This window comes from Suncus etruscus, chromosome 2 (genome assembly GCF_024139225.1).
Source record: "Suncus etruscus isolate mSunEtr1 chromosome 2, mSunEtr1.pri.cur, whole genome shotgun sequence".
Taxonomy (NCBI): Eukaryota; Metazoa; Chordata; class Mammalia; order Eulipotyphla; family Soricidae; genus Suncus; species Suncus etruscus.
Genome location: NC_064849.1, coordinates 6,477,126 through 6,540,696, shown reverse-complemented (window position 1 = coordinate 6,540,696; position 63,571 = coordinate 6,477,126). Strand labels below are relative to the sequence as shown.

The 63,571-nt window shown below is 53.2% G+C and overlaps 3 protein-coding genes across 3 annotated transcripts; 1 reads left to right on the top strand and 2 right to left on the bottom strand.

Moving 5' to 3' along the window:
- Positions 1–12,463: 12,463 nt before the first annotated feature.
- SRRM2 (serine/arginine repetitive matrix 2) lies at positions 12,464–28,045 on the top strand. Its single transcript, XM_049768546.1, is given in 15 exon segments — positions 12,464–12,521; positions 12,524–12,734; positions 13,582–13,689; positions 13,969–14,133; positions 14,686–14,763; positions 15,467–15,529; positions 15,618–15,650; positions 16,030–16,080; positions 16,209–16,301; positions 16,953–17,145; positions 18,561–25,063; positions 25,757–26,041; positions 27,099–27,212; positions 27,294–27,401; positions 27,487–28,045. Coding segments are annotated over 15 exon segments (8,043 nt in total). The 5' UTR covers positions 12,464–12,493; the 3' UTR covers positions 27,497–28,045.
- Positions 28,046–28,047: 2 nt separating this feature from the next.
- ELOB (elongin B) lies at positions 28,048–31,686 on the bottom strand. The gene is made up of 4 exons (XM_049768539.1): positions 31,614–31,686; positions 31,359–31,493; positions 30,441–30,546; positions 28,048–28,580 (listed from the first exon to the last, which is right to left on the bottom strand). Exons 1-4 carry the CDS (start codon positions 31,614–31,616, stop codon positions 28,468–28,470), a joined length of 357 nt encoding a protein of 118 aa, XP_049624496.1. The 5' UTR covers positions 31,617–31,686; the 3' UTR covers positions 28,048–28,467.
- Positions 31,687–33,698: 2,012 nt separating this feature from the next.
- Positions 33,699–35,233, bottom strand: PRSS33 (serine protease 33). The gene is made up of 5 exons (XM_049768868.1): positions 35,041–35,233; positions 34,789–34,951; positions 34,410–34,681; positions 34,120–34,289; positions 33,699–33,966 (listed from the first exon to the last, which is right to left on the bottom strand). The coding sequence occupies exons 1-5, from the start codon at positions 35,231–35,233 to the stop codon at positions 33,808–33,810; spliced, it is 957 nt and encodes a 318-aa protein (XP_049624825.1). The 3' UTR covers positions 33,699–33,807.
- Between the last annotated feature and the right edge of the window lie 28,338 nt (positions 35,234–63,571).

Below are 63,571 nucleotides of genomic sequence, written 5' to 3'. Positions count from 1 at the left end.
CACATAGCCAGGAGCAACTCCCTGAGCGTTACCGGGTGTGGCCCAAAACCAAAAAAAAAAAAAAATATATATATATATATATATATATATATATATATATATATATATATGTATAGTTCTATCTGTTTATCACCTGCTTCCACTTGTTTGGAGAGTGCAGTTTCCTCCTCCTGAAGATACCTCTAGTCTCAGTGTCATAAAGTGTTTTTCACTCACACACATGTAGTTCTATATACCTATGATTTCAGCCTATCAAGGTCTTTAATCCCACAATAAGTATTTTGGAAGACAGGTCACTCAATCCTGGTTGTGTATTTGGGACCAAATGGGATGCTAACCTAGAGCTGGCAGTGTGCAAAGCACACTACCCGCTGTAATAGCAGTCAGGGGATGGTGGTGGGGACAATATCCTGCTGATCGCTCGAGGGGGTGAGGGTGGGTACTCCTGGCTCTGTGCTCAAGAAAGGCTCAGGGACCAAATGGATGTTGGGCATGGAGCCCAGTTGGTCGCATTGAAGGCAAATGCCCCTCCCCACTTTGCTATCACTCCGGTCCCCCCACAAAATAATATTTCTTTTTTTTTTTAGGGGGGGATTTAAGGTGCACACTCAATGGCACACAGGGGGTTATTCCTGGCTCTGCTTTCAGAAATCCGCTCCTAGGAGGCTCAGGGGACCTATGGAATGTCGGGAATCCAACTGGGGGTCAGTCAGGGTTGGACCACATGCAAGGCACACGCCCTACCCTCTGTGCTATGGGTCTGGCTCCTAGGGATGACTCCTAAGCACCCATGCCAGGAGCAAGTCCTGAATCAACCAGCCAAACAAAAACCAACCAACAAAAACCGAGAAAGGGCAGTGAAAAAAGAGGACCCGTGGTCAGCCATGTGCCATGCGAGGCCAGGCACAGGAAGAGGCAGGTACAAGCCCACACCCATAGATGCTCTGATGCGGGGCTGGGCAGCATCCCATAGTTGAATCCCCACTGCTGAATCCCCACTAGCCTCTGGCCTCCAGAGCTGGGGCCAGATCCACAGAAGTGGCCTGCCCCCGGAGACTAGCTTATGACCTTTGGGTCTTTGCACCAGGAACATCTCCTGGGCCAGCCATGCAGTGAGGAGCGTTTGAGGTCAGGGGGCGGTCCCCACTGTCCAGCAGTGGAAAAATAAAAAAATGACACTCAAACCTGTCTGTCACCCCACAGGAACTCTGGGCCCAGCAATCCCTCTCAGCCAAGTCTCATTTTCCTTTCTTTTTTTTTTTTTGGGCCACACCCGTGACACTCAGGAGTTACTCCTGGCCTATGCGCTCAGAAGTTGCCTCCCTGGCTTCTTGGGGGACCATATGGGACGCCAGGGGATGAACCCTCGTCCCGTCCTAGGCTAGCGCAGGCAAGGCAGGCACCTTACCATCCAGCGCCACCCGCCCGGCCCCCAAGTCTCATTTTCTAAGTGCTCCTCCTGTCCACTCACCCTTGGTCCATTTATTCTTTCAAGTACCCCATAAGGATCTGTGTAAATCACCTTGCGCAGGCAGCACTGGTCACTGGAGCCATCTGCAGCAATGCACACCAACCCTGCTTCAGATCTGTGTATACCAAGACAGGTCGAGCCTGTGCCAGCCACAGCCTGGAAACTTCTTTTTAGATTCTCTGCAGTGTGTGTGTGTGTGTGTGTGTGTGGTGTGAGTATGCATGAATATGTATTGTGCATGTGTGTGCGAGTGTCTGGGTCACAGAATTGGTGCTGGGAAATCAACTCCAGGGCTCCCACAGGCCGAGTCTGGCTCTAATGAGTGCCCCTTCCTCCCTCTCTCACACACTTTCTTGGACTCATGGCTGCCTAGTCCCCAGAGTGGCACCCTTGGGGAACCTCACAGCTCCAACCAACAGTCATGGAGAGAAACTCCTTCTGGGGACTCTCGTACCTCACAAGTTAGAAGGAAATAGGAAGCGGCTCATCAGAAGGGGGCCCTGAAGCAGATTCTGGATGGGACAATACCAATTCTGGGGCTGATTGGCATCCCAGGAGCATACCACAGTGAGGCAAGGAAGAAGTTATTATTATTCATACCTTCACTTCCTGTTGTCAAATTGTTAGTGTGCAGAGGGGAGCTTGGAGCTGAGGAAACAACTGCAGGCCAAATCCTTCTACGTTGAGTCTCCTGATGACAGAGGGGATCAGGGGAGACCTTCCACCAGCAAGAGTGGTACCCTGGGCACCAATAGGACTTTGGTTCTCTCACGCCTCCGGCCTCCCAGAAGTAGACACCATGAGCCCTGACAGAGCCCCTTAGTCGGAAGGCCCAGCCCTCCCCAAAACCCTAGAGCTACTGCTCCCAGCATGATATGAGGGAACTTGGTGCTGGGAAGTGTCCATCTTGGGAGGCTGGGAGCACAGGAACTGACAGGGCTTTCTCAGAGACTTAGAGGCCTTAGGGGACAGGCCCACTGCAGGGAGCCTTCCAGGAGACCCCTAGCTCTCTGTTCCATGACACATGCCCCACCTCTGAGCTCAGTTATTCACAAAAGGTTTCAGGGCTTGATGCAGAATGGAGAGGCTTGGCCCGACCTGTCACAGGCCCTCATTCCCTAGGAGTTTGAGGGGCTTGGAACTCTGTCTGCCCTCCAGCAGGACCCAAGGTTGAGACTGAGGGGTGAGTTTCCAGTAAACTTGATCTCCTAATGCTGTGCCTCAAGTTTATGTTACAGGGTTGGGTTTGAGAGGTTAGGAGGGGAGCCCAGAGAGATAGCACAGAGGCATTTGCCTTGCAAGCAGCTGATCCAGGACCCAAAGGTGGTTGCTTCAAATCCCGGTGTCCCATATGGTCCCCCGTGCCTGCCAGGAGCTATTTCTGAGCAGACAGCCAGGAGTAACCCTGAGCACCGCCGGGTGTGGCCCAAAACCAAAAGAAAAAAAAAAAAAGAGAGGTAGGTGGGACCTTGGTGCAGAGGACCCCTCACCCTGGTGTTACTTGGGGGGTATCTGAACAGAGATTGCTTTCTTCCTTTTCATCCTCTAGAGGACCCCTGGCAGGGCAGGGTTCAGACCACATCTGAAGGAATCAGAAGCCTGAGACTTGGGGCTGCTTGAGAAAATACACAGCAGTCACTGGAGAAATGGGTTTGAATGAGTTTATTTGGCATTAAGATTATCCACATGTGGCCTGAGCAATAGCATAGCAGCAGGTCGTTTGTCTTGCATGCAGCCAATTTAGGATGGACAGTGGTTTCCGATTCCAGGCGTCCCATATTGTCCCCAAGCCAGGAGCAATTTCTGAGCACATAGCAGGAGTTAATTCCTAAGTGTCACTGGGTGTGTGACCCCCCCCCCAAAAAATAAACAAAAAGATTTCCCTCCACATCCTGGTGGAACATGTTTCTTCCCACAGCAGGGTGTCTGGGAAGACAGGCGGTGCTAGGCTCAATCACAATTAACTTCTGCTGCTTTTTTTTTTTCTTTTTTTTCTTTTTACTTCTGCTTCTTAATCTGCAAGAAAACAGAGGTCTCAGAGCCACAGAACTCCACTGTCACCCCTCCATCCCAGGTTTTCTGCTGACCTTATTCACTTCATAGTAGGTCATGCCAACACCAACGACAGTGGCGATCCCAACCATCATGAAGCATAAGGGCCACGTGGCACCAGCCCCCAGGGCAAGTACTTTCAGAGACTTTCCAGCTGCTGCCTGCAAGGGAATCAGCAGGTAACCTGAGGCAGTAAGACACTAGGTGGGGGACAGTTTGGGCCCTGCTTTCCCCTATACACTCCTCCTGCCATTACATAGGAGGCTCCTGAGAGCACCCAGGACCTCAGCCTGGGGAAATGAGGAACCCTTTCAAAGACCTGGGGACGCTGAGCCTGGCAAGCAGCTGGCAGTTGATCAAGCCCTTATTGGTCGTTGGGTTTCGGTCCATTGTCCCAACAACTCCACAGGAATGCTTCCTCACCATGGACAAAAGTAGGATGGGCACTTCCCGGGCCATCTTCTGCGAGTGCTGGGTTCACTCCTGGGGAGAAAACTGCCATCAACCATCAATGACACTCATACCTTAGGACCCCATACCTATGGCCTACTCCTGGTTATGCACTCAGAAATTGCTACCCTGGCTCGAGGGTCTATATGGGATGCTAGGGATCGAACCCAGGTCCATCAGTGTGCAAGGCAAAGGTCACTACCACTGTGCTATTTTTTTCATGACCCTAGAGTCTTTCATCTTTGGGGCCAAATGCCACCACTCTCCTCCTCCTGGGCCACGAGATGCTACAGGCACCTGCTGGGAGCCTGCTTGTCTTGCCCTCTCCCTGCCCTTTCAGCCTCAGACCCTCTGCTGACCCACTCACCTCCCAATTCCATTCTTGGTGCTGGGGTTCTCTCACTGTTCCCACGGTTACAGCAGACCATCAACAATTTCCCACCAGTTACAGGTTCCCAAAGTTCTCTGTAGTGTCTCCAACTCCTGACACCCTCCCAACTCAGTGTTCCAGAGGACCAGAGGATTCATGGGACAGGGACTGAAGGATACAGTGATAGATTTGCTCATCAACCCCCCGGCTCGCACCCCAACTGGGAAGTGCACAGTGAGTCCAGAGAAGGTGGAAAGAGGTGGAAAGAGAGTCTCCCTCAGGGAGGTCTGAGCTCTGTTTTCCCAAACCCCATGCTTGCTTCCCCCCCCCCCCCCCACGACCCCGGCTGACCACCCACATGGCCATCTCCTCCTCCTGCCTCAGGATTGGGCTGCTGGGAGCATTTCTATGTGTAGGAGATAACACCTCGGCTCTTACCTTGCAGCTGAAGGGACCTGGAGGCTTTCTACAGTGCTAGCCAAGCTCAGCAGAGTTTAAAGCGTGCCCGTACAGAAGCACGTGAAAGTCGCTCACCTCTGGGGAAGGCCTTCCCGGAAAAGCACTTGACTTCCTTTCTGCAGTGAGGGAGCATATTTTCTCTCCCTCTGAAGCTATTTGGAGTAACTGAGGCCAAAGCCAGCCTACACCACCACATGGCCAGACCGCTAGGGGCACTTGGCAGAGGACCCCTGAGTTCTAATCCCTGTTTCAACAGCCCAATTCCCACTAGTGCTCCTTAGTTTCTAGCTCCTCTACCTTTAAATATCCTTTCCCTGGAGTTCAGAGTCTGAGTTTCAGTCCTAGTAGATTTCCCTGGAGGGATGAGAATTCAGTCCAGGAAAGCAGAAGACTGATAGAACATAGTGGAGAGGAGCAGAGGAGCAGGAAAAACCTCTCACTGTGATGGCTCCCTGGACCTATGGGTGCACTATGGTCCACTTAGTAAAGCTCAGCAGAGGGGTACAGGGGGTATCAGAGGGGAAACACCTGACCTGAGCTAAGGGACGACCTTCCACAGGTGGGTGGGGGCCACATTTGAAAAGCTATGTAACCTATTGACAATCACTGCTTTCTCCTGGGCCCTCCCTTGCAAGTGTTTTTTTTTTTTTTTTTTTTTTTTCTAATCAGCCTATGACAGTATTACTTTTTGGTTTTGATTTTTGGGCCACACCCCCTGTCACAACCACACCTAGTTAGTGCTCAGGGGCTTACTCCTGACTCATTGTGCTCAGGGAATCACTTCTGGTGGGGTTCGGGGATCATATACCAGGGACTCGACTTCTGGTTGACTGTGTGCAAGGCAACTATCTATTCTGTATGTTGTTCCAACCCCTACCACCAGTAATTCTCTTTGAGAATTTTGTTGTATGTCCTGGCAGGAGGGGACACATATGGCAGTACTTGAAGATTGTTGCTGGTAATGGCTGGGAACCCTTGGTGCTGGGTATAGAAAGGTGAATCCTCTGCAGACTCCACACAGCTCACTGATGTCCCCACTCCCCTTAGTGAATTCTTTACAAACTGTCAGCCCCCCTTTTTGCAGCCCTAAAACAGCCCTCCAGACAGGCAGGGTGCCTGAGGAGCTGGATCCTGGTTCTCCAGGCCCTGGGTTGGAATCCTACCACCCCCTACGTTGAAATGCAGCAGAAGGGGTAACTGGGAGCTCCACATGTTTAGTTCAGTGACTGATTTCTCAGGAGAGGGTCTGGGGTACAGGCTGAGAGATGGTCTGGTAAATGAGTGTTGGGTGAGACCCCAGGATTGATGGGCACAGAGCTCATGAACACCAAGAACTCACAAAATAAATGCATGTCCAGCTGATTTGGGGTATGTGGGGCTCCACCTGGCAATGTTCAGCAGCTCCTAGGTGGCCTGGGGATTGAATGAGGGTTAATACTACTGCAAGGCAAAACCTTAACTTGCTCTAATAACTCTGATCCTCAACTAAGTATTTTTCCCAGATTATTGTTTGTGTTTGTGTTCTCGACACACGGAGTATTTTGGCAGGGTATCATACTGTGCTTCTGTTCAGGGATTACTCCTGGTTGTGCATTATGGGATCAAATTGGAATGCTAACCTAGAGTTTGGCAGTGTACAAAGTACACCACCAGTATTTAATATCCAGTCCAGGGGTGGGGTGGGGTAGAGCACATTCTGTGGTGCTCAGGGGTTACTCCTGGTCTGTGCTCAAGAAAGGCTCAGGGGACCAAATGGGATGTTGGGGATGAAACTCAGGTTGGCCACGTGCAAGGTAAATGCCCTCCCCCACTTTGCTATCACTGACCCCCCGAAATCTATTCTTTTATTTTTGGTTTTTGGGTGGCGTACAGGGGTTTACTCTTGTCTCTGAGCTTTGAAATCGCTCCTGGTAAGCTTGGGGAACCAGCTGGGATGCCAGGAATTGAACCCAGGTCTGTCCCCTGGGTCCAACCACATGCAGGAAAACACCTACATCCTGTGCTATCTCTCCCCACCCAATAATACTCTTCACTCTTTTTTTTTTTTTTTTGGTTTTTGGGCCACACCCGTTTGATGCTCAGGGGTTACTCCTGTTATGTGCTCAGAAAACGCCCCTGCTTGGGGGGGACCATATGGACGCCGGGGGTCGAGAACCGCGGTCCTTCCTTGGCTAGCGCTTTGCAAGGCAGACACCTTACCTTCAGCCGCCACCTACCCGGCCCCCCCAATTAATACTCTTAATTAAGATCACACTGAGATAAACTGGAGTCATTCAAATAGATTTTGAAGGCCACTAGAGGTAAGATGTAGGTAAGAAGCATATGTAGTCTACCTAGGTTGCATGCCCTACATCCCAAGCACCTCCAGGATCCCTGAGCAGAGTGTGGCCCAAAATCCACAAGAGCTCCAATGGGGAAGCTATGACGGTCGAATGGGTGTTGCTTTGCACACCAAGCACCGAGCTTCCAGTGCAGCCCAGAAACCCTGAATACTAGGACAGCCTTGGTGCTGCAGGCCTCGAGTTGCCCTCAGCCCCACTTTTTCTTTTCTTTCTTTCTTCCTTTCCTTTCCCTTTCCTTTCTTTCTTTCTTTCTTTCTTTCTTTCTTTCTTTCTCTTTCTTTCTTTTTCTTTCTTTCTTTCTTTCTTTCTTTCTCTCTTCTCTTACTTTCTTTCTTTCCTTCCTTCTCTTTCTTTCTTTCTTTTCTTTCTTTCTTTCTCTTTTTCTTTCTTTCTTTTTCTTTTCTTTCTTTCTTTCTTTCTTTCTTTCTCTTTCTTTCTTTCTTTCTCTTTCCATCCTTCCTCCTTCCTTTCTTTCCTTCCTCCCTCTCTTTCCCTTCCTTCCTTCCTTCCTCTCCTTCCTTCCTTCCTTCCCTCCCTCCTTTCCTCCTTCCTTTTCTCTTTCTTTTTTTTTGGTTTTTGGGTCCCACCCGGCAGCGCTCAGGGATTCCTCCTCGCTCTACGCTCAGAAATCGCTCCTGGTAGGCTTGGAGGACCACGTGGGATGCCGGGATTCGAACCACCGTCCTTCTACATGCAAGGCAAACGCCTTACTTCCATGCTCTCTCTCCCGCCCCAGCCCCACATTTTGGGGACGTGATTCTGAGACTCTTGGAATCTACTCGGAGTACCCCTAAACCCTGGAGGAAAAATTATTAGTATGGCAAATTTTATGCTTTACATGTCTTCCTTCCCCAAACTAAACTGAAATAAAATCTCAATACATTGAAGTAAAATTTCAATACATCGAAATAAAATAAAAATCCGTGTGAGGCCCACCAGGGGGATCATATGGGGTGCAGGTGATGGACTGAACATGGCTCGGCCTCCCTGCATAGATATGCCTCTGGCTCCCAGTCGCCATTGGGCAGCCTTTCCAGGGGTTCGGCCTGAGGCTGTGTTAGGACACTCTCCTAACCGGGGGGCTCGCGTTTCCTCCCCCCTGCACTGCGGCAGCAGGAATGATGGAGACGCGCGCTTGCACGGCGGCAGCAGAGAAGAGAGAGAGAAAGAGAGAGAGAGAGAGAAGAGAGAGAGAAGTCTCGGGCCTGGGCAGATTCATCGTCTCCCATCGGGAGAAGACAAAATGGCGCCAGCGCCTAGCGGAGGGGGCGTCCGAAGGTCCCGCGGGGCTCAGCGCCGCGCTAGGACTACAACTCCCAGAATGCACCGAGCCAGAGGCGGAACGCCAGCGCACCACTCAGAGCGGGGACCTTTGTGAAGAGCGCGGCGAGTGAAACCGCTCTTCGCCCCGCCCTTTTCCCCACGGCCTGACGGGAGTACGGTAGTAGGTTCTCTCTCACTGACCCTTCCCCCCTCCTGGAGGCCCTTGAAAGAACTACATTTTCCCGTAATGTACCCGCGGCGCCCTGCGCACGGGCCGCGGAGCGCACTACGTTTCCCGGCGAGCGTGCGCGGCGCGGTGCGCCCTGACGGACGGACGTCGACGACGTTGCGACGCGCTCAGGTGTGGTCGTGCTGACGTGCAGCGCGCGGCCCGGGCGGGGTGTTGAGTGGCGCAGCAGTCGGCGCCCGGCTGCGGGCCCGTGGGAAGCCAGGAGGGCCGCTCGTGGGGTCGAGCTCGGCCTAGGACAGACCGGCGACGCGCGGGGGGAGCCACGAGGTCCAGGCGCCGGGGACCTTAGGAGTTCGGAGAGCGGCGGGCGGCCTGGACCTCTACCCCCCTCGGAGGCGGCGGAGGGTGAAGAGACAGAGGGTGAGGAGGACAGCGCCACCCGGGTGGGGGAGGGGTGGAGCCCCAGCGCGCGCGGAGCGCGGAGATAGCCCGGGCCGGCGCGCGTACGCGCACGCGCATACCCGCTCCGAGCATGCGCACGCGCACTCGGCGCCCCGAGCGCTCGGCCGTGGGCGCGCCCGCCCGCCCCCTCCCCCGTCCCCCCTCCCCTCAGCAGTTTCTTGGGCGCGCGCCCCCTCCCCCACGGCCGCGGCGCGCGCCGCCGCCTGGGGCTCGTTCGCGCGTGCGCACCTGGGCCCCCGCCTCCCCTTACGCATGCGCTGTGCTCCCTGGCAGCCGGCTCCGGCCGACATTTTGGCGGCGGCTTCTGTGGCAGCGGGAGCGCGGGCGGCTGCCGCCGCTTCCCCCCCCGCCCCAGCCCCGGGGCTTCCGAAAGGAGCCCGAGGCCCGGGACAGCCCCGCCGCTCGGCTTCCCGTCCCCGTCCCTCCGGGTGGAAGAAGGAGCCCGCCAGGTGGGCTTAAAAGCCGCGGCCCGAGTCGCCCGTTGTCGCGGCCGGGCTGCCGCCGCCGCGCGTTCGACCGCGTTGGCCTAGGTACGTAGAGGCGGCGCGCCGGCCTAACGTCCCTCGGCTCTGGAGCCCTCGGCGGCGCCGCGCCTCGCCGGAAGTCGTGCCGCCGCCTCGGATGGCACTTCCGGCGCCCGCGCGTGGTCGCCCCAACGCCCTTCGCTCGGGCCCGTCTGAGCCCGCCTCGGTGCAGGGTTCGAGCACAGCGGCCCCGGCTCTCACCACCACCCCAAGGGGCGACTTGGCTCTTCTTGGTCCTGCGCACACACGCCCCCCCGCCCCTTTTTTAAATACCACCTAGCAACCCTAGACGTCCTCCCGTGCCGTGGAATGCCTTTTGGGGCCCTGGGCCCGCCCGCCCGCCCGCGGTTGCCATTTTACCGACGCTTTTCCTTTCCACTGGATGGACGCTCGCCAGGCCGCATTTGACATCGGAGCCGCTCTTTTCTTAGCTCCGTGTGATTAGGCAAGGAACGAACGAGTCGCTTGTGTGCCCTTCGCAGCGTTTTATTGTCACTATTACCGTTTTTGTTGGTTTTTTTTTTTTTTTTGGTTTTGGGGGTCCCACCCGGCAGCGCTCAGGGGTTTACTTCCCAGCTCTACGCTCAGAAATATGGGCATATGCCGGGATTCGAACCACCGCCCTTCTGCATGCAAGGCCAACGCCCTACCTACCTCCATGCGATCTCTCCGGCCCCCTTTTTTTTTATTCTTTTCTGCCCTCTCGCTTGGGGTTACGTCTCCGCGTCCCCACCCACCCACCCAGTCCTCCCTCGTTTGAGAAGTCCCCTGGTTTGGGTGACTTGGGTGCGAATCGTTTGTTTAACTCTTAGCCCCCCCCTTTTGATTCGAGTGGCTTGAAACGCTGTGGTTCTTCTTCGTCCTGCACACCCCCTCTTCCCCCCCCCCCCCCCCCCCTTTTTTTTTATCAATCGCACTTGGTTATTAACCCTACACGGTTTTCCAATTTCGTTGTGACAATCCCTTTTGGGGGTAGCAGCTACTGGTTTTCCCCTCCCATAGGAGTGGGAGGATTGTTGTGTGAGGTGGTATGGAAGTGTGGGTGAATGGTTATTAATTCATTAGTCGCAGGTCAGAATTTTGGCAGGGCAGCAGGAATGAAAGGTTTAGAGAGGCACAGGAGGACCTAGATTGTGAGTGGGGAGATTGAAATGAAAAAGGGAAACTGGGTTGGAAGGTAGAAAAATGGATTTCTTTGCCCACCAACTTTGATTTTCTCATGTTTTTGCACTTTCCTGGCGTTTACCTCATTTGTTACCCCCTAACCCTTATATGTTGGGTTAGCTTCTGACGTTTTTCCTCGCTGGTTAGAGCAAATAAAATAGCCGGGAGCTGGGGATATTTAACCTGTTTCTCAAAGTAAGCTCTCTTTATGCAGTCTGTACAGATGTGTGTACATATGTATATATGGGATGCATTCAGATATTTGTTTTTGGAGCTTAAAAACTTGTTTTTTGTTTTGCTTTGATTTTGGGCCACACCTGGCAGCGCTCAGGCTACTCCTGGCTCTGCTTTCAGAAATCAGTTCCGTTAGGCTCGAGGGGACCACCTGGGATACCAAGGAGGATTGAACCCTTGCAAAAGCCCTACTCGGTGCTATCGCTCTGGCCTAACCTTTTCGTTTTTTTACCCATGTGCCCCCGCACTGCTTCATTTTATTTTTAAACCCACTTTTGACTTTTCCCATAACTTTCAATAATCTCTCCACTTTGCAGTTTGGGTTTCTCCTCTGGGATAATAAATATGTTTATACTCTGAAAACTTCAGGTAGAACGCATTGGAGAAGGAAGTAGATGTAGGCAAGTAATATAAATAAGCAGAACAGGGTATTGAGGGCCATGCAGAAACATGTTAGGGTTCTGACAAGTTGAAAGAGAATCTAGGAGAGGCATGGAGGCAACACCTGGAAAAGGTAGAGGGCAGAACTGGATGAGAACAGTTAGGAAGTAAATAGAAGGGTCTATTAGGGACAGTTGCTATTTGACATAAATAAAAGTTATGAAGTCCTAGTTTCCTGTGTAATTTTAGAGCAAGGGATGAAGAAATCTGGAAGTAGTTTAGCAAAATGAACCTTGTTTGTGTTTATCAAGAGCAGTGGGCTGAGAACAGGTAATATTTAGCGAGCAAGGAACTAGTGAGATGTGGGTGAGCTGCAAGTTGTGATGGAATCCTGCTAGTAAGGAAATTGGAGGAATTGAGTCAGGATAGTTGATAATATTGCTTATCGAGGAAATGGCTACTTAACCATGTTAGGTGAAATATGTGGTGATATATCAAGCTTGTGTTTCTGATTTGCATGTTGACTTTCAGTCCGTGTGCTGGGCTGTATAAGACAGTTGGTGTCTTTTAACCGATCAGTCCAATTGGATGGATGAGCTCTGATCTAGCTACCTAAGGGACTGTGATCTATTTTTGCACTAGAGTAGGCTGAAAGTCAGTTCTCGGAAGACTCTGGGTTTGCACTGCAGACCATTGGGTGTCATTGATCTGTTGGTGGTTTTTCTTGTTTTGTTTTGCTTTTGGTGCCATTTTGAGTAGTTGATGAATATGCCACTCGTGTATTTGGTTCAAAGGAAAGTAAACGGTTAAAAATAAGAGGGAAATGCTTAGAGTGGAAGAATGTCCAGGTGCAAGCACATTGGATGACTTGCACGTTGAGGGAAAATGCTGTAAGAATCGGGCGCTGATTTGATGGAAAGATAGTTGTGTGGGATGGATATGGAAAGGGTTTCTTAGGAAACCAGGAGGCCTTGTGCAGACCAAGGTTTTATGTGGAGACCTATTGAAATAGGGATGAAGAGCAGGGATTTGGGTGGTGGTAGGCGGTTTAGTTTGGGGCCAGGGGCCTGACCCGTGTTCTCCCCGCTCCCCCCTCAGGAGTGGTGGTGCCCCCACCCCGGGCACGGGGCCATGTACAACGGGATCGGGCTGCCGACGCCCGGGGCAGCGGCACCAACGGCTACGTCCAGCGCAACTTGTCCCTGGTGCGGGGCCGCCGGGGTGAGCGGCCTGACTACAAGGGAGAGGAGGAACTGCGGCGCCTGGAGGCTGCCTTGGTGAAGCGTCCTAATCCTGACATCCTGGACCACGAGCGCAAGCGGCGCGTGGAGCTGAGATGCCTCGAGCTGGAGGAGATGATGGAAGAGCAGGGGTGAGGGGAGGGCTGGGGGGAGAGCCAAGCACTGAGTGAGAGCAGGGCTTGGGCATTTCTGGTGGGATGTAGGGAGTTTAGGACTGCTTGAAAAAGGCCTGGAAAGAAGTTGTAGGAGGGAGGAGGTAAAGGAGTTAGCAAATTGAAAGGGTTTAAGGGACAGTTAGAGTGGGAGATGAGGGAGCTATTTAGAATATAAAAGGGAGTCTGAGGGAGTTTGATTTATTTAGATGGGAGTACATGGGGAAGGGAGGGCATTGGGAAATAGGATTAAGGGAGAGGTGGGACTTCAGACCTGAGAAAGAAGAGATAGGTAAGGTGAGATGATTGTCATTGGTAGAGTAGAGAAGGGGAAGATAGGTGGATTTAAGGATTGAAGCCTTGGAGAGAGGCAAAGGCAGGAAACAGAATTGGAAGACTACCAGGATAAGAGGGGATCCTGGGTTGGCTAGTGAAGTGAAATTTTGGAAAAGAAAGAGGCAGAAAACCTTTTAGAGCAGTGGTTTTCAAACTTCAGTAGTGGCACCCATTTTATACCGTACGCCTTATTTTGGAATCCTAAGAAATGCCTGTTCTTGTTTGGGAGGAGCATTTGAGACTGAGCTTAATTTTCCTCTCCTAGCCTCTTGAAGTGTAGGATGTTTAAAATCCACTGTTCTAGAGGATATAGTAAATAAAAGGAGAAAGATGACAGTGAAAGATGAGGATTTAAGAAAGAGGCCTATGGGTTGCAGTGAGTGAAAAGTTTTATGTGTGCATGGAGAGGAAAGGGAGACCCCTTGGGAATGAAACTGGGATGGGTTGTCTGTCTAGTCAACCTCTAACCCTGAAGGGATTTGTTCTTCAGGTACGAGGAACAGCAAATTCAGGAAAAAGTGGCTACCTTTCGACTCATGTTGCTGGAGAAGGATGTAAACTCTGGGGGCAAGGAGGAGACCCCGGGGCAGAGGCCAGCGTGAGTGTTTCATTCTCCTTTGATTGCTTCTGGACTCTACTGCTGCATCTGCTATCCTTTCATTCCTTGGACGTCCTGTTCATGTTCCTTTTCCATGGTCATTTGGCTTCTCTTAAAATTGTGTGACTACGTAGACCAGCGATGTATAGCTAGCTCAGTGGTAAAGCACATGCCTTGCTTGTCTGAAACCCTGGTTTTGATCCCTGTACCACACAAAACCATATGACTATGACTGTTCTATGCTTTCTCCTTTAGAACTTTGCCCTTTTTTCCCTCTAGGGTAACTGAGACTCACCAGATGGCAGAATTGAATGAGAAGAAGAATGAGAGACTCCGCGCTGCCTTTGGCATCAGTGATTCCTATGTGGATGGCAGCTCTTTTGATCCTCAGCGTCGTGCTCGAGAAGCTAAACAATCAGCTCCTGAGCCCCCCAAACCTTATAGGTATGACCCCAAAACCAATGTCAACTTTTTTTCGTGATTCTAGACACTCTGGCGGGGGGGGGGGAGGTTGGGCCACACCTGGTGGTGTTCAAGGGTCTGGCTCTGCTCAGAAATCACTCCTGGTGGGGCTGGAGAGATAGCATGGAGGTGGCGAATCCCAACATCCCATATGGTCCCCCCGAGCTTGCCAGGAGCGATTTCTGAGTGTAGAGCCAGGAGGAACCCCTGAGCACTGCTGGGTGTGACTCTCCCCCACCCCCCCAAAAAAGGAAATCACTCTTGGTTGGCTCAGGGACCATATGGGATGCTGGGGATTGTACCCAGCATGCAAGGCAAGCACCCTACCGGCTGTGCTATCACTTCAACTTTTTTTTTTTTTGCTTGTTTTAAGGGACCAATTCCAGTGATACTCAGGGAAAACTCCTGGTGGAAAACATTTTATTTATTTTTGTTTTGTAGATTGCTTTATTCAAACTGTTTGGATTTGTTCCTCTGAGGTTGAAATGTCTGAGATTTGTTTTAATGTCTCTGTGTAATTTTGTCTTTTCCTAGCCTTGTTCGGGAATCCAGCAGTTCCCGCTCACCAACCCCAAAGCAAAAGAAAAAGAAAAAGAAGAAAGATAGAGGGCGGTAAGTTGGGAAGTTAGTGTAGAAGTCAAAGGATCAACCCTGTTTGAAAATAGAGACTCTTGGGCCGGAGAGATAGCATGGAGGTAAGGCATTTGCCTTGCATGCAGAAAGACAGTGGTTCGAATCCCGGCATCCCATATGGTCTCTCGAGTCTGCCAGGAGCGATTTCTGAGCATAGAGCTAGGAGTAACCCCTGAGTGCTGCCAGGTGTGACCCCCCCCCCAGTAGAGAATCTTGGTTTCTATGAAGCAGGAGGTAGTATACTCCTACAAGTCTCAACTAGTAGAAGAAATTTTACTACGGAGAGGCTAGTAAATGATTCTGCACATTATTTGGCCATAGATTTGAGTTTCTGGAGTTTTCTTTTTTCATTTTGACTTTGTTTTAAGGGAGGGTGTTATCTCTGCTTCTTGGATACTAAGTTAGGGCTTAGATCTCGGACATTGGGGCTCTAGGAGTTACGTGCCTTTGAAACTTTTTGGAGTGAGTTACAAAAGTGTGGGAATCTATTAGAATGACTTTGGAGGGTGGTGCATTGGGGGAAACTACACCTGGTAGTGCTTAGGACTTACTCCTAGCTCTGTTTAGGAGGGATCACTCGGGAGCTATACAGAATGCTGGGAATTCACCCTCGGTTGGCTGTGTGCATGGCAAGTGCCTTATTTTAGCCCTAGAATGACCTTGTTTCTGAATCCATCTTTAGCAGGTCAGAAAGCAGCTCTCCTAGACGAGAGAGGAAGAAGAGTTCAAAGAAGAAAAAGCACAGGTATGATGTGGGAATGCAGGGAATGATTATAGAGAGAATAATTTTGGATACCGGTCGTGGCTTACATTTTTTTCCTTTTTCCCAACAGATCAGAATCTGAATCCAAGAAGCGGAAGCATAGGTAAGAACTGTTTGGGGGTTACATATGGACATAGCATCACATGGAATAGTGGCCTTGCTTGCTCTCTGAAGGGTTTCTGGGGTAAAGGTCAATTTCTTGATGTGGTGTAATAGCTTCCCTATCTGCCCATTTATCTTTGGTTTTCCTTTTTTTTTTTTGGGCCACACCTGGTGGTGCTCAGGGGTTACTCCTGGCTGTCTGCTCAGAAATAGCTCCTGGCAGGCATGGGGACCATATGGGACACCTTAGGTCCTGGATTGGCTGCTTGCAAGGCAAACACCGCTGTGCTATCTCCCCAGGCCTTTTTTTTTTTTTTTTTTTTTTTGGTTTTCCTTTCTTTTAAAGGATTCTTTTCAGTAATCTTGTCCTTCGTCCTCAGGTCACCCACTCCAAAGAGCAAGCGTAAATCTAAGGACAAGAAGCGGAAGAGGTGAGTCAATTTTTAGGGAATGTCACTTGACAGGGTGGTTAGAATCAGTCATGTCCCTGACAGGTAAAAGAAAGGGACGGACAAGGTGAATCATGGCACCCGAGCTTATGGTGGTGGTCTTCTTGCAGGTCTCGAAGTACAACACCAGCCCCCAAGAGCCGCCGAGCGCACCGTTCAACTTCTGCTGATTCGGCTTCCTCTTCTGATACTTCCCGCAGTCGGTAAGGGGTAGTCCAGGAGGAGGGGAGGGAAAGGGATTTGTGGGTTAATCAATTTAATATTTATTGAGCGCCCACGGTGTGCTAGGCGCTGCACAGACCATTCGGAAGACACGGTCCCTGCCCTCTAGGAGCTGACAGGCTAAAGCAACAGGATGGACAGACATATACATTTCCCCTTCTCTTTATTTTTTGTTTTTGTTGTTTTTTTGTTTTGTTATTTTTTTGTTTTGTTCTGATGTATATGGACTGCCAGAATAGGGGGGGGTGGTTTGTTCGTGGTGTCTGGGGGAGGAAGGAATCCTTACCCTGGCTTCCTTAATCGGGGAAGGCTTCCTGAAGGAGGTGGGCTCAGAGGTGAGTTGTAAATGAAGCGGGTAGGGAAAGGGATGGGTGGAGGGCTTGGGAGGATTGGGGGAGGTGTGAGAAAGGGATGAGGGAGAACATTTTTTGGGGATCGATTTGGGAAGAGAAGGGCAAATGTGAACTGGACCCGAGTTTCAGTGTGTGGTTTGAGTCTTTATGAAGAGAAAGGTTTTTTTGAAAGAGGGTCATGACAGTTAGGAAAGTGTGGTTGGGAGCTTGGGAGGGGGTTTTCTGTTGTCCCTTGAACTAATTTCCTTTTTCTTCGTCATCCTTAATTGCTCTCTTCAGGTCTCGAAGCGCTGCAGCTAAAACCCATGCTACTGCCTTGCCTGGGCGGAGTCCTTCCCCTGCCTCACAAAGCCGAGGGGAAGGAGATGCAACTTCCAGGGAACCAGCTGTCACCACCACAGGGCATCCTAGCAGCCCAGAGACCTCTACAGTGCAGCCCTGCAGCCCTTACGAAGACAAAGACAAAAAGGAGGTATGCTCCTGAGGTGATGGTTATTTGGTTGCAGTGCTATGGATTTATGACAGGCATACGAAGTGAGAGAAATGTAAGAAGTTAAAAGGAATGAAATTTTTATTTCATTTATTAAATTTTCTTGTGCATCTGCAAATTACTGATTTGTGACTTTCAACTTTCATTTGCTATTAGTAGCTTTTATGTTAGTATTCTGTTTGTACGTGTACTTAGAATTGGAGCAATGCTTCTTGTAATACCCGTAGTTTGATTAATGGTGGTATGGTGTTCACCAAAAGTTTTGAACTTTTGAACTTGTTGCTGCCTGCAGTATTGAAAGCATTACTCTCCCATTGGCCTTGTTATTATACCTGTTACTGTATAAGGTATATTCACTATCATGTTTTTTGGTTTTGGGGCCACACCCAGCTGTGCCTCAGGACTTAATCCTTGCTCTGCACTCAGGAATCACTCCTGGCAGGCTTGGGGGAACCCTCTGGGGTGCTGGGGATTGAATTCACAAGTCAGCCGCATGCAAGGCAAGCACCCTACCTTTTGTACTATCTCTATGGCCCCAACATACTCACTTTTAGACGTAGTTTGTAATCATGTTTTATTCAGCAATTAACAGGTTTTTTTATTGTTTTTTTATTTTATTGTTTATTTCTTAGCTTCCCCATGTATTTTTTTTTTTTTTTTTGGGTTTTGGGTCACACCCGGCGGTGCTCAGGAGTTACTCCTGGCTGTCTGCTCAGAAATAGCTCCTGGCAGGCACGGGGGACCATATGGGACACCGGGATTTGAACCAACCACCTTTGGTCCTGGATAGGCTGCTTGCAAGGCAAACGCCGCTGTGCTATCTCTCCGGGCCCCCCCCATGTATTTTTTTATGTCGCCCATACTTTGTAAACTAGAAGTTAAAGCACTTTAACTTTAAACTTTAATTTCATTTCCTAATGTTCTCATCTATTTTTAAATCATATATACATACAAAACGTGGCCTTATATCTTCCTCTCTCCGTCTTAGTCTGTTGTTAAAAACTTATCAAACTGTTTTGTTCATTTACTTTCATGGCTTTTTTCAAGGGTGTGAAGACCTACCCATTTTACTTTTTCCATTTTTAAACACCTTTGCTTCTGTTCTTGAAGCATTTTATAATAATTTGATATAAAATATATAGTTCTTTTGTTGCATTTTGTTTTTTCTAGATTATAAGATCTTTGAGTTCATGTTTTTCTCATTTTATTTTGTATGATTCATAGTTATTGAATGAATGTGGCCTCTTGAAGAAAAAGATCAGATGGTCTTTTATGGTCCTTTTTTAATAGGGGAATTGTAGTGGGACCCTTACGTGGGAAATGTGTTTGACGGGTCTTATGGGTCATAAGAATTTTGTTTATTACATGTCCCTATCCCTGCTCTCTTCCACTCTTAGAAATCTGCAACTCGACTTAGCCCCTCTCCGGAAAGGAGCAGCACAGGCCCAGAACCACCTGCTCCCACTCCGCTCCTTGCTGAGCAACATGAAGGCTCCCCACAACCCCTTGCAACAGCCCCTTTGAGTCAGGAGCCAGTGAACCCCCCAACAGCGGCATCCCCATCCCGGGGCCGTTCACCACCTAAGTCTCCTGAGAAACCTCCCCAGTCTTCTTCAGAGAGCTGTCCACCATCCCCTCAGCCTACCAAAGTTTCTCGGCATGCCAGCTCTTCCCCTGAAAGTCCTAAACCCACACCAGCTCCTGGGTCTCGTCGAGAGATTTCTTCTTCTCCAGCATCCAAGAGTCGTTCACATGGCCGAGCAAAGAGGGATAAATCGCATTCCCGTACTCCTCCTCATAGGGTGGGCCGGTCTCGCAGCCCTGTCACTACCAAGAGGGGGCGGTCTCGATCTCGAACCCCTGCCAAGAGAGGCCACTCTCGGTCCCGGTCACCTCAGTGGCGTAGATCCCGGTCTGTGCAGAGGTGGGGAAGATCTAGAAGTCCTCAGCGACGTGGCCGCTCTAGGTCACCTCAGCGGCCAGGGTGGTCTAGGAGTAGAAATAACCCGAGAAGAGGCAGGTCTAGATCAGCAAGGCGAGGCAGGTCACACTCTAGATCTTCAGCCACTAGAGGCAGGTCTCATTCTAGAACACCACCCCGTCGGGGCAGATCTCGGTCTAGAACACCTGCCAGGCGGAGATCCCGATCTAGAACACCTGCCAGGCATAGGTCTAGGTCTAGGACACCCGCCCGGAGGGGCAGGTCTCGTTCTAGGACACCTGCTAGGCGCAGGTCTAGAACCCGATCACCAGTAAGACGACGGTCTCGTAGTAGGTCTCTTGCCAGGAGAGGTGGCCGTTCACGATCTCGCACCCCTGTCAGACGAGGTCGGTCACGTTCTAGAACTCCAGCCAGACGAGGTGGTCGGTCACGCTCTCGAACCCCAGCTAGACGAAGTGGCCGGTCACGCTCTAGAACCCCAGCCAGGAGAGGGCGATCTCGGTCTAGGACACCAGCAAGACGACGATCTCGTAGTAGAAGTTTAGTTAGACGAGGGAGATCTAGAACACCCCAAAGAAGAGGCAGGTCTGGTTCATCATCAGAGAGGAAGAACAAATCCAGAACGTCACAGAGGAGGAGTAGGTCTAACTCAAGTCCAGAAATGAAAAAATCTCGTGTATCTTCAAGACGGAGCAGGTCCCTCTCTTCACCACGATCCAAAGCAAAATCTCATGTGTCTTTGAGGCGGAGCCTTTCAGGATCTTCTCCAGTCCCAAAACAAAAGTCACAAACACCACCCAGACGCAGTCGCTCTGGATCATCTCAACTTAAAGCTAAATCTAGAACACCATCAAGACGAAGTCACTCTGGTTCCCCACCGCCTAATCAGACATCTAAAACCCCTTCAAGACAAAGTCTGTCTCCTCAGCCTAAAGAGAAATCTGGAATATCACCGGGGCAGGGGCCTACCACAAGTCCCCAAGTAAATGAACAGTCTGTAGTACCAGAAAGACAAAGTCATTCTGAATCTCCTGATCTTGAGGTGAAATCTAGGACCCCTTCTAGACAGAGCCGATCTGGGTCGTCATCTCCACAGCCCAAAATGAAGGCTATAACATCTCCAACTCAAAGCCATTCCGGCTCCTCTTCTCCAAGCCCTACTAGGGTTACATCTAAAACGCCGCCAAGGCAAAGCAGATCAGCATCACCCTGCCCTACAATGGACTCTGGATTGTTACAAGGACAGAGCCGTTCTCGGTCCTCCTCACCAGATACCAAAGTGAAGCCTGGAACACCACCTAGACAGAGTCTGTCTGGATCAATATCTCCTAGTCCCCAAGAGATGTCTAAAGACACAATAGCACAGAGTTACTCTGGACCTCCATCTCTATACTCAGGAGTAAAATCTAGTACACCATCAGAAGAGAGCCATTTTGGCTCTTCATCCTTGTTGCAGAAAGGACAATCTCAAACCTCACCAGACCACAGGTCTGATCCTTCTACTCCAGAAATGAGACAGAGTCACTCTGTATCTCCATCTTTACAGAGTAAATCTCAGACATTTAAGGGTGGGCAGTCCATTTCCTCATCTCCAGTTGCTGAGCTGGTATCCAGATCTCCAAAAAGACTAGATACAAGTGAACTGCCCACAAGTCCTAGGCTGAAATCTAAAATGTCTCCTGAGCAAAGCATGGCACAGTCTGACTCTTCCCTGTATTCTGTAATGGACTCTAAAACTCTTCTGGGGCAGAGTAGATTGGAACCTTCTGAACTGAGAGAAAAAACAGGCTTACTCCTTCAGGAAGATACCACTGCCTCTTCTAAAGACAGAGATAAGTCAAGTCCTTTGACACATGATAGATCTGAATTCTCACCAGTACCCAAAGACACACCTAGAACCCCACCAAGAGAAAGAGGTGGCATTGGGTCATCTCCAGATGTAAAAGACCAAACTAACCAAGCTAAGCCAAGCCAAGATGAGGAGTTGATGGAGGTGGTAGAGAAGTTGGAAGATTCTTCAAACCAGATCCCACCCCATCTATCTCCAGAACTTAAAGAAATGACTGGAAGTAACTGTGAGTCTTCTCCTGAACTTGATGAAAGGCCTGCCGTGTCACTGACTTTTGAACAAAGTCAGTTACAGACTGCATCGGAAGCAGCCGTTCCTGCAGTGGCTTCAACTTGGAGTGGGCCACATTTTTCCCCAGAACGTAAAGAACTGTCTAATTCTCCTGCCGGAGAGAATAGCTTTGGGTCACCTTTAGGATTTAGAAGTTCAGGTCCTTTTGCAGAAATGAACACTGCATTTTCTCCAGGTGGTAAAGATTTGAATGGACCTTTTCCTCATCAGACAGAGACAGACCCAACTCTAGATGTGAAAGAACAATCCACCAGGTCATCCAGACACAGCAGTTCTGAGTTATCCCCAGACACAGGTGAAAAGGCAGGAATATCTTCAAATCAAAGCGTTTCTTCACCTGTACATGATCCTATGCTCAGAACACCCTCAAGGGAAAGAAGTACTTCAGCATCTCCTGAACTCAAAGATGGTTTGCCTAGAACTCCTTCCAGAAGGAGCAGATCAGGATCTTCTCCAGGACTCAGAGATGGGTCTGGGACACCCTCAAGGCAGAGTTTGTCTGGATCCTCACCTGGAATGAAAGATACACCCAGAACACCATCCAGGGGGAGAAGTGAATGTGATTCTTCTCCAGAACCAAAAGCTTTGCCTCAGACTCCTAGGCCAAGGAGTCGTTCTCCATTATCTCCAGAACTGAACAAGTGTCTTACTCCTCAGAGAGAAAGAAGTGGGTCAGAATCATCAGTTGAGCAGAAGACTGTGGCTCGGACTCCTATTGGGCAGAGGAGTCAATCTGAGTCATCTCAAGAACCTGATGGGAAACCTAGTGCTTCTCAGGAAAGAAGTGAATCAGGCTCTTCTCCAGATTCTAAGGCGAAGGCCCGAATGCCCTTAAGACAGAGAGGTCACTCTGGCTCCTCATCTCCAGAGGTTGATAGCAAATCTCGACCCTCTCCTGGGCATAGTCAGTCTGGTTCATCTCCTGAAGTGAAAGATAAGCCACGGGCAGCACCCAGGGCACAAAGTGGTTCGGATTCCTCCCCCGAACCCAAGGTCCCAAACTCTAGGACCCTCCCCAGACGAAGCAGATCAGGCTCGTCGAGCAAAGGTAGGGGCCTTTCTCCTGATGGAAGCAGCAGTTCTGAGTCCTCTCCAGAACACCCTCCTAAATCAAGAACTGCTAGAAGAAGTTCTAGGTTGTCACCAGAGCCAAAGACCAAAGGTCGGACTCCACCTCGGAGGCGGAGCTCTCGATCATCTCCTGAGTTGACTCGGAAGGCTAGAATCTCTCGTAGAAGCCGATCTGCATCATCCTCACCAGAAACTCCCCCGAGACGCCGGAGGAGTCCTTCAGTGTCTTCTCCAGAACCAGCTGAAAAATCTCGATCTTCACGCCGTCGGCGATCAGCATCATCTCCACGTACAAAGACAACTTCAAGGAGAGGACGTTCTCCTTCACCAAAGCCTCGTGGGCTTCAGAGATCCCGTTCTCGCTCGAGAAGAGAGAAAGCCAGAACAACCCGACGGCGAGATAGGTCTGGATCATCTCAGTCTACCTCTCGGAGAAGACAGCGGAGCCGTTCAAGATCTCGGGTTACTCGTCGGAGGAGGGGAGGTTCTGGTTACCATTCAAGGTCTCCTGTTCGCCAGGAGAGTTCTCGAACTTCTTCACGCCGCAGAAGAGGACGCTCCCGAACACCCCCAACTAGTCGGAAGCGTTCCCGCTCACGAACCTCACCAGCCCCATGGAAACGCTCCAGATCTCCAGCCACTCACCGACGGTCCAGGTCCAGAACCCCCCTAGTCAGCAGGCGGAGGTCCAGGTCTCGGACCTCTCCAGTCAGTCGTAGACGATCAAGATCTAGAACATCGGTGACAAGGCGTAGGTCTCGATCTAGAGCATCCCCAGTGAGTCGAAGAAGGTCTAGGTCCAGAACCCCACCAGTAACCCGCCGCCGCTCAAGGTCCAGAACACCCACTCGCCGCCGTTCCCGTTCTAGAACTCCTGTAGTGACTCGCAGGAGGTCTAGATCCAGGACTCCGGTAGTAACCAGGCGGCGATCTCGAAGCAGAACATCACCTATAGCTCGAAGAAGATCAAGATCCAGAACATCCCCTGTTGCTAGGAGGAGATCTCGTTCTCGCACATCTCCAGTAACACGCAGGAGGTCTCGCTCTCGAACTTCCCCGGTAACACGTCGTCGATCTAGGTCCCGAACACCTCCAGTTATTCGGCGCCGATCTAGGTCTCGAACCCCACTGCTGCCACGAAAACGTTCTCGAAGTCGTTCGCCACTCGCTATTCGCCGCCGTTCTAGATCCCGAACTCCAAGAGCAACACGCGGCAAAAGGTCCTTAACCAGGTCTCCTCCAGCCATCCGCAGGCGTTCTGCCTCTGGAAGTAGTTCGGATCGTTCACGTTCAGCTACACCTCCGGCAACAAGGAATCATTCTGGGTCTCGGACCCCTCCAGTAGCACTCAGTAGTTCGAGAATGAGTTGCTTCAGTCGTCCTAGTATGTCACCAACTCCTCTAGACCGCTGTAGATCACCTGGAATGCTTGAACCCCTTGGCAGCTCCAGAACACCCATGTCTGTGCTACAGCAAACTGGTGGCTCTATGATGGATGGTCCAGGTCCCCGAATCCCTGACCATCCGAGATCATCTGTTCCTGAAAATCATGCTCAGTCTAGAATTGCACTTGCCCTGACAGCAATCAGTCTTGGCACTGCTCGACCTCCTCCATCCATGTCTGCTGCTGGCCTTGCTGCAAGAATGTCCCAGGTTCCAGCTCCAGTACCTCTTATGAGTCTCAGAACAGCCCCAGCTGCCAGCCTGGCCAGCAGGATTCCTGCAGCCTCTGCAGCAGCTATGAACCTGGCCAGTGCCAGGACACCTGCCATCCCAGCTCCAGTAAACTTGGCTGACTCAAGAGCGCCAGCAGCAGCAGGAGCCATGAACTTGACCAGTCCCAGAACAGCGGTGGCACCTTCAGCTGTGAATCTTGCTGATCCTCGCACTCCCACCACCCCAGCTGTGAATCTACCAGGAGCCCGAACCCCAGCTGCTTTGGCAGCTTTGAGTCTCACAGGGTCTGGCACCCCCCCAACTACTGCAAACTACCCGTCTAGCTCCAGAACACCCCAGGCTCCAGCCCCTGCAAACCTGGTGGGCCCCAGATCTGCCCATGCCACTGCTCCTGTGAACATCACCGGCTCAAGAACCCCATCGGCCTTGGCCCCTGCAAGCCTCAGCAGTGCTAGAATGGCACCAGCCCTATCTGGTGCCAACCTCACTAGCCCCAGGGTTTCTCTGTCTGCCTATGAGCGAGTTAGTGGCAGAGCCTCACCACCACTCCTTGACCGAGCTAGGTCCAGAACCCCACCATCTGTCTCTAGTCAGTCGAGAATGGCATCTGAGCGGGCTCCTTCTCCTGCTTCTAGAATGGGGCAGGTCCCCTCACAGTCTGTTCTCATATCTCCAGCTCAGGATCGATCTAGATCCCCTGTGCCATCTGCTTTTTCTGACCAGTCCCGATCTTTACTTACCCAGACCACCCCTGGAATAGGGTCTCAGACCCTATCCTCTGGGACGGTGGCAAAGACCATGTCCTCTGGTGACCACAATGGCATGCTCTCTGGCCCTGGGGTATCCCACCCTGAGGGTGAGGAACCACTTGCCTCTACTGGGGCCCAGCAGCCTTCTGCATTGGCTGCCTTGCAGCCAACAAAGGAGCGGCGGAGTTCTTCCTCCTCCTCCTCCTCCAGCTCTTCCTCTTCATCGTCATCATCTTCATCAACCTCGTCCTCATCTGGTTCCAGTTCTAGTGATTCGGAGGGCTCTAGCCTTCCTGCTCAGCCCGAGGCAGTGCTGAAGAGGTGAGAGGGCTTGACTTTGAGAATTTTGGATTGTGAAGATTTATTGTGAAGGGTGAGGGTGTGGAGGGTGAATTTCTCTGCAGAGGTTCTTGACTCAGAGGTTATCTGGGATTTTGACCCTTCGGCTGGTGTAGAAGAGAATGCTGGTGTGGGGGTTCTATGGGGAGGAGTGGGACAGATACAAGTCTCCAAAGATACATTCGCCAGAGGATAATGATAAGTTTTCCATCTCTACAGAGGACAGAACTAGAGGAAATGGACTTAATTTTACAGCAGGAGGGATGGCAGTTAGACTTCAAGAGGAACTCCCTGGGCTGGAAGGATCTTCAGAGGTCATCCCATCCCTCTTCCTGCCTCCAGGCAGGACAGCCCCCCTCCCCAGCCAACCTGCACACTCATAGGGGTTTCCCCAAGTTGGATCTCCTAGGAAGGAGACTTCCCAGCTTCAACTTCCAATCCCAAGGCAGGGGTCTTTTGCTCCATTAGGGCCATTTTTGAGGTTTAACCTTGCTCCCATGTGCTTCAGCCCCAGCCTGTTGCTTGTGTTAGCAGAGCTTGTGTGAGCTCGGCCACTACTCCAGAGAAGGCACTCAGTGAGCTCCCAGGGCACGCTCCCCAGTGCTGTTTCTCCAGACCAAGGAAGGTAGGGTTGGGCCCTCTTGTCTCCCTGTTAACATTCCTCTCTCCCCACAGGGTCCCCAGCCCAGTTCCAGCTCCAAAGGAAGCTGTTCAGGAGGGGCATCCTCAGGAGCCAACCCCAGCCAAAAGGAAGAGGCGCTCTAGCAGCTCCAGTTCTAGCTCTTCCTCCTCTTCCTCCTCCTCCTCCTCTTCTTCCTCCTCCTCTTCTTCCTCCTCTTCCTCTTCCTCCTCCTCCTCCTCTTCCTCCTCTTCTACTTCTTCCCCCTCCCCTGCAAAGGCTGGCCCTCAGGCCTTACCCAAACCTGCAAGCCCCAAGAAACCACCTCCAGGCGAGCGGAGGTGAGTGCAGCCTTGCTTGTGATGGAAGTGGTGGGGGTGTGACCCTGGGTGTGAGCTCCCTGCGCCGGGGTGTCTCATATGGATTGTGGTGTCTGGTTGTATGGGAGGAGTCGGGCTCTCCTCCCATCCACTTCAGTGTGCCCTGTTCTGCCTATGAGCTGCACCGCCCCAAGTGGATGCTTAGGCCAGAATGGGGGAGTCCTAGCTTCTTTCCTCTCCTGGTCCTTGTCTGCAGCCTCATCCCAGGGATTCTAGTGTTTTAAGTGTCCCCAGCGCTATTGCCAGGGCTCTGGTCTGGCCATCGTCATCTTCTCCCGACTCTGTCCACAGCCTCTTCCCTGTCTCCCTGCCTCCACGCCATTCTCTTCCACACGTAGCCAGAGGGATCTTTCTAAAATGCACTTCTGGTTACTTCCCTCCACTCCACAAATCCTTCCGGGACGCCCTGTGGCCTGCAGGATAAAGCCCCACCTCTGCGGGAATGGCGTGTGAGGCTCTTCACCAACTGGCCTTGCCTGCCCTGTGTTCTCCTCTCCTGTCCGCCCCCACACATGCCCTGTGCTCCAGCCACACCCGGCGCCTTGCAGTCTAAGGAGAACCCCATGCCTTTGGACATGCTGTTCCTTCTGCCTGGAATTTCCTTGTCCGCCTGGTGAACTCCTCGTTCTGCAAGACTCCGCACAAACAGCACCTTCGAGAAGACTTCCCTGCCCCTCCCCTGCCCCCCGACCCTTTGTTGTACACCCGTCCATGCGGGCCAACTTCCACACACGGGGGGGCTGAGCAAGCCTTCCTTGACTTTCCTTCACTCCCAGACAGCCCCTCCAAGGGCAGGGGCTGTCTTTATCTTTGTGTCCCCCGCTGCACCCCGTGCCCTGCCCCCGTTGGGGCATTCAGTGGATGGTGTGCGGGCGGATGGGTGAGTGAGCAGACAAAGGTGGGTCTGAGGTTGGCCCTGTGTGGTATGAGGTTTGGTGGTCAGGACGTGGGGGGGTGCTGAGTGCTGGCTGGTGGGTTTAGGAGTGTCTGGTGCTATGCAGACATACTCTGCCCTCAGGTCCCGAAGCCCCCGGAAGCCAATAGACTCCCTCCGAGATTCCAGGTCCCTGAGCTACTCACCTGCAGAGCGCCGCCGGCCCTCACCCCAGCCCTCCCCGCGGGACCAGCAGAGGTAGGAGTCGAGCTAGCCTCATGACCTGGAGCTTGGTGTAATTTTTCTGTGGTCTGGTCTGACCTCTGCTTTGTATCGCAGCAGTGAGCGGGGTTCCCGGAGAGGCCAGCGTGGGGACAGCCGCTCTCCAGGCCACAAGCGAAGGAGGGAAACACCCAGCCCCCGGCCTGCCAGACACCGCTCCCCCAGGTGTGTATGCACATCCTGTCCTGTTCCACAGTGAGAGCCTGTGGGGTACTGATCCCCACTGATCCATCCCCCCTCTCTGTTGCAGGTCTCCATGAAATTTTGGTGGGATTCTACTATATCCCAGGTTCTGGAGTACATAGGGAGCCCCTTCCACAATCAAGATGGGGTTCTTATCTGACCCCTCCTTTGAACCCTGGCAGCATCTTGGGGGGGAAAGGATTCCCTCTTTTCCTCCCTCTCCCTTTTTTCTTTGTTCCTGTGAAATGTTAATCTGTGAGTTTTACCTGGTTCACATTTTGGGGGGTTGAGGTGGGTGGGAATGAGAATGGGAGTTGTGGGAGGGGGTATTGTATGACATCCCTCAGACAAAGGGTCTAGAGCTAGTGCATCCCATTTATCCCATTTGTCTCCCAATTCATGGGGGGAAAATGGTTTGGAGGATGGGAACTTGAAAGAGGCTTTCCCAGAAGGTAGGGAGCAAGAACTAAGAAATACGTTGGGCCCTGTTAACCCCCCCCCCTCCCAGTGAAGTTGTAGTCTCCATCTACCCCACTTTTCTTCACCTTTCTTAAAGGCATTTTGGTTTTTTAAGATCTGTACAGCAAAAGCAACTTTTTCTGTCGAATAAAAATGAGAAATGCAGGGATAGTGTCTATAGACTGTTTATTAGGGTGGTGGTGAGGGTGGGAGAGGCTGCCCTGTTAACACGGCTCTAGGCTCTGGTCACACTATAGCACCCATTCACATTAACACTCACACTCCAGCTCACCTTAGCTCCTGTAGCCAACACAGTAGAGGCAAGGGGGGCAGGGGTCCCCAGCTTCAGGGGAAGAGGCTGTATAGGCCCTTTTCTGGGCACCTCCCCAACCTAGGTTATGTGTGGGGTTGGGCCCAGAGTGCCTGTAGTTCAGCAAAAAGCCTGGTGTGAGGAAGTTTGGGGTGGGAAGGGAAGGATAATCCCAATGAGAGTGATGCCTGGAACTGGGGAGTTGGAGAAAGAGGCAGCAACCTGGCAGACACCCAAATCTTTTATTAGGGGACAGGGCACTGGGGAGGGAGCAGGCCCTCACTGCACAGCTTGTTCATTGGCGCTGCTTCCTGAGTCTTGGGGCTTCATCACGTCTGGCAGCTCAGGTGGGCTGGAGAAGGGCTCTATGCGCAGGGCCTCGAAGGCTTCATCTGGTGAGAGGCAAAGACCACTGTAAATATGTGTCACAATTTACCCAGATACTCCTTGTGCCATGGGCCAGTACCTGGACCTGCTGCAGTGTTGACCTCTTACACAGGCACCCAAACTCCACTGCCAGCTTGGTACCTTTCTGTGGGCTGTCACCTAGTGCCTTTTAACACCCAAAATGTCTTTTTATCTGGTTTTGGACCCTGCCTATTGATCTATAGCACACATCACTCACTGACTCAGAATCCATGACTTCTGGTCTCCATCCAGACACCAGCAACTGAACAGCACTCAGGGTAGCTGAACGGGCTTGACCAAACCTTCCACTATCACCGCAGCAAAGGTAGTCACTTCAACTTTCTCTTAAGAGGACCCCACCCAGCTAAGCCACTGGGGAGAGTCACAGGCAGCAGCAATTGGCAGCACTGCTGTTGGCAGATTCATCTGTTCTGGTAGTGCAAGAGGTGCTGCCCAAGTCGTGCCATGCTCCAGGCCACCTCAGCCACACTCCTTCAAAATGAAGAGTGCTAGCTCAGTGCCCAGCTCACCTGCCAAACCTCAGGCAAGCAACAAACCCTGATAGCTGGGTCTAGGACACAGGTACAAAAGGGAAAGTTGCCTGTGTTATGGCCTTGGCACACTAATGCCTCCAGGGGATGGGTCCAGAATATAGCCCAGCCCCATGCTTGCCTCAACCTCACAGGTGACTTGGGATCTGTGCCGCCTCAGCTCGAACACTACTGATTTGGCTAGGGTGACATTTCTGGGAGGTACTCTTGCCTGGCACGGGCCTGCAGAGACCTCGCCATTTTCCTGAGAAACTGAAAGGACTCTAGCTTCAGTGCTCACTACCTGTTCCTGACAACTGCCAGAGCTGGTAGCCAAGTACACCTACTCATTCCTTCCCAAAGCTGCCAAAAACCCTACAAGGGACAAAGAATTAAGCTGAAATCTCCCCGTCATTTTTGGCGCCACACCTGATGATGCTCAGGGATTAATCCTGGCCAGGAATCACTCCCAGCAGTTCCCAGGGAAAATATAGAATGCTGGGGATGGAACTTGGGTTAGTAAGCAAGGTAAGCTGCCCTCTTCACTGTACTATGGCTTTGGCCCATGAAATCTTTCCCCTTTCTTAGGGGGAATGAAGCTGCCCACCTCAGGTTTTTTCCATCTGTGGGAGTGGAGCCTGGTGGGTGAGAGTTAAGTTTCAAGCAGTAGCAATTGAGTCTGGCAGCCCTAGCAAGAGAAATCCCCAGACTCAAGTTATCCTGACCTGAAAATGAGGTTGCCAGGATCTGTCCTGCCAGACATTAGGGGGTGAGTTGGGGTGGATGGTCCGGTAAAGTGATGCAAAATAGTCAGCAAAATAAGTCAGCTCTGACCCTGGCAGCCTGCCTCTAAGCCCTGGCTGCTCACATGGCTGCCAGGAAGCCTCTGCCCAGCCTTCCAAATGGATGTAGTGCTCACTCCAAGGCTATGGAGTGCAGTTTGGGGACAGGGCAAGGATATAAGCACTGAACAGTTCTCAGAGGGTAAGGTGTTTGCTCTGCACACAACTGACCCCAGTTCCATCATGGGCGCTACATATAGTTCCCAAAGCATAGCCAGGGGTAGCCCATCCCATCCCTCTATGTAAACTGATTTGGTGAGGAGGCTTCAATCTACCAAACAATGTCATCGGCTACATTTCTGTGCAAGTGGAGTTCCTTAAGCGAGCGATGTCAGGGGTTCCTGGTGAGACTCCATCAACAAACACAGCTGATGGCGTTCTCTCTCAGCTGAGCTGACTCTCGCCAACCATAGCACCAGAGACCCCTGCCCCTCTAACGTGGCAAGTTTCCCGCCTGCCTGCTGGCCCTCACCTGCCCGGAAGGCCAGTCCCACCGTGGCTGGGGCCTGTGGCCGCGCCGTCTGACTAGTGAAGCCACACTCGCCCAGCGTCTTGCCATCGTCCAGGAGCTGGTCGTCCTGAGGAGAGAGGCGGGCATATGCGACAGGACAGGTCCCCCAATAGCTCAGAACCCCGCGGGGGTGAGAGTCCGCAGAGACTTAAAGAGACGTGGCAAGGGCTACTTACTACACCCGAGGCTCCCTGGAACGGCTGATCGGGAACCTATCCCCCCACTCCCACAGGCCGGTGACCCAGCCAGTGTGGCTGTGGGTCCAAACCCCCCCTGTTCCCACATGTGGCCCAATGCAGGGGGGGGGGGGGGAGACCCTTTGAGTGCAAGGAGGTTTCCTGCGTGGTGAAGTGAGTGGGGAGACCTGGAGTGGTGCCCAGCTTTGGGCGCGGGGTGATGCCAAGGCACTCGCTGACCTGGGGGGGGCCCAAGGGTCGTGCAGGCAGGAAGACAGACAGACAGACACAAAGGCAGCGGCGCCTCGGTGCGCTGGGTAGTGGAAATGACTGCGGCCCAGGGAGGGCAGGAGGAAGGGAGGGGCTCCCCTAAAAACCTCAACCGGCGAGCCCACCGCAGCCGGGCTCCCCCACCCCAACGTGCGTTCCGGAACGTTCCTTTGTAAGCGCTGGCCACTCCCCGCGCGGGCCCCAGCGCCGGGCCTCAGTTTCCCTCCCCTTCCTGCCCTCCCCGCGGAGCAGCTAGATGTCAAACGCCAGCGCGGGGGGCGGGGGGGATCGGGGCGCGGGGCGCGCGATCGGGCCTCCGCTTCCCCACGGGGAGCCCCGCTCCAGGCCGGGGGAGGCCGGGCCCGCGCCACTGTTTCCCTGGAGGCCGTTGGGGGCCGCCCGCCCTCCGCCCACCGGGCCCCCCGAACCGCACCTTGTAGAGCCGCTGCTCGTCGGGCGGCCGCTTGAGGATGCCCTCGACGATGCGCTTGAGCTCGAACACGGTGCTCGACTCCTTGGCGTCCGTGAAGATGGTGGTCTTGTGGCGCCGGATCATGAGGAACACGTCCTGCGGGGCGGCGGCGGCGGCGTGAGCGGGGCGCCCCCCGGCCCCGACCCCGACCCGCCGAGGCCCCCCGGCCCGCCCGCCCGCCCGCCCGGCCCGCGCCCCTCCCCCGCGCCCGCTCACCATCGCGGCGGCTGCCTGTGCCCCCCTCGACGCGCCGGCGCGGACGCGCTCCGCCCCGTTCCCGGCGGCCCGCGCGCGCCGCGCCCAGCATGCCCCGCGCCCGCCCAGCCCGCCCCGCGCGCGCAGCCGGCTCCTCGCCGCCGCCATCTTGGCCAGCGGGAGGAGGAGGAGGAGGAGGAGAGGAGGCCGCAGGGGCGGGAGCGCGGCGAGAAAGGAAAGGAGGGAGGGAGGAGGAGGGCGGGGACAAGGACGTCGGCGCCGGGAGGGGGCGTGACTACGGCCACAGTGGGCGTGGTTTAGCTAGGCGTGGCCTAGTTGGGCGTGGCCTAGTCGCACGTGCGGCCGGGCCTGGGCCTCGGGGCGCTCGGAGCGCGAGCCCCGTCTCCCCGCGGAGGGATGCCTCTCCTGGGAGCCAGCCAGCCAGCCAGCCAGCCGGCGGAGCGTTGACTCCACATCCCTCAGAGGGGGTCCACGGCGCTCTAGGGGAAACCGACCGCGCCGGCGCCCACCGGGTGCCCACCCGAGCTGGAGCCTTTTGGGGGCCATCTTGAGGAGGTCTCGAGCTCGGCCTTCCGGCCGCCATGGCCCACTTCCGGTGCCCGCGGATCCCTTTCCGGCGGCGCTTCGGCCCCTCGAGCCTCGCAGTTCCGCTCGCGGGTGGCCCGAGGCCCGGCTTGCTCAGCGCGGCTGCCTTGACAGTTCGGATCCCCTACAAGCTGCTTGATCCGAATCTTGCGGGGCGCTCCTTCGCCACCGTTTCCTACGCTTCTTCGCCCCCTCTTTCCACCCCGACCCGAGCCTGACTCTGCAGCCCTTTGTGTTGCCCCTGGATCTGGGCGTCTCCCCTTGCCAGCTACGACACAGACCAGGGTTGGGCTCACACACAGGCCCAGTCTTCGTAATTGTGTGTCGGGGAGAGTGGGCCTTATGGCCCCTGAGTTGTTTCAGGGTGTCTCCCGAAGCCTCTAAACACGTTCACTATCTAGCTGTCTATCGCCTCTTGCAGTGCTTTATGGTCAGGCTTATTATCCCCCCCCCCTAGTCCCAGGGGTACAGATCCTAGGAATGGGGACCCCTGGCTCGTGAGAGACATTTGGACCCCACTCTCCCTGCCCGATGACTGGATGTTCCTGGGCAACTGCCCGGTGAAATTGTGAGGCCTGATAATTCGGCACCTCTCGCTTGCATGGTGCTTTTATTTGCAGCTGCTCTCCTCTCCCTGGGGGGAAATGATGGGTCTCAGTGTGGGATTGGAGTCCGCACTTAGCTGTGCTAGCTCCTACCTGCTGTGGGTCTTCAGGCAGGTTACTCTGTGCTTGGGAAGCAAGAACAGCTTCCTCAGGAGCAGCGTCTGAGTTTCTAAGCAGTTTCTGGCACTGACTTGACTGCCCCATCCAGCTGGGGTAACTACGATAGTCCTCTAGGGAGAGACTACACCAACACTCAGGAATTGCACCTGCCGGCCTTGGCCTGGGGCAGAAGTTGGCACAGAGGGTATAAAATCCCAGGTTCTGGCACAGGGAGCTGCAAAGAGCCAGTGCCAATCCCTAGGTACAAACAAGTATGTGTGTCGGGATGCCAGGAGCAGGTCCTGAGCATTATTGGGTATGTCTCAAAACAAGAAAAGAAATGTGTATGTGTTCTGTTATTTAACAAATGACAAATATGGCAACTTGAAACAAAACACGTGTTATCCACTTCACAGTAGTCTGAGTGGTCTCCCCAGTTGCCAGTCAGCCTGGGCATGGGAGGCATATCTGCAGGTTGGAGACATTTTGCATCCATGCTCGGGGTGGTTGGAAAGCTGGGGAAATTCCTTGCGGCTGGCAGCAGGGGCTTTCCTCAGATCCTGGAGGCTTCTGGACGTCCTGGTCTCCCGCTCCACCTTGACAAGGTGAATGAGCTTCGGGAAGATGGGAGCAATCTCTCTCTCACAAGGCTCATGGCTCCTCCATGCTGCTTCATTCTGGGTATTCTGGCTGCAGCTGAGAAGTGCTCATCTGCACTGGGAAGGGGGGAAGGAGACCCCAAGAAGGGAGCTCACAGCTCAGGTTCAGTGAGCCCTTAAGACCAGGTAGAGGGTGGGTGGGGGAGAGATACTGATTTACTCAGAAAAGGCAGGATTTAGGGCTATAGGGGTTCCCAGATGGGCTGAGTAGGGACACCAGGCCCTCATTTGGCCTGTGTCCCTGCATCAGAGCCCAATGTGAGCCTGAATCCAGGGGCTGTAGGTGGCTACATTGGTATAGACTCCGGGGCGGTTGGGCACGCCACAGCCCTTGCCCCAGCTCACCACTCCCACCAGCACCCAGCGCCCAGACTTCATGCAGGTCAGGGGTCCCCCAGAGTCACCCTGCAGGAGAAAGACAGGCTTGAGTCTATTGTTCTGAGGGCACCCCAGGTTCCAGCCGCCCAGGTGGTTCCTCTGGGTGGGAGACAAGATGTAGAGCCTGAAAAGGCATCTCCCGGGGCCCTAGGGAAGCAAGGTGCTGGGCAGCCCAGGCACCTGACAGGCATCCTTGTGGCCGTCCATGTAACCAGCACACAGGTTCTCAGCCAGCACTATGCGCTCAGCCTTGGGCACATTTGTGCCCAAGTGGTAGAGGCGGTCACAACTGCGCGCGTCCAGCAGTGGCACCTTCGCTTCCTGCAGAGGCCGCCATTCTGGAAAGGGTACTGGGGGAGAAGGGCCCACGGAGGGTGGGGGCCAGTGGGGAGCTGGTCCTCATGAACAACTGGTGGTGGAAGTGATTCCTGGCCTGCCCCCAGTACCCCATGGCCTCCCGGCCACCTCACCTCCAGGGTGCAGGCTGCCCCAGCCAGTGACCCAGCACGGGGTGCCGGAGGGCAGGCGGGCCCCGCGCTGTGGCAGGCAGACGGGCTGCACGCGAGTACTGAGGACCACTGGGCGGCGCAGCTGCAGCAGGGCCAGGTCCCCACGACCCTCATCCTCGGAAAAGTTGGGGGGCAGCAGTATCCGGCGCACAGGAGCTAAGATGGCGCTCGGCACCCACGGGCCCAGGTGCAGCCCTCCGAGACGCACATGGTACTCAGACGGCATTGCCCACCTGCGTGGCAAGAGTGCATGGCCCTTCCACCACCGGATGCTCCCCTCCCCAGAGGCGGGCCTGGGGGCACAGGGAACCTCTTGCTGGAGCCAGGCAATTGCGCTGACCTTGGGAAGCAGTGGGCAGCTGTGAGGACCCACTGTGGGGCGATGAGTGAACCTCCACACACATGTACCCCATGATGCTGGATGCTTGCCTGCCACGGCCACTCGCCATCCCGGGCATCCCGGCCCCCTATGATCCGACTGGACATTCGAGGCTGCCCGCAGGCTATGAGAGGACAAAGGGGGCGCCAGGGCAGCCTGCGGATAGGGCTCTGGGAGGCTCAGCTGAGGTGGGCCCTCACGGAGGCTCCTTACCTACAGCCCCCAGAGTCGTAGCAGCACCTGGAGCAGGAAGTTGGGCAAGGGCTGGATTAGGATTTGGTGTCAAATAACAGGACGAGGGGGCGGAAGGTGGCAATACTCGGGGCGTGGACTGGTGCCAGGCCTCTTCACCATGTATTGCCAAGCCAACTCGCCCCAGAGCAGCAAGGGGGCACTTTGACATCATTCCCGTCACGTAGGTGGGAGCACACAGGTTCGAGCAGCCTGGTCTGTGCCAGCATGAACCCTTGGTGCCCTGAAGTGCTCCAGGGACTCCAGGATAGACGGCAACAAGATTGTGCCTTGCTCGGTGCCCGTCAGCCCTGTGCCCACTCACCCGGCAGCAGGAGGAGCAGCGTCCAGAGGAGGGTCTCTCTCATGCTGGCTTCGGGGCAGGGAAGGTGGGTCAGAGACCTGTTCCTCTGTCCTGTCTCCAGAATTCCTGCTCCAGGCCCCAAGGACTACCTCCTACACCTCCCTCCTCTGGCTAGGCCCCTCAGTTGCCCAGGACCCTGGCCACCTCTCACCCTCTCTTCTGGGGACCTTCACTGACAAATGGGATTGGAGGAGGTTCTGGGGGCTTAAAGGGCCAGAGGGTGTGGCCTGGCCAGGGGGTGATTAAGGAGGCCAGGGCAGGCCTGTGGCTTGCCAGCCCTGCCTCAAACAAAGATGCTTTCAGAGTGGCAGGAAGGGGGCATTTGGGTTTCTCAGAGGAAATGTGGCCTAGGCCAAGGTGCAGAGAACCAGAGGCTGGATCCTGGCCCAGCTGGGTGAGGGCTGTGCTGGGGAGCAGGGATTGGGGTTGTCAGTTTGCGGTCAGGCCAGGAGTCTCCCTGAGGATCCAGTCTCTCATCTCTGGGCCTGATCTGGACGCAGGTGCTGGGCACCAGGAGCCTCTGTTGTTTGCTCAGGTCTGGTGTGGTCAAGCCCTGGGCTAGGCAGAGTTGCCAGGGTTGGGAGGGGAAGGGTGGTGGCGGCTGGTCTCTCATAGTCATTGCTCTTCACCTCAGCCAGAGGCTGGAGCAGACACCAGCACCATAGGGAAGCAGCCTACAGTTATGAGGCTGCTGGACTGGGGCTGGAGTTCCTAGGTGGACCTGGTAAAGAAATGGCTGTGGGGCCTGGACAAATAGCACAGCAGCAGTAGGGCATTTGCCTTGCATGCGGCTGACCCAGGAGGAACCTGGGTTCAATTCCCGGCATCCCATAGTCATATGGTCTTCGGAGTCTGCCAGGAGCAAGTTCTGAATGCAGAACCAGGATTAACTCCTGAACGCCTACAGGTGTGGTCCAAACCCCCCCCCCCCAATAGAAATGACTGCAGCAGAATAAATGCACTCTGAGATTCACTGCACTCCCCCAAAGCCCCTATTTTCAGGCTTTGACCCCTGTAGTGACCTCAATTGAGCCACTGAAACACCAAGCTCTGGGTGCCTCTGTTGGGTCAAACCAGTTCTGGGGGGGGGGTAGATTGGCAGTGTGCAGGCACGTGGGTTATCTCATCAAGGATGGAGAATAAACTGTGATGCCCAGGTGCCAGGCAGAGTGGGGTCCCCTAAATGTCTTGCCAGGGACTGGGCACAGGCCACCTCTGCTTTGCATCCTGTCCTGAATTCTGAGCACAGACAGGCTAACGTGTCTGGGCATTGGAACCAGGCTCAGCCCACATCCCCCTGGCGTAGCACCTTTCTGGTACTGAGGTACAGTGTGGATCTCAGCATCACTCACCCGGAGAGTCAGGTATTGTCTTTCTTTGGGATCCACCCTGTCTGCCCTGTTATTTTTAGGACTCTTATTGCCAGGGGGCGCCCACGAGCCAGCGAAGGATCATCAAAACTTCGTGATCCCCGGCCTGGTAACCCGAGATGTGCTCTTGATCCTCCTCTTCCCAAAGCCCTACCTTTTCAGAAGTGGGGGGCAGTGGAGTAAGAGTCCAGCAGGGCTGAATGTGGAGAGTAGGCATTTAGGAAAGAAGCAGGGAGCCCCTTAGACCGGACTAGCTCTGCCCTGAGAGGGGGTACACCAGCCTCTTCTGGGACCTGCAGGGAGGCCTCTCTGAACCCGTGTTGAGTGTGGGCTGCAGCAGCCCAGGAACTGAGTCAGAACTGAGTCACAGAGGGTCTGGCTTCTTGGCGAAGGAAGAGCAAAACAAGGAGGCGGCCATGTCAGCGCTGGGCACCTAAGCCTGGACTGGGGGCAGCGTCCTAGGTTGCGACCTGGGCTCCAGTGTTGGTCTCCTCCTCCCCAGTGCCTGCCCCCAGGGCACTGAGGTGGATGTCCTGGAACCCCATATTTGCATGGAATGGAAGTCTCATTTACATATGTCGTTTACATCTTTCCAAAGGTGTTGCCCTATTTTTCAAGTTAACCGGTAAGGGGGGGGGGGCAGGAACAACTGAGGGGCGGGGTCAGAGGCTTCCTGATTCCTCATACCCTGGGGGAACTGCCCTGGCCAAGATTGAGGAAACTGGGGGTACTGGGTGTTGGAGAGACATTTTAGACTGGTGGGGTTTTTCCTGGACTGGTGGGGGAGTGTGCCAGTACCCAGGTGTGAGGGCAGGTGAGCAGAGCCCCTAGGTTAAGGAGAATTAGGTACGATGGCTGAAGAACCCTTGGGCCACACAGAAAGGGAGAGGGTGCTCAGCATGGACTATGCAGTGAGGCAGGGAGGCTGCAACTTCAGGCAGGGTGCCATTGAGACACTCGGCTAACTCTAGATGAGTGCCCCTTACACACCCCTTGTGGGTTGTAAGCCAGCATGGAGGGCGGTGCAGAGGGATAAGAAATGAGACAGAAAAGTGCCTGGTTGGCCTTGGGGACTGAGCCCTGACTGCCCTTCCGGTTCAGTATTTCTTGCTTTAAAACAGGATTCAGAGAGAGGGAAGGGAGGAAGAGGACGGAGGAGGTGCTTTTAGGGTCCGGTCTCCATCACTTCCTTCCTCTCCTTCCCAAATTCAACTCTATTCCAGTCCTGCCCACTGGCCCTCTCTGCCCTGCAGTCAGCCCTGCCTCAGGATCCTAGTGTGTCTGGGCCTGCAGTGGCATTAGGACTTGAGTAGCAGAAGCAGCAGTGGCCGCAGCAGCCCGACCACCATTGCCAGGGTCACTTCTGCTTCTTCCCCAGGCCAGGCTCGGTGTGGTCTCACCATGCAAGGACAGAGTTCTAGGGCCTCTGGCCTGTCCTAAAAGTCTCCTACCACATGGGGGCGCTCGGTGTCAGCACAGGATCGTGGGGGCTTTGTGGCTTTGTGAGATCTGCTCTCGATCCTCTACATCCAGTTACTTCCAAATGTCCAATCTATTCCCGAGTGGGGAGCAGTGGAGTAAGGGTCCAGTTGGGCTGAAAGTGGGGGACAGGGAGGTAGGAAGAAGGCAGGGAGCCTGTGAGTGTGCACCAGGCTTGGGCATCCTGGCCTTTCCTTTGCCACCCCACAAAAGGAGTCACGGGAGAGCCGGGCACCCAGCCGCCAGCAGCTAGTCCTGAGAGGGGTCGCACCATCCTCTTCTGGGCCCCTGCAGAGAGGTGGTCAGGCCCCTCCCTGTTCCCGTGTCCGGTGTGGGCGGCAGCGCCCCAGGAGCTGAGTCAGAATTGAGTCACAGAGGGTCTGGTTTCTTGGCAAAGGAAGGAGCAAAACAAGGAGGTGGCCAAGTCTGCGCTGGGCACCTGGGCTGGGACTGGGAACAGTGCCATGGGCTGCCAGCTGCTCACCAGGGTTAATCTCCTCTTTGGGGCCCACACAATGGGACAGATATCCAGGGACCCCTTATTGGCATAGTGTCTGGAGCAGGGTGCATTAGAGTGAGACCTTCCAGGGGGGGTCAGTCAGACACCTAGGGGCGGCCCCTTACCCTCCTGCTCCGGGCCAGGCCCTCCGCCCCCACACACGATGGCTTATGACATCGCGCTGCACCCAGGTGACACCCATGGTCGGTGACGAATGTCCTCCCAGCAAAGGCCAGGGCTGGGCTACTCCTTCCAGAAGACTCTGCCATTAAGGGGCTTCTGATCAGGGCCCTCTGGGACCCCACTGCACTGCTGAACCCCTGGGGCTGCTCTTTCCTTTTCCTCAGTTTTGCTCATTTGGTTGTTGTTTGTAGCAAAGTCATTTTGGATTTCTTTTGGGGAGGAGGGTTGGGCCGCACCCGGTGGTACTCAGGGTTTACTCCTGGCTGGGTGGGAGATCACATATGGTGCCAGGGATTTGATGCTGGTGGGGTCCCCAGAACCAATCTGAAGTGAGGGGAGAGAGGAGCCCGAGAACTGAATGTGCTGCTTTCTTCCAACCCACCGCTGCCATCCTGAGATCAGAACTGGGTCTCGCCTGCTATGTGTGGGAGAGAGCAAAGACGGGCCTAGCCAGGCCTTACCAGAAGATTCGTCCTTTTCTTGCAGAAAAGAATTTCAGGAGCAGATGAGCAATGAAATGAATGTGGTTTTATTTAGAAATTCTGAGAATTCTGAGGACGGGGAGGGGGGAGGGAGAGAGAGAGAGAGAGAGAGAGAGAGAGAGAGAGAGAGAGAGAGAGAGAGAGAGAGAGAGAGAGAGAGAGAAAGAGAGAGAGAGAGAGCCTGTGGGGAGAACAGAGAGAACCTCAGTAGAGTCCCTCACCCCCAGCTGGTGGAACAGACCACAAGTATCAGCAGGGGGAATGTAGGTGCCATGTGGCAGTGGGGGGCTGGCAACACACGTGTGCAATAGCTGCACATAAGTCCAGGGGGGCATGTGTGTGCATCTCCTCTGCCCCAAGTTGGCTCTTTAGGGTTTCCCCCACTGGTGCGGTGGGTTCTTTCCCTAGGGAAGAGTCCATGGCCTAGGTGGCTGCAGGGAAAGTGTTGGGGGTACTTAATGGCCTCTGAGCTTCCTTGCCTGCCCTTCGTTCTTGCTGTGACTCCAGCGAGGGCTCAAGCCTTCTCTGAGCCTGCAGAGGCCCCGATCTCATAAGGCCTTAGCTGCTGTGTGCCCAGGGGGGGTCCTGGCAGTAATGTTTCAGTAGCATCAGGCTAGTTCATGGGACACCCCTTCGCAGTATGACTCTTGGCTCTCTATTTCATGCAAGGACTCAGTACCATGGTGGGGGTGGGCTTGCCTTCCCTATCTGCCTCCGCTTTTATTGAACCAGGTCAGCCACGTGCAAGGCAAATGCCCTCCCCACTGTACCAGGAGGATAGTTTTTACTAAAACTTATTTATTTTTTGTTTGTTTTGGAGTCAGCTGAGAGTGCTCAGGGGTTACTCCTGCTCAGAAATCACTCCTGGCAGGCTCAGTGGACCATATAGAATGCCAGAAATCAAACCTGGGTCTATCCCCAGTTGGCTGCTTGGAAGGCAAACACTACCACAGTGTTATCCGCTCTGTCCCCCTGAAACTTATTTAGAATGGGCTAGAGCAATAGCCTTGCAAAAAACCAACCAGGTTCAATTCCCAGCACCACATATGGTCTCACTGAGTCCTCTAGGAGTAATTTGGGTGTCTACCAAACCGCCCTCTCCTCTTCTCCATTCCAACTCATTTAAAAAAAAAATTGAGGCGGAGAGATAGCATGGAGGTAGGGCATTTGCCTTGCATGCAGAAGGATGGTGGTTCGAATTCCGGCATCCCATATGGTCCTCCGAGCCTGCCAGGAGCGATTTCTGAGCATAGAGCCAGAAGTAATCCCTGAGCGCGGCAGGTGTGACCCAAAAAACAAAAAACAAACAAACAAAAAAAAACACAAAAAGAAAGAAAGAAAGAAAGAAAGAAAGAAAGTGGGGGCAAGGGAGGGGCCGGAGCAGTGGCACAACAGTAAGGTGTTTGCCTTGCATGCTTCTGACCTAGGACAGATCACAGTTGATCTTCCAGTGTCCCATATGGTCCCCCGAGCCAGGAGCAATTTCGGAGCACATAGCCAGGAGTAACCCCTGTCACAGGGTATGGCCCGAAAAAAAAAATTTTTTTTTAGAAAGATGTGAGAGGGAAGAGCAAGAAGAACATGTTCACAAGAAAACACAGACTTCTCCAGAAGAAGAAGCATCAAGAGCCAGGGCTTGATGGGTGCCCTGATTGCCTCCTCCCTTAGCTTAGAAGAGTCAGCACCCATGTTTTCTCTTAGGAACTCTCAGGCTCTCAACGGGCCCCAGTCAGCTCCTGCTCACAGGTTTTCTGCACAGTGGCTCAGGCTCCAGGGCCCTGCTCCACTCAGGGAAGTGAAGAAACCGCAGCCTCTCCTCCCTCTGCTCTTTCTGCTCCCAGCTGGAGCACAAGGGAGCTCCTGCCACCTCTGAGCCTTGGTCAAAATTCCCTGTACAGACCAAAATTCCTCCCATAAGTCCATGATAAGAAACACTAAACCGGGGCCGGGCGGTGGCGCTGGAGGTAAGGTGCCTGCCTTGCCTGCACTAGCCTAGGACGGACCGCGGTTCGATCCCCCGGCGTCCCATATGGTCCCCCAAGAAGCCAGGAGCAACTTCTGAGCGCATAGCCAGGAGTAACCCCTGAGCATCACAGGGTGTGGCCCAAAAACCAAAAAAAAAAAAAAAAAAAAAAAAAAAAAGAAACACTAAACCAAGACACAAGCCCAAACCCTAATAAAGTATATTTTTCCACTCCTAGCTGAAGGCAGAGAAAGAGTTAACTTAGAAATAAAACCCAGGGCGGAGAGATAGCATGGAGGTAAGGTGTTTGCTTTCATGCAGAAGGTCATTGGTTCGAATCCCGGCATCCCACATGGTCCCACGAGCCTGCCAGGAGAGATTTCTGAGCATGGAGCCAGGAGTAATCCCTGAGCACTGCCAGGTGTAACTCAAAACCAAATAAATAAATAAATAAATAAATAAAAAATAAAAAAAGAAATAAAACCCAAGTTGGTGCCCTCCAGGAATAAGGAACTAGGGGTTGAGTGAGCTTGGAAAAAGACTCTCTTGAAAACAAAATTTAATCAGTGTAACCCTTGACAGCCAGGTTCTGTATCAGAAATCCCCCTGACAATCAGGAATATCCCTTGACAACCAAGGTTTGAATCAACCAGGGTTCAAATTGTAAGTACCCCCTAGACAACCAAAGTGGAGCCAGAAAAATCAGTGATTAAGACATCTATACAATGAAATGATTATACTGTTAATGTTCTGTTCATGCTTGTAATTTTTTTGTTTGTTTTGGTTTTTGGATCACACCCAGTGGCACTCAGGAGTTACTCCTGGCACTGTGCTCAGAAGTCGCTCCTGGCAGGCTCAGGGGACCATATGGGATGCCAGGATTTGAACCGGGGTCCGACTTATGTTGGCCATATGCAAGGCAAACGCCTTACTGCTGTACTATCACTCCAGCCCCCTAATGCTTGTAATTTCTATATAAACTACTTGAAGATTGGACTTGGGGTCCTTGCCAAGACTGCCCTAGTGGGCTGAGGCTCGCACCTTGGTTAACCAAATAAACTCCCTTTTGCACCTTGCATTATTGGAAATGCCAACTCAAACCCTAACATTCCACTGACTGGTTCAGCCATGCCTGGGTACCTGTCCGCATCCTGTTTTCTGAGCCAGCTGTGGGCCTCCCTTGGGCAGAACTCAGGGAACCAAATGGGGTGCTGGGAATGGAACCCAACCAAGTGCAGGGTGTGCACCCTGCCTGTTGTGCCTTCTCTCTCCTGCACCATAGCATGATCGTCGGCCACTGTCCTCACCCCAGAGTCCTCCTCAGGCTCCCTTGTATGCCAAACTAGTCTTCTCAGTTTCACTTCTGGGATTAAGGCAGCAGATTCTACCCTGCCCAGAGCAGACACAGAGCCTTTGTGCTCCCAGAGGCACATCCAGGATTTAGGGCACTGACATTTGGGCTCCAAATCCTGCCAGGCCCCTGGGCACCAGCAGACAAAAACAATGGTCTTGGGGCCTGAGCAGGGGAGAAGAGTGTAGTTCCTGCAGTCCCCGGAAGAATGAGGCCCCAGCTTGTCCAGTCTGCACTGTGCTTCCAGCCCTGCATAGTGGGACCCAGAGCCATCAGGGAAAGATGCTCCCTCAATCACAAGAGCCCAAGGCTAAGCCTGACTCAGTCTCAGGACAAGCTGCCCCTTGCTCAGGTGGTGGCCCCTGGTGGTCTGGAGGGTTGTGCCACTGCTGGTCCAGCACAGGGCAGAACGAGACCTACTAGGGTGACACCGAGCAGTCAAGGTAACGGTCCATTCTGTGTAGTGTGGGATCAAAGCCACCCCTGGGTGTCCTGGGTATGGGGCACATGCTACATGCCTGATTGGCAGCCCCACTCTGGCCACTGTGGAGATGGCATGGGGAGTGCAGGGATTTCATTCCGATGGAGATATTATAACTGTAGCTCTTCAAATGGTGTAGGGCCCCTGTTTATAATAGGGAAAGGAGAACGTTTGTTTGTTTGGGTGTAACACCTGCCAGTGCTCAGGACTAACTCCTGTCTCTGAGTTTAGGGATCTCTCCTGGCAGGGCTCGGGGGACTATATGGGGAACTGGAAATCAAACCTGGGTCAGTTGCGAGTAAGGCAAGTGTCGTGTCTATTCCTCCCATCAAACTCCCCCCCCCCCCCATGCTGTCTCTCTGGCAATGGAAAAAATATTTAAACATGACCTTCCAGAGAAGAGCTGGTTAGTGGCTGAATGAGCGAATGTGTCACAGGGCATGGATTGTAAGAGGCTTCCTTGGGCTCCCTTGGGCCCATATGGGCATGGCCTGGCATGTTGAATCCCCTTCTGCCTGCCCTCCTGATATGCCCACCGAGCTCCACCAGAGCCTCTCTTCTGGCTGGAAGGCCAAGGACACACGTGGAGACGCCACCATGCAGGACATATTTATTGGTGTCTGGGAGGGGGTTGCTGGCCTGTTTTTGTGGGTTCTTCTGAGGGGAGGAGCTATACCACTAGTGTTCAGGGATCACTCCTAGTGGTACTCAGGGGACCATAGAGAGTGCCAGGATTAAACCTGGGTCTACTGTGTGCAAGGCCAGAGACCTCCCCATTGTCCTATGGAAGCTATATCTAGCTATTCAATTTGGTTGTGGTTGTTGATTATATGGTTGTTGGTATGTTGTTGTTATCATTTTTCTAAAATATCCTCACTTGAAGTCAACAGAGGGTAATCCCATTTGAAGCCAATGCTACAGATGCCCGGGCCTCGGTTAAGGCCGACGATGCCCGTGAGCACCTTCCCAGAGTTGTCCGCGTAGGCCATGAAGGCATTGCCAGACTCAGTCCCAAAGGGGAGGTAGCGGCCTAGGTCGGTGTAGAAGGCCAGGAAGCGGATGAATGACTTCTGGGAGCCATATACAGCCACGATGTGCTCGTTGGGCCACAGATCCATCTCCTGGGATGTGCCTCCATCCACACCGTACAAGGGGCCCCAGGCATCTCTGAACTTCAGCCTGATGCTTCAAGAGAGGGGCATTCAAGGGGTGCCGCCATGGGGCTCTGGAACCCCCCCCATAGCACCCATAACAGGTGAAGTCTGGGCCCTGATCATTATCAAGTCAGTTGCCCTGCTGCCAGGTGGCATTAAAAGGCTTCTCAAAGATGCAGCGAGAGGAAGCAAGGTAGGGGTGCCTCACCCCTTTATGATGCCGTTAGTGCTGAAAGACACATGGATGCCACTAATGTCGTTATTGTTGTTCACCGAGCTGCTGAAGTACTGGCCTGTGCAAGTCCCGTATATCTCTGGAGTGGGAGAGAAACCAGGGGGATATGGGGTCACCCCCACAGGAAACACACTACTCAGGCAGGGGTGCAGCACTGATGCCAGGCTCCCGGCATGGGGACCCTGATCCTAGTTTCTGAAGGTGAGGGGATGGCCCAAGCTCATGTGGGGGTGTGGTGGGGTGGCCCAGCCTCAGGGTGAGGTGGGGACAGACTCACGCTCAGCCCAGCAGGCCCCACTGCAGAACAGCAGACTCAGCCACAGCAACATGGTTGGTTCCTGAGAGAGAGAGAGGTGACAGATCTGAGTGTGACAAGCTAGAGGGATAGGACGGTCTGACTGGGTGACAGAACTGAAGTGGTATCAGACCTGAGGGGATGACAGGGCTGAGGGGTGACAGGCCTGAGGGCAGCCCTTATTCCTGTCCTGTAGAACCTTACCTGGCAGGACAGGGATGGTAAGTTGCGGTTCTGGCCATGGTCTGTGTCCTGGGCTGTCACAGGCCTTTATACCCACGGGCTCCCCTCCAGCAGGAAGTAGTGAGGGTTACGGGTAGACAGGAGGACCTTGGGGCCCAGGAGATCCCCAACACCTTTTGGGAGAGGCACTGGAAATGCAATCCCTGGCCCCGCAGCTACACAAACAACAGGGAAGCAAGGCTGTCCCGCTCCAAACATGGCGCTTTCTGGTCTGCCTCACCTTAGTGGGGCTCTGTTCTGCATGTGGTGAAAGAGGTGTTGGTTGGTCTCTCTGAGACCAGCCTTCTGCCTGTGCCCGTGTGGGCAGGGCCAGACCATGAGCCTATAGGCCGAGGTCCAGCTGAACCTCTGAAAGGGTCGTCCAGAGCAGGGTGTCTCTGCACAGATGGAGAGATCCACTTTCTCCAGGCATGCTGCTAGGAAGTCATTCCAGGGTGTAGTTCAGCTGGACTCTGGGACAGGGTCAAGGGGCCTGTGCAGGGTCACTGATTTCCAGATGGCCCCACCATCTGTAGGCAACTGGAAAGAATTATGTTAGCCCCCAGTGAACACTACTGGCCATGTGCAAGGTGGGCATGTGGGTACCCAAGAATCCATTTGGGAGCAGTGGAAGGAGAAGAGGCACCTGGAAGTTAAGGCTGGGACCTGGGGCACCTCCCCTTCCCTCATCATGTTCCAGGCCTTGCCTCAGTGGCTGAAGCCCAAAGCTGCTTGCCACATGCATTTACACTGTTCCTGAGCTAAGAATGCATTTTCCCTAGGAGACGGACTGCGGTTCGATCCCCCAGCGTCCCATATGGTCCCCCAAGCCAGGAGCGACTTCTGAGCGCATAGCCAGGAGTAACCCCTGAGCGTTAACGGGTGTGGCCCAAAAACCAAAAAAAAAAAAAAAAAAAAAAAAAGAATGCATTTTCATCACTTCTTCTTTTTTTTTTGGGGGGGGCTTAGGAGTCACACCCAGTGGTGCTCAGGGGTTACTCCTGGCTCTTAGCTAAGAAATCACTCCTGGCAGACTCAGGAGATCATAGGGGATGCTGGGAATCAAACCTGGGTCTGTCCCGGGTTAGTTGCATGCAAGGCAAATGCCCTACCACTGTGTTATTGCTCCAGCCTCCTGGAACTTATTTAGTAGGGGCTAGAGTGATAGTGCAGTGTGAAGGGCGTTTGCCTTGCACAAAGCTACCGAGGTCAAATCCCAGCACCACAGATGGTCTCACAGAGCCCTCCAGGAGTAATTCTTGAGCACAGAGTCAGGAGTAACCCTGAATATGGCTGGATGTCGCCTAAACCACCCTCTCCCCACCTCCTCCTGACTCATTGAAAAAAAAAATCAGAAACTTATTTAGAAAGATGTAAGAGGGGGCCCGGAGAGATAGCACAGCGGTGTTTGCCTTGCAAGCAGCCGATCCAGGACCAAAGGTGGTTGGTTCAAATCCTGGTGTCCCATATGGTCCCCGGTGCCTGTCAGGAACTATTTCTGAGCAGACAGCCAGGAGTAACCCCTGAGCACCACTGGGTGTGGCCCAAAAGCCAAAAACCAAAAAAAAAAAAAAAAAAGAAAGATGTAAGAGGGGGGCCAGAGAGATAGCATGGAGGTGGTGATTTTGCCTTTCATGCAGAAGGTCATTGGTTTGAATCTCGGCATCTCATATGGTCCCCGAGCCTGCCAGGAGCAATTTCTGAGTGTGGAGCCAGGAGTAACCCCTGAGTGCTCTTGGGTGTGACCCAAAATCAAAAAAAAAAAAAAAAAAGAAAAAAGAAAAATGTGAGATTGAAGAGTGAGAAGAACATGATCACAAAGGAATACAGACTTGTCCAGAGAGGAAATGCTGGCAAAGAAGATTCGAGAACCAGGGCTTATTGGGTGCCCTCGCTGTCTCCCCTATCAGCCCAACAGATTTTGCACTCGTGGTCTCTCTTAGGGAAATCCTTGAGCCCCTGTCAGCTCCTGCTCATAAGTTTTGTGCACAGTGGCTCATGACACAGGGACCTGCTCTGCTCACGGACGAGAAGACTCCACAGCCCCTCCTCCCTCTGCTCCTTGTATGCCCAAATGGAACACCAGGGAGTTCTGCCACCTTTGAGCCTTGGCCAAACTTCCCCACTGACTGGTTCACCATGTCTGGGCACCTGTCAACTCTCTGTTTTGTGAGCCAGCTGTGGGTCTCCCTTTGGCAGAGGTCAGGGTAGCAAATGGGGTGCTGGGAATGGAACCCAACCAAGTGCAGAGCCTGGTGGTTTTGGAGAGCTGTGCCACTGCTAGGCCAGTACCGGGCAGAGTGGTACCTAGGGTGACACAGAGCAGTCCAGATAATGGCCCCATTCTATGTGGTGTGGGGTCAAAGCCACTCCTGGGTGTCCTGGGTACAGGGCATTGCTACATGCCTGTTTGGCAGCCCCATTCTGGCCCCTGTGCATGGGGTGTGGTGGTGCAGGGATTTCTTTTTGATGGACCTAATATAATTGTAGCTTCTTAAATGCTGTAGGGCCCCCCCTTTTTTGTTTTTTTTTGGGTCACACCCAGCAGCGCTCAGGGGTTACTCCTGGCTCCATGCTCAGAAATCGCTCCTGGCAGGCTCGGGGACCATATGAGATGCTGAGATTCAAACCAATGACCTTCTGCATGAAAACCAAAATCGGCCCCTGTAGTGCCCCTTTTTATAATAAGAAAAGAGAATGTTTGTTTAGGTGTCACAGCTGCCAGTGCCAGGGCTTACTCATCACTCTGAGCTTAGGGATCTCTCCTGGAAGGACTCGGGGGACTATATGGGAAGCTGGAAATCAAACCTGGGTCAGCTACGTGCAAGGCAAGTGCCACGTCTATCCTACCCACACACCCACTGCATTGTACTGTCTGACTTCGAAAAGCTATTTAAACATGACATTCCAGAGAAGAGCTGATTAGTGGGTGACTGAAAAAAAGTGTCACATAGCACAGATTATAAGGGAATTCTCTGGGCTCCCTTGGCATGGCATGGCTTGATGATTCCCCTCCTGCCTGCCCTCCTGATGTACCCACCCAGCTCCTCCACAGCCTCTCCTCTGGCTGGAAGCCAAGGACACCCGGTCACGTGTGGAGACGCTGCCATGCAGGACTTGTTTTTTAGTTCTGGCCTGTTCTTGTGAGTTCTTTTGTGAGGAGGGCCCACACCAGTAGTGCTCAGGGATCACTCCTAGAGCTGCTCATGGGACTATAAAGGGTGCCAGGATTGAACTCAGGACAGCTGGGTTCAAGGAAAGCCAGCACCCTCCCAATTGTCCTATGGAAACTATTACTTGCTAGTCAGGGATATGGTTATTGGTTGTGTGGTTTTGCTTGTTGGTTATGTGGTGTTGTTTGTGTGGTGTTGGTTGTTGATTGTGTGGTTGCTGGTGTGGTGAAATCCTTCTCTTTATTTGTGTTTTGGTCAATATCCTTATTTGGCATCACCAGAGGGTAATCCCATATGAAACCAATGCCACAGTTGCCCAGGACCCACTTCTGGCCAATGATGCCCATGAGCACCTTCCCATAGCTCTCCCATAGGCCATGAAGCCAATGCCAGACACAGTTCCAAAGGGGAGATAGTGGCCTTGGTTGGTGTGGAAGGCCAGGAAATGGATGAACACCTTCCTGGAGCCAGACAGGGCCATGATATGCTCGTTGGGCCATAGATCAATCTCCTAGGATGTGCCTCTATCCATGCCATACCAGGGGCCCCAGAAGTCTCTGAACTTCAACCTGATGCATTCAAAGGGTGCCACCATGGGGCTCTGGAACCTCCCCGTGGCACCTGTAACAGGTGAAGTCTGGGCCCTGCTCATTGAGCCCATTTGCTTTCAGCCAGATGATGTAAGAGGCTTCTCAGGGCTGAAGGGAGGAAACAAGGTAGGGGTGCCTCACCCCTTTATGATGCCAATAGCACCGAAAGACACCTGGATACCGCTAATGTCGTAATTGTTGTTCACTGAACACTGAAGTACAGGCCTCTGCAAGTCCCATATATCTTTGGAGTGGGAGAGAAACCAGGGGGATTTGGGGTCACTCCCACAGGAAACACACTACTCGGGCAGGGGTGCAGCACTGATGCCAGGCTCCCTGGAGGGGGACCCTGACCCCAGTTTCTGAAGCTGAGGAGATGGCCCAAGCTCATGTGGGGTGTGGTGGGGTGGCCCAGCCTCAGGGTGGGATAGAGGTAGAATCCCACTCAGCCCAGCAAGCGCCACTGCAGAGCAGCAGAGTCAGCCATAGCAACAGGATTGATTCTTGAGAGAGGGGGTGATAGGCCTGGGAGTGTGGCAGGCTAGAGGGATGGAGGGCAATTCTGAGGGTGTGACAGTCTGGAGGGGGTGACAGGTCTGAGGAGATGACAGGCCAGAGGGATGATGTGACAGGTATGACTAATAGCAGACCTGAAGGGTGACAGACATAAGGGGATGACATGTCTCAAGGCTGACAGGCCTGATGGTATGACAGGCCAGAGGGATGGGGTGACAGATATGACTGAGTGGCAGACCTGAGGGGGTGACCAGCTGAGGGGATGATAGGCCTGAAGGGGTGACAGGCCTGAGGGGGTGACAGGCCAGAGGGATGGGGTGAAAGGTCTGAATGGGTGGCAAACAGAGGGTGTGACAGAACTGACAGGATGACAGGTCTGAGGGGGCGACAAGCCTGAGGGCAGCCCTCATTCCTGTCCTGTAGAGCCTTACCTGGCAGGATAGGGATGGTAAGTTGTGGTTCTGAAAGTGGGTCTATGAGCTGGGCTGTCATGGCTCCCCTCTAGCAGGATGCAATGAGGGTCACAGGTAGATAGGAAGGACTGTGGGGCCTGGGAGATCCCCAGCACCTTCTGCGGGAATGTCGGACATGCATTCCCTGGCCACACCACTACACAAACAACAGGAAAGTGAGGCTGTCCCTGCTCCAAACATGGGGTGCAGAATTGGCACAACTTGGTGGGATTCTGTTCTCCATGTGGTGAAAGAGGTGATGGGCAATCTGTGAAGGGTCTGGTCACAGCCTCCTGTGAGTGCCATTTGGGCAGGTTCAGAATTTGAGCTCTGGCTATCCAGCTTGTAGACTTAGGTCCATCCTAGCCCCCAAGAGGGTTGTCCAGAACAGGGTGTCTGTGCACAGATGGAGAGGCTCCCTTCCTCCAGGCATGCTGCTAGGGGGTCATTCCAGGGTGCAGCTTGGATGGTCTCTGGGACAAGGTGGAGGGGGCTGTGCAGGGTCCCCAACTTCCAGAGGGCCCCACCATTAGTAGGCAACTGGAAAGAATCATGTTAGACCCCATGTGCAAGGAGGGAATGCAGGTACCCACAGATCCATTTGGGAGCCCAAGTGGGAGGACGTGGCATCTGGAAATACAAGCTGGCACTTGTGGGCGCCTCACCTTCCCTCACCATGTCCAGGCCTCAGTGAACGAAGTCCCTTTGTAAAGAATGTATTTTTTACGGACTGGGGCCGGGCGGTGGCGCTGGAGGTAAGGTGCCTGCCTCGCCTGCGCTAGCCTAGGACGGACCGCGGTTCGATCCCCCGGCGTCCCATATGGTCCCCCAAGAAGCCAGGAGCAACTTCTGAGCGCATAGCCAGGAGTAACCCCTGAGCGTCACAGGGTGTGGCCCAAAAACCAAAAAAAAAAAAAAAAAAAAAAGAATGTATTTTTATAATTTTATAATTTCTTTTCTCTTCTTCCCTTTCTTTCTTTCTTCCCTTTCTTCCCTTCTTTCTTCCCTTCTTTCTTCCCTTCTTCCCTTTCTTCCCTTCTTTCTTCCCTTTCTTCCCTTCTTTCTTCCCTTCTTTCTTCCCTTCTTCCCTTCTTTCTTCCCTTTCTTCCCTTCTTTCTTCCCTTCTTTCTTCCCTTCTTTCTTCCCTTCTTTCTTTCTTTCTTTCTTTCTTTCTTTCTTTCTTTCTTTCTTTCTTTCTTTCTTTCTTTCTTTCTTTCTTTCTTTCTTTCTTTCTTTCTTTCTTTCTTTCTTTCTTTCTTTCTTTCTTTCTTTCTTTCTTTCTTTCTTTCTTTCTTTCTTTCTTTCTTTCTTTCTTTCTTTCTTTCTTTCTTTCTTTCTTTCTTTCTTTCTTTCTTTCTTTCTTTCTTTCTTTCTTTCTTTCTTTCTTTCTTTCTTTCTTTCTTTCTTTCTTTCTTTCTTTCTTTCTTTCTTTCTTTCTTTCTTTCTTTCTTTCTTTCTTTCTTTCTTTCTTTCTTTCTTTCTTTCTTTCTTTCTTTCTTTCTTTCTTTCTTTCTTTCTTTCTTTCTTTCTTGTTTTGCGGGGCCACACCTGATGTCTCTCAGGGGTTATTCCTGGCTCTGCATTCAGAAATAACTCCAGGCAGGCTCGGGGGACCATATGGGATACCAAGATTCGAACCACCATCTGTCCTGAATTGGCTGCGTACAAGTCAAATTTCCTACTGCTGTGTTATTGCTCTGCCCCCCTGAAACTTATTTAGAAGGGACTAGAGCAATAGCACACAAAGCCAACTGGGTTCAATTCCCAGCACCATATATGGTCTGACAGAGCCTTCCAGAAGTAATTCCTGAGTGTAGAGACAGGAATAACCCTAAGCATGGCCACCCAAACCGCCCTCTCCCCACCTCTCTCCTGACTCATTAAAAAAAAAGGGGGCTGGAGAAGTAGCATGGAGGTAGGGTTTGCCTTGCATGCACAAGGACAGTGGTTCAAATCCAGGCATCCCATATGGTCCTCCAAGCCTGCCAGGAGCGATTTCTGAGCATAGAGCCAAAAGTAACCCCTGAACGCTTCGGGTGTGACCCAAAAACAAAAACAAAAACAAAAAAAAAAAAAGAGAGAGAGGGACAAGAGCAGTGGCGCAGCAGAAAAAGCAGAAAAAAAGAAACTTATTTAGAAAATTGTGAGTGGAACATGTTCACAAAAGAACACAGACTTCTCCAGGTGGAAACACTGGCGAAGAAGCTTCGAGAGCCAGGACTTATTGGGTGCCCTGCCTGCCTCCTCTTTCAACCCAGCAGTTTTTGCACTGTGTTCTCTTTTCGGAACTCTCAGACTATTCAAAGGCTCACATCAGTTCCTGCTTGCAGGTTTTCTGCACAGTGGCTCAGACCCTGGGGCTGTGCTCTGCTCATGAAAGGGGAAAATCTGCAGCCTGTCCTTCCTCTCCTCCCTGTGTGCCCAGTTGCAGCACTGGGGAGCTCCTGCCACCTCTGAGCCTTGGAAAACTTCCCCAGGGATTGTTTCATCATGCCTGGGCACCTGTCCACATCCTGTTTTCAGAGCCAGCTGTGGGCCTCCCTTTGGCTGACCTCAGGGAACCAAATGCGGTGCTGGGAATGGAACCTAACCAAGTGTAGGGTGTGCCTGTTGTGCCTTCTCTCTCCTGCCCCACAGCAAGATTGTCATCCACTGTCTTCACCCAAGAGTCCTCCTCAGGCTCCCTTGTGCCCCAAACTAGTCTTCTCAGCTTCACTTCTGGGACTGAGGCAGGAGCACTAACTACCAGAGCACACATAGAGCGTTTGTGCCCCCAGAGGCACTTCCGGGATTTAGGACATTGACATTTGGGCTCCAATTCCTGCCAGGCCCCAGGGCAGCAGCAGACAAAGACAATAGTCATGAGACTGGAGCTGGAGAGAAGAGTGTGGTTCCTGCAGTCCCAGGAAGGATGAGGCCCCAGCTTGTCCAGTCTGCACCTCTCTTCCGATGCCGCACAGTGGGACCCAGAGCCATCAGGGGAGGATGCTCAGTCACAAGACCCTGAGGCTGAGTCTGACTAAGTCCCAGGACAAGCTGCCCCTAGCTCAGGAGGTAGCCCTTGGTGGCTCTGGAGGACTGTGCCATTGCTGGATCAGCACCGGGCAGAATGGCACTTAGGGTGACACAGAGCAGTCCAGGGAATGGCTCCATTCTGTGTAGTGTGGATAATATAATAAAAAATAAAACAAACAAGCCATTTCTTGATGTCCTAGATATGAGGCACATGCTACATGCCTGTTTGGCAGTCCCACTCTGGCCCCTGTGCACGGGCTGTGGGGGGCACAGGGATTTCTTTTTGATGGAGCTAATATAATTGTAGCTCCTCAAGTGGTGTAGGGCCCCCTGTTTATAATAGGAAAAAGAGAATGGTTTTTTGGACATCAAACCAGCCAGGGCTCAGGGCTTAATCCTGGCTCTGAGTTTAGGGATCTCTCCTGGCAGAGCTCGGGACCTATATGGGGAGCTTGAAATTAAAGCTAGGTCAGCTGCATACAAGGCAAATGCTGTGTTTATCTCTCCTCTCCCCACCTGCATCTGCACTGTATCTCTGGCCACAGAAAAAAAAATTTAAACACGACTTTCCAAAGAAGAGCTGGTTAGTGGCTGAATGAGTGAATCTGTCACAGGGCATGGGTTGAAAGAGGCTTCCCTGGTCTCCCTTGGGCCCATTTAACATGGCCTGGCATGTTGACTCCCCTCCTACCTGCCCTCCTGATGCACCCACCCAGCTCCTCCACAGCTTCTCCTCTGGCTGGAAGGACAAGGACACACATGCAGATGCTGCCATGCAGAACTTGTTTATTGGAGTCTGGGAAGAGGCGCCTGGCCTTTCTTGTGGGATTTTTTTGGGGAGGACCCACATGAGTAGTGCTCAGGGATCACTCCTGGTGGGGCTCAGGGGACCATAAAGGGTGACAGGATTAAACCCGGGTCTGTTGTGTGCAAGGTAAGCCAGCACCCTTCCAATTGTTCTATGGAAATTATTACTAGGTTGTGGATTCTGTGGTGCTGATTGTTGTTTGTTCGGGTGCTTGTGTGCTGGAAACCTCCGTAGTATTTGTGTTTGGCATCACCAGAGGGTAATCCCATGTGAAGCCAATGCCACAGATGCCCAGGGGCCGCTTCTGGCCGACGATGCCCGTGAGTATCTTCCCATAGCTGTCTGCGTAGGCCATGAAGGCAATGCCAGACTCGGTCCCGAAGCGGAGGACTCGGTTTTGGTCGGTGTGGAAGGCCAGGGAGCGGACGAATGCCTTCTGGGAGCCAGACACAGCCACGATGTGCTCGTTGGGCCACAGAACAATCTCCTGGGTTGTGCCTCCATTCACACCGTACCAGGGACTCCAGGCATTTCCAAACTTCAGCCTGAATCTGCAAGAGAGGGACATTCAAGAGGTGCCACCATGGGGCTCTAGAACGCCTGTAACAGGTGAAGTCTGGGCCCTAATCATTGTCAAATCAGTTGCCTTGTGCCAGATGATGCTAAGAAGCTGCTCAGGGCTGCAGAGAGAGGAAGCAAGGTAGGGGTGCCTCACCCCTTCATGATGCCAATAGAGCCGAAAGACACCTGGATACCGCTAATGTCGTAATTGTTGTTCACCGAGCTGCTGAAGTACTGGCCTGAGCAAGCGCCGTACATCTCTGGAGAGGAAGAAAAACCAGGGGGCTATGGGGTCCCCCCCACAGGAAACACACTGCCCAGGCTGGGGTGCAGCACTGATGCCAGGCTCCTGAGAATGGGACTCTGATCCAAGTTTCTGAAGATGAGGGGATGACCCAAGCTCATGTGGGGGTGTGGTGGGGGTGGCCCAGCCTCAACGTGGGGTGGGGGCAGACTCACGCTCAGCCCAGCAGGCGCCACTGCAGAGCAGCAGACTCAGCCACAGCAACATGGTTGGTTCCTGAGAGAGAGAGGTGACAGATCTGAGAGTGTGACAGGCTAGAGGGATGGGAGGACAGGTCTGACAGTGTGACAGGCCAGAGAAATAGGGTGACAGGTCAGACTGGGTGGCAGACCTGAGGGGGTTTCAGATCTGAGAGGATGACAGGTCTGAGAGGGTGACAGTCTAGAGAGATGCGACAACTGGTCTGACTGAGAGGCAGACCTGAGTGGTGGACAGGCCTCAGGGGGTGAAAGGCTGAGATGATGACAGGTCTGATGGAGTGACAGGCCTGAGGGGGTCACAGGCCAGAAGGATGGGGTGACAGGTCTGACTGGGTGGCAGACCCAAGGGGGTGACAGGCCTGAGGGCAGTCCTCATTCCTATCTTATAGAGACTTACCTGGCAGGACAGGGATGGTAAGTTGCAGTTCTGGCCGTGGGTCTGTGTACTGGGCCGTCATGGGCCCTTTATACCTGCGGGCTCCCCTCCAGCAGGAAGCGATGAGGGTCACAGGTAGACAGGAAGGACTGTGGGGCCCGGGAGATCCCCAGCAACTTCTGGGGGAGGCGCAGGACATGCAGTCCCTGGCCCTGCAGTTACACAAACAACAGGGAAGCAAGGCTGTCCTGCTCCAAACATGGGGTACTCTTGCTGGTCTGCCTCACCTTGGTGGGGCTCTGTTCTGAATGTGGTGAAAGAGGTGCTGGCTTGCCACTCTGCGGTCCGACCAATCCTCTTGCCTATGCCCATCTGGACAGGGCCAGACCATGATCCTGCAGGCCGAGGTCCAGCTGAACCCCTGAGAGGGTCGTTCAGAGCAGGGTGTCTGTGCACAGATGGAAAGGTCCCCTTTCTTTAGGCATGCTGCTAGGGGGTCATTACAGGGTGCAGCTCGGCTGGACTCTGGAACAAGGTCAAGGGGCCTGTGCAGGTCACTGATTTCCAGATGGCCCCACCATCTGTAGGCAACTGGAAAGAATTATGTTAGCCCCCAGTGAACACTACTGGCAATGTGCAAGATGGGCATGTGGGTACCCAAGGATCCATTGGGGAGCCCAATGGGAGGAGAAGAGGCATCTGGAAGTTAAGGCTGGGACCTGAGTTACCTCCTTTTCCCTCATCATGTTCCAGGTCTTGCCTCAGTGGCTGAGGCCCAAGGCTGTTTGCCACCTGCAATTTACACTGTTCCTGAGCTAAGAATGCATTTTTATCACTTCTTTTTTTTGGGGGGGGGGTTGGGAGTCACACCCAGTGGTGCTCAGGGATTATACTCCTGGCTCGTAGCTCAGAAATTGCTCCTGGCAGACTCAGGAGATCATAGGGGATGCTTGGAATCAAACCTGGGTCTGTCCCGGGTTAGTCACATGCAAGGCAAATGCCCTACCACTGTGTTATTGCTCCAGCCTCCTGGAACTTATTTAGTAGGGACTAGAGTGATAGTGCAGTGTGAAGGGCGTTTGCCTTGCACAAAGCTACCGAGGTCAATTCCCAGCACCACAGATGGTCTCACAGAGCCCTCCAGGAGTAATTCTTGAGCACAGAGTTAGGAGTTACCCTGAATATGGCTGGATATCGCCCAAACCGCCCTCTCCCCACCTCCTTCTGACTCATTAAAAAAAAAAACAAAAACAAAAACACTTGAAACTTATTTAGAGAGATTTGAGAGGGAAGAGTGAGAAGAACATGATACAAAGGAATACAGACTTGTCCAGAGAGGAAACGCTGGCAAAGAAGATTCGAGAACCAGGACTTATTTGGTGCCCTCATTGCCTCTCCATCAACCCAACAGATTTTGCACCCGTGGTCTCTCTTAGGGAACTCTCTTAGGGAACTCCTGGGCCCCAGTCAGCTTCTGCTCATATGTTTTTTGCACAGTGGCTCATGTCACAGTGACCTGCTCTGCTCATGGACGAGAAGACTCCACAGCCCCTCCTCCCTCTGCTCCTTGTGTGTCCAAATGGAGCACCAAGGAGCTCCTGCCACCTCTGAGTCTTGGTCAAACTTCTCCACTGACGGTTCACCATGTCTGGGCACCGGTCAACTTCCTGTTTTGTGAAACCGCTGTGGGCCTCCCTTTGGCAGAGGTCAGGGAACCAAATGGGGTGCTGGGAATGGAACCCAACCAAGTGCAGAGCCTGGTGGCTCTGAAGGGCTGTGCCGTTGCTGGGCCAGCACAAGGCAGAATGGCACCTAGGGTGACACAGAGCAGTCCAGATAATGGCCCCATTCTATGTGGTGTGGGGTCAAAGCCACTCCTGGGTGTTCTGGGTACAAGGCATATGCTACATGCCTGTTCGGCAGCCCCATTCTGGCCCCTGTGTCTGGGTTGAGGGGGGTGTAGGAATTTCTTTTTGATGGAGCTAATATAATTGTAGCTCCTAAAATGCTGTAAGGCCCTTTTTTATAATAGGAAAAGAGAATGTTTGCTTAGGTGTCACAGCTGCCAGTGCCAGGGCTTACTCATGGCTCTGAGCTTAGGGATCTCTCCTGGAAGGGCTCAGGGAACTATATGGGTAGCTGGAAATCAAAACTGGTTCAGCTGTGTACAAGGCAAGTGTCATGTCTGTCTTACCCACACCCACCCCCATTGTACTGTCTCTCTGACTTCGGGAAACAATATTTAAACACGACATTCCAAAGAAGAACTGGTTAGTGGGTGAACGAATAAATGTGCCACAGAGCACGGGTTATAAAGGGCTTCTCTGGACTCCCTGGGTCCCAAATGGGCATGGCTTGGCATGTTGATTCCCTTCCTGCTTGCCCTCCTGATGTGCCCATCCAGCTCCACCACAGCCTCTCCTCTGACTGGATGGCCAAGGACATGCATAGAGATACCCCAATGCAGGACTTATTTATTGGTGTCTGGGAGGGGGTTCCTGGCCTGTTCTTGTGGGTTCTTTTGGGGGGGGGGCCCACACTAGTAGTGCTCAGGGATTACTCCTAGTGGTGCTCAGGGTACCATAAAGGGTGCCAGGATTGAACTCTGGACTGCTGTGTGCAAGGAAAGCCAAATACGCTCTCAATTGTCCTATGGAAACTATTATTTGCTAGTCAGGAATGTGATCGTTGGGTGTGTGGTTTTGGTTGTTGGTTATGTGGTGTTGGCTGTTGTTTGTGTGGTGTTGGTTGTTGATTGTGTGGTTGCTGGTGTGGTAGAATCCTCCTCTTTATTTGTGTTTTGGTCAATATCCTTATTTGGCATCAACAGAGGGTAATCCCATATGAAGCCAATGCCACAGATGCCCAGGATCCACTTCTGGCCAATGATGCCCATGAGCACCTTCCCATAGCTCTCTCATAGGCCATGAAGCCAATGCCAGACACAATTCCAAAGGGGAGAACTTCCTGGAAGGCCAGGAAATGGATGAACACCTTCCTGGAGCCAGACAAGGCCACGATGTGCTCATTGGGCCATAGATCAATCCCCTGGGATGTGCCTCTATCCATGCCTTACTAGGGACCCCAGATGTCTCCGAACTTCAACCTGATGCTACAAGAGAGAAGCATTCAAGGGGTGTCTCCATAGGGCTCTGGAACCCCCCCATGCCCCCCTAACAGGTGAAGTCTGGGCCCTGCTCGTTGAGCCCAGTTTCCCTTCAGCCAGATGGTGTAAGAGGCTTCTCAGGGCTGCAGTGGGAGGAAGCAAGGTAGGGGTGCCTCACCCCTTTATGATGCCAATAGCGCCAAAAGACACCTGGATGCCACTAATGTCATAATTGTTGTTCACTGAGCTGCTGAAGTACTGGCCTATGGAGTGGGAGAGAAACCAGGGGGACATGGGGTCACCCCCACAGGAAACACACTACTCAGGGGTGCAGCACTGAAGCCAGGTTCACGGCACGGGGACCCTGATCCCAGTTTCTGAAGGTGAGGGGATGGCCCAAACACATGTGGGGGTGTGGTGGGGTGGCCCAGCCTCAAGGTGGGGTGGGGACAGACTCACGCTAAGCCCAGCAGGCGCAACTGCAGAGCAGCAAACTCAGCTACAGCAATAGGATTGATTCTTGAGAGAGGGGGGTGATAGCCCTGGGAGTTTGGCAGGCTAGAGGGATGGAAGGACAAATCTGAGGGTGTGACAGTCCTGAGGAGATGAAAGACCAGAGGGATGATATGACTGGTCTAACTGGGTGCAGACCTGAAGGGTGACAGACCTAAGGGGATGACATGTCTCAGGGCTGACAGGCCTGATGATATGACAGGTCAGAGGGATGGGGTGACAGGTCTGACTGGGTGGCAGACCTGAGGGGTGACCATCTGAGGGGATGACAGGTCTGAGGGGGTGACAAGCCTAAGGGCAGCCTTACCTGGCAGGATAGGGATGGTAAGTTGCGGTTCTGAAAGTGGTTCTGTGTGCTGGGCCGTCATGACTCCCCTCTAGCTGGAAGCAATGAGGATCACAGGTAGACAGGAAGGACTATGGGGCCTGGGAGATCCCCAGCACCTTCTGCGGGAGCTTCAGACATGCATTCCCTAGTCCTACAGCTTCACAAACAACAGTGAGGTGAGGTTATCTCTGCTCCAAACATGGGGTGCAGAGGTGGCGTTCCTTAGTCTGCCTCAACTTGGTGGGGCACTGTTCTGCATGTGGTGAAAGAGGTGATGGGCGATCACTGAGGGATCTGGACACAGCCTCCTGCTGTACCCAGCTGGGCAGGTCCAGAATTTGAGCTCTGGCCTTCCAGCTTGCAGGCCGAGGTCCAGCTAAGCCCCCAAGTGGGTCATCCAGAACAGGATGTCTGTGCACAGAGTGAGAGGTTCCCTTCCTCCAAGCATGCTGCTAGGGTATCATTCCAGGGTGCAGCTTGGATGGACTCTGGGACAAGGTGGAGGGGGCTGTGCAGGATCCCCAACTTCCAGAGGGCCCCACCATTTGTAGGCAACTGGAAAGAATCATGTTAGACTCCATGGTCAAGGTGGGCATGCGGGTACCTACGGATCCATTTGGGAGCCCAAGTTGAGGAGGTGGTATCTGGAAATAAAGGCTGGCACCTATGGGCGCCTTACCTTCCCTCACCATGTCCAGGCCTCAGTGGCCTCAGTGGCTGAAGTCCTAGACTGCTTGCCATCAGCATTTACACAGCTCCTTTGCAATGAATGCATTTTTTTTTGGGTCACACCCGGCGGTGCTCAGGTGCTGTCTGCTCAGAAATAGCTCCTGGCAGGCACGGGGGATCATATGGGACACCGGGATTCAAACCAACCACCTTTGGTCCTGGATCGGCTGCTTGCAAGGCAAACGCCTCTGTGCTATCTCTCCGGGCCCACAACGAATGCATTTTTATAACTTCCTTCCTTCCTTCCTTCCTTCCTTCCTTCCTTCCTTCCTTCCTTCCTTCCTTCCTTCCTTCCTTCCTTCCTTCCTTCCTTCCTTCCTTCCTTCCTTCCTTCCTTCCTTCCTTCCTTCCTTCCTTCCTTCCTTCCTTCCTTCCTTTCTTTCTTTCTTTCTTTCTTTCTTTCTTTCTTTCTTCTTTGGGGAGTCTTTGGGGTTTTGGGGCCCACACCCCGTGGTGCTCAGGAATTACTCGTGGCCCTGCATTCAGAAATTGCTCCAGACATGCTTGGGGGACCATATGGGATACCGAGATTCGAACCACCATCCATCCTGGATTGGCTGCATACAAGTCAAATACCTACTGCTGTGTTATTGCTCTGGCCCCCTAAAACTTATTTAGAAGTACTAGAGCAATAGCACACAAACCCAAGTGGGTTCAATTCCCAGTACTACATATGGTCTCACAGAGCCACCCAGGAGTAATTCCTGAGCACAGAGACAGGAGTAACCCTGAGCATGCTGCAATTACAACCCCAAACCGCCCTCTCCCCACCTCCCTCGTCACTCATTAAAAAAAAAAGGAAAAAAAAAAGAAAAAGAAAGTTATTAATAAATATGTGAGAGGGAAGAGTGAGAGGAAATGGTCACAAGAGAACACAGACTTCTCCAGGTGGAAACGCTGGTGAAGAAGCTTCGAGAGCCAGGGCTTATTGGGTACCCTGCCTGCCTCTTCCCTTAGCTCAGAAGAGTCAGCACCCGCGTTTTCTCTTAGGGAACTCTCAGACTATCCAAGCCCCCACCCCATCAGTTCCTGCTTGCAGGTTTTCTGCACAGTGGCTCAGACCCCGGGGCCGTGCTCTGCTCATGAAAGGGAAGATTCTGCAGCCTGTCCTCCTCCTGCTCCTTTTTGTGCCCAGTTGCAGCACCGGGGAGCTCCTGCCACCTCTGAGCCTTGAAAAACTTCCCCAGGGATTGTTTCACCATGCCTGGGCACCTGTCCGCATCCTGTTTTCAGAGCCAGCTGTGGGCCTCCCTTTGGCAGAGCTCAGGAAACCAAATGCGGTGCTGGGAATGGAACCTAACCAAGTGCAGGGTGTGCACCCTGCTTGTTGTGCCTTTTCTCTCCTGCCCCACAGCAAGATTGTCAGCCACTGTCTTCACCCCAGAGTCCTCCTCAGGCTCCCTTGTGCCCCAAACTAGTCTTCTCAGCTTCACTTCTGGGATTGAGGCAAGAGCACTAACTACCCTGACCAGAGCACACACAGAGCCTTTGTGCCCCCACAGACATGTCCGGGACTTAGGTCACTGACATTTGAGCTCCAGTTCCTGCCAGGTCCCAGAGCAGCAGTAGACAAAGACAATGGTCATGAGACTGGAGTTGGAGAGAAGAGTGTGGTTCCTGCAGTCCCAGGAAGGATGAGGCCCCAGCTTGTCCAGTCTGCACCTCTCTTCCGATGCCGCACAGTGGGACCCAGAGCCATCAGGGGAGGATGCTCAGTCACAAGACCCTGAGGCTAAGTCTGACTAAGTCCCAGGACAAGCTGCCCCTAGCTCAGGAGGTGGCCCTTGGTGGCTCTGGAGGACTGTGCCATTGCTGGATCAGCACTGGGCATAATGGCACCTAGGGTGACACAGAGCAGTCCAGGGAATGGCCCTGTTCTGTGTAGTGTGGATAATATAATAAGAAATAAAACAAACAAACAAGCCACTCCTTGATGTTCTAGCTATGAGGCACGTGCTACATGCCTGTTTGGCAGCCCCATTCTGGCCCCTGAGCATGGGCTGGGGGTGGGGGCACAGGGATTTCTTTTTGATGGAGCTAATATAATTGTAGCTCCTCAAGTGGTGTAGGGCCCCCTGTTTATAATAGGAAAAAGAGAATGTTTGTTTGGACATCAAACCAGCCAGGGCTCAGGGCTTAATCCTGGCTCTGAGTTTAGGGATCTCTCCTGGCAGAGCTCGGGACCTATATGGGGAGCTTGAAACTAAAGCTAGGTCAGCTGCATGCAAGGCAAATGCCTTATCTATCTCCCCCCAAAACCCACCTGCCACTGCACTGTCTCCCTGGCCATAGAAAACAATATTTAAACACGACCTTCCAGAGAAGAGCTGGTTAGTGGGTGAATGAGTGAATATGTCTCAGGGCATGGATTATAAGGGGCTCCCTGGGCTCCCTTGGGCCCATTTAGCATGGCTTGGCATGTTGACTCCCCTCCTACCTGCCCTCCTGATGTACCCACCCAGCTCCACTACACCCTCTCCTCTGGCTAGAAGGCCAAGAACACACACGGAGACACCGCCATGCAGAAATTATTTATTGGTGTCTGGTAGGAGGCGCCTGGCCTTTCTTGTGGGATTTTTTTGGGGGGAGGGCCCACATGAGTAATGCTCAGGAATCACTCCTGGTGGGGCTCAGGGGACCATAAAGGGTGCCAGGATTGAACCCGGGTCTGTTGTGTGCAAGGTAAGCCAGCACCCTCCCAATTGTTCTATGGAAACTATTATGTGCCAGATGGGGCTGTGGTTGTGGATTGTGTGGTGCTGGTTGTTGTTTGTGTGCCTGCTGGTGTGCTGGAATTATTTGTTTGGCATCACCAGAGGGTAATCCCATGTGAAGCCAATGCCACAGACACCCAGGGCCCGCGTCTGCCCGAAGATGCCTGTGAGCACTTTCCCATAGCTGTCTGCGTAGGTCGTGAAGTTAGTGCCAGACGTGGTCCCGAAGGGGAGGTAGCGGTTTTGGTCAGTGTAGAAGGCCAGGGAGCGGACGAATGCCTTTTGGGTGCCAGTCACGGCCACGATGTGCTCGTTGGGCCACAGAACAATCTCCTGGGTTATGCCTCCATTGACGCCATACAAGGGACCCCAGGTGTCTCCAAACTTCAGCCTGATGCTGCAAGAGAGGGGCATTCAAGGGGTGCACCATGGGGGCTCTGGAACACCCTATACTACCCATAACAGGTGAAGTCTGGGCCCTAATCATTGTCAAGTCAGATGCCTTGCTGCCAGATAGTGCTAAGAAGCTGCTCTGGGCTGCAGAGAGAGGATGCAAGGTGGGGTGCCTCACCTCTTCATGATGCCAATACCGCCGAAAGATACCTGGATACCGCTAATGTCGTAATTGTTGTTCACCAAGCTGCTGAAGTACTGGCCTGTGCAAGTCCCGTACATCTCTGGAGTGGGAGAGAAACCAGGGGGATATGGGGTCACCCCCACAGGAAACACACTGCCCAGGCAGGGGTGCAGCACTGAAGCCCCCTGGATGGGGACCCTAATCCCAGTTTCTGAAGATGAGGGGATGGCCCAAGCTCATGGGGGGGTGTGGTGGGGTGGTCTAGCCTCAGGTTGTTGTGGGGCAGACTCACGCTCAGCCCAGCAGGCCCCACTGCAGAACAGCAGACTCAGCCACAGCAACATGATTGGTTCCTGAGGGGGTGGGGTGACATAAATGTGAGTGTGACAGGTTAGAGGGATGGGAGGATAGGTCTGAAGGTGTGACAGGCCAGAGAAATGGGGTGACAGGTTTGACTGGGTGGTAGACCTGAG

Coding starts and splice junctions, on each gene's coding strand:
- PRSS33 (XM_049768868.1), bottom strand. CDS start 35,233: ATGATGTCAAAGTGCCCCCTTGCTGCTCTGGGGCGAGTTGGCTTGGCA. Junction 34,952..35,040: donor TACGACTCTGGGGGCTGTAG/GTAAGGAGCCTC, acceptor GTCCTCTCATAG/CCTGCGGGCAGCCTCGAATG. Junction 33,967..34,119: donor GCCACAAGGATGCCTGTCAG/GTGCCTGGGCTG, acceptor TTTCTCCTGCAG/GGTGACTCTGGGGGACCCCT.
- ELOB (XM_049768539.1), bottom strand. Junction 30,547..31,358: donor ACGAGCAGCGGCTCTACAAG/GTGCGGTTCGGG, acceptor CTCTCTCCTCAG/GACGACCAGCTCCTGGACGA. Junction 28,581..30,440: donor GGGACTGGCCTTCCGGGCAG/GTGAGGGCCAGC, acceptor GCCTCTCACCAG/ATGAAGCCTTCGAGGCCCTG.